The 72,089-nt window shown below is 37.3% G+C and overlaps 1 protein-coding gene and 1 pseudogene across 1 annotated transcript; both read left to right on the top strand.

Moving 5' to 3' along the window:
• Vom2r-ps36 (vomeronasal 2 receptor, pseudogene 36) overlaps nt 1-8,711 on the top strand; it is an 11,796-nt pseudogene extending 3,085 nt beyond the window's left edge.
• Vom2r22 (vomeronasal 2 receptor, 22) lies at nt 21,480-54,693 on the top strand. Its single transcript, XM_087609989.1, is given in 6 exon segments — nt 21,480-21,694; nt 39,032-39,323; nt 39,749-40,549; nt 41,622-41,849; nt 42,883-43,000; nt 53,771-54,693. Coding segments are annotated over 6 exon segments (2,577 nt in total).
• The last annotated feature ends 17,396 nt before the right edge of the window (nt 54,694-72,089 follow it).

The following is a 72,089-nucleotide window of genomic DNA, read 5'->3' on the forward strand; positions in this document are numbered from 1 at the left end:
AGACTATGGGTCACCACCTCACAGTGGGATGTCACTCCTTTTAAGAAAGACTTCACATTTGATAATGGATATGGAACTTTTGGCTTTGGACACCGCCACAGTGAGATTTCTGGTTTTAAATATTTTGTTCAGACCTTGAACCCTTTCAAATACTCAGATGAATATTTGGTAAAGCTGGAATGGATGTATGTTAATTGTAAGATCTTAGAATATAACTGTAAGTCACTGAAGAACTGCTCCTTTAATCACTCACTGGAATGGCTAATGACACATACTTTTGACATGGCCATTATTGAAGGGAGTTATGAAATATACAATGCTGTGTATGCTTTTGCCCATGCACTCCATGAGATGACTTTTCAAAATGTTGATAATCTCCTTGACAATTATAAAGAACAAAATTATTACTGCAAGAAGGTAGTACTTCTTCCATTATATGATGTTTCATGTTATCAATATCTTTAAGACTCTCTTAGATGCCTAAACCAAATGTACTAGAATATATGTTATAAAATAGAATGATTTATGAAAGCTGTTTGTGATCCTTTGCTAAATTGATCTTAGAGAATTGAAATTACAGGAACATTATACTTTTGTTTATCCCTTAGTTTTCACTGAGGTTTTTCACCTGCATACTCTGAATAAAGTTGCCTTTAAGATGAAACAAGAATGCATTTTCTTACATTAAAGAATATAGTATATTTTACAGTATGGTGCCTGTCTTTCAGGTGTATTCCTTTCTGAGCAAGACACAGTTCACAAATCCTGTTGGAGACAGAGTGAATATGAATCAAAGAAACAAACTGAAGGAAGAGTATGACATTTTCTACAATTGGAATTTTCCACAGGGACTTGGATTTAAAGTGAAAATAGGAATATTTAGTCCATACTTTCCAAAAGGTCAACAGCTACACTTATCTGAAAATATGATAGAGTGGTCCACGGGAAGTATACAGGTAGGTTATATCTAACTGTACTGATTTAAATTACACTGTTAAGAATGTGCATCCTACCTTCCTTGAATCTGGTAAAATGTAATGATTGTCATGCAAGAGACCAATTTCTACCCTCCTAAACTATGTTTCTTCATTTTGTTTTTTCAGATGAGTTTTTAATAATTCACTGAGAGTTTCTAACATGCATATCATGTAGTTGCATCATATCAGAACCTGTTTCTTGCCTTTACCATCAACATAAAATAGTTTTACAAAACAATTTGACATTATTTTCAGTAAAATGAGCAATATTCTATTAGTGCTACTTTTACTACCACATAGTGACTTCTAGTCTTATAATGAACCTCTTCAAAATATGCTTAAATCTCTGGCTCATTGTAAATTCGACATAATCAAGTCACCAATTTTTATTATGTAATTTTAAAGTCTGTTTACTAACTAGTCCTAAATTCCCAACACCTCCAGCTATCCATACATAAACATGCTATGACAAATTTATTTTATGAATTGTATCTTATTTTTCCTTGTTTATTTAAAACATGAATGTGGGTGTCATTTTAATGAATGTATATCTGTGCTACACCTTCATGTTTGGTATAGATGGATGACTGAAGAATATTCAAATCGCAGAGCATTTGCAAGAACTAAATACTACTCAGTGGTGGTTAGAAATCAAGTTTGGGTCCTCTACACTGGTAACAATTGTTTTAAAGAGCTAAGACATGTTTATAGCCCTTATTCATACCTTGTGAAAGATAAAGGTGACTAAAGTAAAATTTTCAGCTTCATTAATTCTGGCATAAATCATTCAAACAAACAAGGACATGCATATTTTCCTTCTCAATATGGGGAGGAATTGGTAATAATGAAGTCTGCTTTTGAGGAAATTTTAAACTTAAATATGTCATATACATACTACATATAGTATAGGGATAAATTCTGTTGTGCTTGATTTTAATGTGTAATATTGAAAAAGCCCCAAACAAAGTTGGTTAAAGTCTTCATGATTGAAATGAAGTGATTTTCAGTTTGCTCATACTGTACAAAATTTATTGTTGATGTTTTTCCCAATGCAATTAAGAATATCATTCTTAGGAAAAAGAATATAAAAGGGTAAAGTATAGTTACAGAGCTAGATATACATAAAAAAGAAAGCATTAAAATCTCTTGTGTTTTCCACCAGGACCTACTTGTGTCTTACTAACACATTCAGTGAAAAACTATAGATTTTTTTTTTAAATCCAACCAGTGTTCTATTCATATATATCATAATCCCAGTGTGGAATCTAGTAAATAAAACTGAAAAACATCAGGGAAATATGATTCAAAACTTAGACACACAGACCTAAGTTAGAATATAGTCAAGGTTATACTAAACAAAGAATCAAAAATGATTATAAGAATGTTAAAAAAATCAAGGAATGAAGTAACCACCTCTTAGAGAATACAATGAAAATATCAAAATTTAATTAAACACTGTATGAATGTATGACAAAGAACATCCAGAGAGTTATAAAGTAATGAGCAAATTTCAAACTAAAATATGAAATGGAAAAACAAAATAAAACCAAAAAATTCCTTAGTGAAAAGACACACAAAAAATGAACACTCCATGTTGAAGATAGCACGACAATACATGAGGACAAGGCATAAGAATTAGAAACCTTGGGGCTGGGGATTTAGCTCAGTGGTAGAGCACTTACCTAGGAAGCGCAAGGCCCTGGGTTCGGTCCCCAGCTCCGAAAAAAAAAAGAACCAAAAAAAAAAAAAGAAACCTCAAAAGATAACACAGATAAAACAAGGAAAAACAAAAATCACAGTGACTAAGGGAGCATGATTAAAAGATCAAATGTAAAACCTAAGGGAACAATACAAGGAAGGAAACACTGTAGGTAGCAATAGTAAATTTATTGTATTGTAGCCCTACCTTTTCAAACTAATATGGGGTATGTGGATACCTATCCAGTAGCAGCATTTAAATAGTAAACAATCAAAGTTAAAAATTAAATATTTCATGACATATTTAACTTTTTTTGTAGAACAAAAGGAGGATGTGAAAGCAGCAAGAGAGAACTCCATAGGAATTCCCTCCCTGGATGACAGGACAACAGGTTCAACCAGGAAAACTCATTTTTAAATGAAAGTAGTTAATGAATTCATTCATTTATTATCTTTATATCTGGACACCAATTTACACTGCCTGCTCTACTCCTACTTCTAGTCCTTCTCCTATTCTTCCCTTCTTTTCCATCCAATATTCCTTCCTTCTTCAGAAAAGGGGAGCCCACTGTCATACATCAATTTACTTTGGCATATCATATTGCACAACAACTAGGCAGTTTCATGTTCCCCTAATGGGACCAGGGGAGGTAGCAGAGAAGGTGGTAAGATTCACAAGGGCTCAACCCTTTGTCTTCATATTGTTTCCTCTGGGTATTTTTGTTTCCCCTTCTCAGAAGGTTTGAAGCATCAACACTTTGGTCTTCCTTCTCCTTGAGTTCATTTGGTTTTTAAATTGTATCTTGGGTATTGCTAGCTTGACCTTTTGGGCTTATATTTGCTTATCAATGAGTGCATACCAAAGGACATCCAGAAACTGCCCCACCTGGGGGAATCCATCACATATACACACCAAACACAGACATTATTGCGGATGACAAGAAGTGCATGCTGACAGGAGTCTGATACAACTGTCTCCTGAGAGGCTGTACCACAGCCTGAAATATAAGGTGAATATAAGGTGGAAGCTCACAGGCAACCATTGAATTGAGAATGGGGTCCCCAGTGAACTAGTCAAAGAAAGGAATGAAGTAGCTGAAAGGGTTTGCAACCCCATAAGAAGAACAATAATAACAACCAAACATCCCAGAGCTTCCAGGGACTAAGCTACCATCCCAAGAATACACACCAACAGACCTATGGCTCCATCTGCATGCATAGCAGAGGATGACCTTGTTGGGCTTTGGTGGGAGAAGAGACCCTTGGTCCAGTCAAGGCTCAAGGCACCAGTGTAGGGTAATGTCATGGCTAGCAGGTGGGAGTGGGTGGTGTCAGTAAAGGAGCACTCCCACAGAAGGAGGAAAAGAATGGATGGAATAGCAGGTTTCTGGAGGGGAAATTGGGAAAGGGGATAATATTTAAAATGTAAATTAACAATCCTATAAAAGACAAAATGTAAAAGAAAAAAATCACAAGGGCAGACAACAAAATCAGACAGAGGACCTGCTACTGCTTTTAGGTGCCCCCATGTAATGACCAAGCTTCACAAGTTTACACATGTTTAGAGGATGTAGTTTAGTCCTGTGAATTTTTGTGGTATGTGGTTCAGACTCTTGTGACTTTGAGTTCCAGGTCATTTGATATGTAGGATTTCTTGTATCCTTGATCCCTCTTGCTCTTACAGTTCTTTGTCCTCTTATCCAAGATGCCCCAAACTTTGCCTATTTTGGGGGCGTTGATTTCTGAATTGGTTTCATCAATGGATGATTGAATTCTCTCATATGATTATTATGCTAGATTCTTGCCGGCAAATATTTCAGAAATTTTTTTTCCCCAGCATCAGGCGTGAGCTTTCTCTCTTGGCAACATTTTCAAGCTATGCCAGTCATTGGTTAGTTATCTCCTCATCCTCTGCGGTCTTTATTCCTGCACATCTTTAGGCAGGGTAAATGTAGGTTAATGAAATTTTGGTTACGATGTTGTCTCAATCCCAACATTGAAAACCTTCTTGGTTTTTGGAGATGGCCATCACAGACTCCATATCCCATTTTTCTAGGAGGGTTAGCCATGGTTATCCTCATAAATTTCTGGGAGTTTCTATTGCTCTAATATTCTAGCTTGACTCAGAGTTGTCACCCCCATTTTTGTGCTCTCTCCAAACAACCTGTTTATTAGTCCTCCCCTTTTCTCATCCCATCACACTCCCATTCAGTCACCAAACCAAGTCAGGCACAATGTCTACTCTATTTCCCCTTCTCAGGGAGATATATGTGTCCCACCTTGTGCCATCCTTGTTACTTAGCTGCTTAAGTTTTGTACAATGTAGCATACCATGGATATTTTTAAAGGAGGAGAATTTTAAAATATATATTTAAGACATTTAGAGACATAGCTGCCAACTCAGTTACTATATCCAGTGAATTTATTCCTTATAATAAAAGGAGATAAAATAATTTTCAGGATGAACACAATTACAAAAATCATAACTAAACAATGAGCACTATGAAAGTCATTAGAAGAACTCTATCATATTTAAAACTAAGATGAACACAAGAGAACAAAGTAATGTATAAACACCACTCAAGTGACAGAAAAAACACTTTCAAAATATTCAATATTGAAATAACAACTAAAATATAATATACAGAATATTTTTAGTGATATTTGAATGTTTGTAGTCACCTGTAATCAAAAATCATAAAAAATGAGTAGTTTATTTTTAAAATTAATTTTTATTGATTCATTCAAAATTTCAAATCAAGCACTGTGATCATATTAAATTTCCAGGTGTCTCATTTTGCTTCTCCATGATAGGACCGCACAAATTTTTTTTAAAAAAATTATGGTTAAAAGTCCAATTTTCTGTTATTTACCCACTCACAGAATGCGAAGGTTTGTATATTCTTCACCCATGGATTGGCACTATTTGGAATAGTGGCCTTGTTGGAGTAGCTGTGTCACGTTGGGTATGGGTTTTAAGAACTTCATCTTCCTGCCTTTATCTTTTGTGGACATTCCTGAATCTTGATTAAGATCTTCCAACATCTGCTAGCAGGATATATCTCTTTTTCCTTTAGATGCCAACCTCTGTGTGCAGTGCCGATTGTGGTCCTGGATTTAGAAAAGCCTGGAAGAATGGAATGCCAGCCTGTTGTTTTGACTGCAGTCCCTGCCCAGAAAATGAAATTTCTAATGAGACAAGTGAGTATTTCCTGCAGGGATAAGATCTTCAAATGGATTATTAACTTGCACCCATATAGGAAATGCTGAAGTGTTCTAAAATAGAATGGTAAAAATATGTATCACTTTCCCAAGTTAGTCATTATATGAATACAATAACTGAAACTATCTTTACTAGGACCAAAGTAAAACTTGTCATATGTCTTTGAAACATCAAAAATTTGTAGTAGATGACATATTCTCAAATAAACAGTTTTAATAAGAAAACTTAATATTAGTGTGTTCTTGATAAGATCTTTTCTTGTGATTAATTTTCTCTAAAAATATATGTATTTCAAGAATCTTTAAAACATTTACATTATATTGTCTTGATGTATGTACACTTACATAAGTTTATGAACAACTATCAACTACAGAAGGACATGGAATACAGAATAAGGCATGTGGGTAGTGGGAATTAAATCAAAGTCCTTTGTAAGACTAATGAACATGTATATCATAATTTGTAAATTTTTTGTAAACTGTTAAGAATAAGATAGGAGATTTGTATAATAATGACACAATTTGATGAAACAAATCCATTTATTTTAAAAAAAATTTTGACAGAAACTTATGTCTTTATTATAGTAGAAACTTTTTTTTTTTTTGGAGCTGGGGACCAAATCCAGGCCCTTGCATTTGCTAGGCAAGCACTCTACAACTGAGCTAAATCCCCAACCCCATAGTAGAAACTTTTAAAAAAATGTTTAATGTTATTTGAATGTAGAAAAGTGAGAATCACTGTTTACACATATGTGTAAATATTAGGAGTTCTCTATTCCTTATTAGTATACACAGCACCTAGGTAATATTTTCCACAGTAGAATGCATTAAAATGGTTTTGTCCTGAAAGGAATTAGCCACAATTTTTCACATAGTATTGGAACATGCATAGCCCATATTAGCCAAATAACTATTTATTCAGAATTTACTAAATTTAATTGACAGCCATGCATTTATCCCCTTTTTCAGTGTGTCAACTTATATAATTGAATAGAAATCCTTAAAGTATTTTATGGACACTAAGATGGCTTAGCAATTAAATCCTTTCCCACTAATTATCATGATGTCAGTTTATTCCCCAATAGGAGGTAACCAACCATTTCTTTTCTGATATTCATGCAGTTCTGCACATAACATACGCATAAGTAATTCAACAAGGATATTTGAATACTCCTGACATTGGTGCTGGGAACAAACCAAAAATACTCTCTAAGATTAACACATTCTCTTCACAGCCAAGCTAAATTCCTATACCCTGAAACAAATTAAATACTGGCAGACAACTAAAGCATTATTCCATATAAAGGACTTCAAATCTTGAAAAAAATATTATCCCTTATTGCAATGATATAATCATTCAGTCAAATTGCAATCAGATTTTGTAAACATAGCAAGGTGGGATTTTGTAAACATAGAGTACATCTTACCTTCAGTGATAGGGTTACAACATTTTATGATAAAGTCTCATAAATATTGTATTACTACAGTCAAAATGAGACAAAAGTAGATATGATTTATTTATTTTTGTTGGTACAAAAATTGATATCATGTAAACGTCAGTTCTTATTCTCAATCTAATAGTTGACCTTCAAAATCCCAATTACTCTCAGGTTCATGAGAACATTTCTTATTTTTACATATGAACACACTTAAAAATATACACACCCATGATAAATGATCACAACAATATAGCAAAGTAGACAAAAACGTTTGTAGCTTTTGTTCTCCATAATAATAATAAACATTTAGTACTGAAATCAATTATGTTATTGCCCTTAACTGATCTTCAATGTATTCTCAGCTACCAAATTCACATATTGAAACACTTCTATGTACTTAAATGAAATATCCTGACAGTAAAATTGTTGAAGTTGCACTAATAGCTTCATTTCTCCATCAGATGTGGAATTGTGTGTCCAGTGTCCAGAGGACCAATATGCTAACCAAGAGCAGAATCACTGCATTCACAAAGCTCGTATCTTTCTCTCTTATGATGAACCCTTGGGGATGGCTCTTTCCTTAATGGCCTTATGCCTCGCTGCACTCACAGTTGTGGTTCTTGGAGTCTTTGTGAAACATCACAGAACTCCCATAGTTAAGGCCAATAACTGTACTCTCACCTACATCTTGCTCATCGCACTCATCTTTTGTTTCCTCTGCCCCTTGTTCTTCATTGGCCAACCAAACTCAGCTACCTGCATCCTTCAGCAAATCACATTTGGAGTTGTGTTCACTGTGGCTATTTCTACTGTGCTGGCCAAAACAACCACTGTCATTCTGGCTTTCAGAGTCACAGCCCCTCATAGAATGATGAAGTACTTTCTTGTTTCAAGGGCATCTAACTACATCATTCCCATTTGTACTCTCATTCAAATTATTGTATGTGCCATCTGGCTAGGAGCTTCTCCTCCTTCTGTTGATATTGATGCACAGTCTGAGCATGGTCACATCATCATTGTTTGCAACAAGGGTTCAGTCACTGCTTTTTACTGTGTCCTGGGATACCTGGCCTGCCTGGCCTTTGTGAGCTTCACCCTGGCTTTCCTTTCCAGAAACCTGCTTGTCACCTTCAATGAAGCCAAGTCCATGACATTCAGCATGCTGGTGTTCTGCAGTGTCTGGGTCACTTTCCTACCTGTTTACCATAGCACCAAAGGCAAGGTCATGGTGGCTGTGGAGATCTTTTCCACCTTGGCTTCTAGTGCAGGAGTGTTGGGATGCATTTTTGCTCCAAAATGCTACACAATACTGTTTAGACCAGACAGAAATTCTCTTCAAATGATCAGGGAGAAGTCATCTTCTCATACTCATATTTTATAAAGTCTGACTGACACAGGCATTGTTGGCTCATAATCACCAAATATTCGATTCCATTGCCATATCTGTTTTTAGAATGACTGTCACTGTTCACTTTGATGATATTGTGTAGCAAGATCATGTCTACTGAGGACTACCTTATCTCCTATAATCTTCCACCATTTTCTACATCAATCCTACTCTTTTAGAGAAAGAGATAATAGAATTTTGAAACATTCTCAGAATTAGAGTTCTTCTAGGAACAGAGAAGAGAGAGAATTATTTTTTCAACAGGTTGATAGAATATATCAGGAGAGGGGTTGAAGTCACAACAATATAAATAAAGCCCTGATCTTGTATAGGAACTGATGAATACTCAATCCCACCAACTAACATTAACAACCACCTGTAACAAATGTTACAAAGTATCAGATGGTTTCTTCTTGTCTCCAAATTTGCCTGAACTTACTTATGCACATAATGAGACAGACACACACACACACACACACACACACACACACACACACTCACACACGTACACTCACATGCACAAGCAAGTGCATGCATGCAAACACACACAGAATACTTGAAGCAAAGGCAAGGTCCAGCCACTTGAAACATACAAATGTGTACATATAGACGGACACAGACAAACACACACATATCCACATGTTAAATGGCTGGAGCAATGCTTCAGCCAGCAGGCTCCAAGTTTTTCACATATGTGCAAATATGCATGTAAATAAATATTCACATATACACATATTCACATGTACTGGTGGGTGGGTGGAATAAAGTTCCAAAAAGCAGGCCCCAGGAATTTTACACATAATGTACAGACATATATAAACAAAATTGGTGGAAGAAGCAAGCTCCAACATACTCAGGGAAGCGTTGCATATAGATTTGATGGATGGAACAAAGTTCCAACAAATTCTCACATGAACTTTATATATGTATATACATGAAAGACAGCCTGGTTCCCAGTTGATCAGAGGTTTGAAAGCCCAGTGACCCTAAAGAAGATGGTAGCCATTTTGCCTGATTCCCAGTAAACCAGGTCAGTCACTAGCCACAGCCCTCCATAGAATTTTGTCCATCAGTCACTTAAGCCCAACACCCTCCACAGATTAAAGGAAGTGACTACAGGTCACAGAGACTCAGAACACATTTCCATTATGTGACATAGTCAAAGACTTGGAAATTTAGCCAATAAACTTTCCTTCCCAGAAACTCCTCCCTGCAGGCCAACCTTGAAAAGAGGGGTATGGTTTTACTCATCTGCTTTCAGCCATGACAATAAATGCCTTAAAACAATGGACTCTTTCTTTTCATTGGGATCCACCCTGGGGAGGCACAGAGAAGGCCTTGGTCTACAAAGCCACTGGCTTATCTCGCTTAGAAGTCCTTCCTGCACTGCCAGTCTTCCCTACCACCCAGCCTACAGCCCTCCACAGTGCTGCCTTGAAGCCAACACCTCTCCCCCATAGGACCAACCAGAGTGCTATCCCTCTTTTACCCCTTGGCCCTGGGCTAGATCCAGTTTGTGGACTTCCACTCTGTTCTCAGTAATTCTAAGGCATTCAGTATGAGAACCTGAGGGTCCCAACCTCCTTGTAGGCCCAGGGACTCTGAGCCAGCTGCACCTGTGTCCTCTGCCACAGACCATGCTTCCCCACCTCAGGAGCTGTGTCCCGGGGCTGCCCTACGTCCCTCATGAAAAAACACTATGTACCCAATACCTTGACAGTAAGTAATATTACATAATACAGGTAAGGTAAAGAAAGAACTTGTTATTGATTAACAAGATACAAACAAGAGAAACAAGAAAAGTATTTCAGCAAGTTTCTCTTTCTTGCAAACAGCAATCTGAGGTTTAAAAAAGGAAGAAATCTGTGCTCGCTTCGGCAGCACATATACTAAAAAAAGGAAGAAATCTTTATTTTTCTGATATTATTTTTATTGGAAATATTTTATTTATGTTTCAAAAATTATCCTCTTTGCCAGTTTCCCATCTATAAACTCCCGATCCCAACCCTTTTCCTGAATCTTCTATGAGGGTGTTCCCCTACTCACCTACACATTCCTGCCTGCCTGCACTGACATTCCCCTACACTGGAGTATCCAGTCTTGGTAGGACCAGGGGCTTCTCCTGCCATTGGTGTCCATCAAGGCCATCCTTGACTCCATATGCAGCTGGATCCATGGGTCTGTCCATGTGTACTCTTTGGATAGTGTGTTTAGTCTCTGGGAGTTCTGGTTGGCTGATATTGTTCTTCTTATGGGGTTGAAAACCCCTTCAGCTCCTTCAATCATTTCTGTAATTCTTCCACTGAGGACCTGTGGGGCTCTGGTGCTGGAACGGTTCAGCTAGGTGCATGAGTTCCAGCAAGAGGGAGAGAACTCAGGCAGGTAGAGGGACCAGCTTTTGCTTCCTCCACTGCTGGTTCTGTTTCTGCCATTGAAGCTTCATTTTGGTTGCTCACAATGGGCAGAGCTGGGGAGGGGTGGAGGGGAGCTTCTGGCAGTGATGATTTCAGGAGAGCAGATCTCTTCCCCAGGCAGGGATATTACAGCTCTTATGAAAGAATGTCTCAGAAGGTGGAATAATCCTTGTACCCTTTTAATTTTGAACAGGATTCCTAAATGCTTTTTTTTTGTTTGTTTTGATTTTTGTTTTTGTTTTTTTTTCTGTTTTTTTTTGTTTGTTTGTTTGTTTTCTTGGATGGGTCAGTATCTGATAGCAGGTACTACCTATTGGTTTGGCCTGAGAGCTTAGGAAGACCTCATCTACATATTCAGGGCTGTGGTCCTCTTTCTTTGACTGAACTGTCTTGAGCCGACTTGACCAATGGTCATGTCTTCACCTGTGGAGGAGGGGTTTAGGGTGTTGTCCTCTATGACTGATCTGTCTTGAGCCTAGGTAACCTGTCATCACCTTTGGAAGAGAGGCTTGGGGCATTGCTCTATGTGACTGGTGTCTCTCAAACCTCTCTACAGGGGTTTGTGGAGAGCTGTAGCTAGTGATGTCTTGAATAGAGGCTAGGAATGTGCCTGCCATCCCTATTAGGGTTTCCCGGGATTCAAAATCTCTCAACCAAGAATAAGGGTACTTTTCACAGGGACCCTATTTTTAGTTCAGTGGTTGACTGAGAGCAACTGCCTCTGTATTTGTCATGCTCTGGCAGAGCCTCTCAGGAAACAACTATGTCAGATTCTTGTCAGCATGCACTTCTTGATATAAGCAATAATATTTGGGTTTGGTGGCTGTATGTGCATGGGCTCGATCCCCAAATGGGGAAGTCTCTGGATGGCTATCCTTCAGTCTCTGTTCCAAACTTTGTCTTCGTTTTTCCTTCTATCCTCCTATGAACATTGTTGTTCCCCCTTCTAAGAAGGATTGAAGCATCTGCATTTTGTTCATTCTTTTTGAGCTTCATGTGGTCTGTGGATTGTACTTTGGGTTTTTTGAGCTTTTGGGCTCATATCCACTTATCAGTGAGTCCATCTAATGTGTGTTTTTCTGGTGATAGGGTTACCTCACTCACACTGATATTTTCTAATTCCATCCATTTGCCTGTGAATTTCATGAAACCGTTGTTTGGAATAGTTGAGTGGAATTCCATTGTTGAAATGTGCCACATTTTCTGTATCCATCTGCTGTTGAAGTACATCTAGGCTCTGTTCAGCTTTGGGCTATTATATATATAAGGCTGCTATGAACATAGTGGAATATGTATGCTTGTTATATGTTGGGGCATCTTTGGGTATACGTCCAGGAGTGGAATAGGTGGGTCCTCATGTAGTACTATGTCTATTTTCTGAGGAACCTCCAGACTGGTTTTCAGATTTGTTGTACCAGCTTTTAATCCCACAAACAATGGAAGAGTGTTCCTCTTTTTCCACATCTTCACCAGGATCTATTGTCACCTGAGTTTTTGGTCTTAGCCATTGTGACTGTTGTGAGGTGGAATCTCAGTGTTGTTTTGATTTGCATTTTCCTGATGACTAAGGATGTTGAACATTTGTTAGGTACTTCTCTGCCATTATATATTCCTCAGGTGAGAATTTTTTCTTTAGCTCTGTACCGCAGTTTTAATAGGGTTGTTTGATACTCGGGAGTGTAATATCTTGAGTATTTTGTATATATCGGATATTAGTCCTCTATGGAATGTACGTTTGGTAAAGATCTTTTCTCAATCCATAGAAATTATTATAATACTTATCTATAAATAACCTTTTTCCCTGTGGTCAGAAATTATAGTCTTTATGTGTTATAGAGTATTTTTCATATAGGTTTTAAAACTATTAGTTCCATTTAAATGTATTCTTATAATTTTAAGCTTTTTAAATCTTTTGTTTATTTATTTTTACACTTCTGATTTTATTCCCCTCCCAGTCCACCTCCCCTGGCTGTTCTACATCCCATACCTCCTCCCTGAACTCCCCAGTCTCCAAAAGGATGTCTGTACCACACTGACACCACCAGACCTCTAAACTTCCTGGGGCCTCCAGTCTCTTGAGGGTTAGGTGTATCTTCTCTAACTAAACCCATAAATGGAGTGCTCTGCTGTATAAGTGTTAACGGCCTGATCTCTGCTAGTGTAATCTGCCTTGTTGGTGATCCAGTGTCTGAGAGGTCTCTGGAGTCCAGTTTAATTGAGACTGCTCACTGAGACAGGGTTGACGAACTTCTCAGCTTCTACCAGCTTTTCCCTAAGTCAACAACAGGGGTTGGTAGCTTATGTGCACCCAAACAGTGAACCTTATAGGAATCTTAAAAGAATCACAGATCTATACTTCTCTATAAAGTTCAATCACATTCACTTTCAGTTTACTAAATACATATATACTAATCAGAAATTCTTCTGAAATTATATTAGGAAGCTGTGGGAAATAATGAGTATAAGAAATCAATCATCACCAGTCTGCCTCAGTTAGAGTCACCTCAGGCAGTGCTGTCAATTTTTTTGTTCCCTGACCTTAAAGAGTCACTAGCTAAAGTAATCAAAGTATTTCTTATTTCTCCAAATGCGTTCTGAGGTTGATGGTCAGTACTGAAATTCTACATCTCTAAGTTCTTTCCTGGAATTGTGATTGAATCATTAATCTGCTCTAGCTGCAATAACTGGAAAAGATCATGTATTATTACTGTGAGTGCTAGAGATACAGCCTACTGAGGGGCTGAAAGATATACCCATTCAGTATTTAATCTTCTGTCTTAACGCCTATAATAAACCATTTGTTCCCTTTTAATGACTTTGGTTAACAATTTTCCCACGTCTTGGAATGTGCTCTGAGCTGTAGAATGTCTGGTTACTGTAGACAAGCAGTTAAACGGTGACTCATGGGAAACTAGCAGGGTTCTCATTGCAGTTTTGACTATCACATCAGACCTAATAGCAATCCCACTATAAAAGAGCTTAAATTGAAATAACTGTTATATTTTTAGGAATTTTTCGGATCATCATTATGTAAGAAGAAGTCATCTACAAGTCTATATAGCATCACTACAAAACAGTTTACCTTGAGAGATCTGCAGGTATCTGCTCAAAAGGGGTGGGCTAATATCTAGTGAGAACTCTATTAATAATAAATGGAAAAGCACACTAATAACAGGAAAATTTTCTAAAATGATTTACTCCTGGGCTCTGGCTATCAGAGCTTCTTTGTAATATTATCTAAATTGAAGTTACTTCAGTAAGATCAAGGGTTAATTATTACTTTGTCCTGTGATGGCTAATGACATAGAGACATAACCACAATGGTTTTCCTAATTGGTGGGCCATACTCCATGAGTTCAAAAGCTGTTCGTTGTTTCTCCTGCACTGGTTTGTGCATTTCTGGCCATCCAAACTCTCTGCATTTATCACATTACTGTTGAAATAAAACATTGGTCTTGATACTGCTGAATTAGACTCTTGATCTTAGAGCATAAGTCATTGGCTTTCTGTTCAGGAAATTTTCCTCAGTGCCCATGTGTTCGAGAATGTTCCCCACATTTTCTTCTATTAGTTTGAGCATATTTGGTTTGTTGTGGACATCCTTGACCACGTGGAGTTGAGCTTTGTACAGCATGATAATAATTTGCATTACTCTATATGCTGACCTCCAGTTCAACCAGGACACTTTGTTGCAAATGCTATCTTTTTCCCATTGGATGGTTTTAGCTTCTTTGTCAAAGATCAAGTGACCAGAGTTGTCTGGGATCATTGCTGGGTCTTCAATTCTATTCCACTAATCTATCTCCCAGTTTCTGCACCAATACCATACAGTTTTTATAACTATTGCTCTGTAATCCTGGTTGAGGTCAGGGATGGTGATTCTCCCAGGAGTTCTTCTATTGTTGAGGATAGTTTTAAATATACTGTGTTTTTTGTTATTCCAAATGAATTTGCAAATTGGTCGTTCTAACTCTATGAAGGATTGAGTAGGAATTTTGATAGGGATTGCACTAAATCTGTAGATTGCTTTTTTCAAAATGGCCATTTTAACTATAATAATCCTGCCAATCCATGAGAATGGGCATTCTTTCCATAGTCTGACATATTCTTCAATTTCTTTCTTCAAAGAGTTGAAGTTCTTGTCATACAGATCTTTCACTTGCTTGATTAAAGTCACACCAAGGTATTGTATATCATTTGAGATTATTTTGAGAGGTGTCATTTCCCTAATATCTTTCTCAGCCTGTTTATCCATTGAGTAGAGGAAGGCTAATGATCTGTTTGAGTTAATATTATACCCAGCCACTTTGCCTAAGTTGTTTATCAGACTTAAGTAGTTTTCCAGTGGATCTTTGGGGTCACTTAAGTATGCTTTCATATCATATGCAAATAGTGATATTTTGATTTCTTCCTTTCCAATATGTATCTTTTTGACCACCTTGGTTGTCTCATTGCTTTTTCTATGTCTTCAAGAACTATATTGAATAATTAGAGAGTGATTGGGCAGCCTGGTTTATTCCCTGATTTTAGTGTGATTGCTTCAAATTTCTCTCTGTTTAGTTTGATGATAGCTACTGAATTGCTGTATATAGCTGCTTTTACTATGTTCAGGTATGTGCTTTGAATTCCTCTTCTTTCCAGGACTTTTATCATGAAGGGGTGTTGGATTTTGTCAAATACTTTCTCTGAATCTAATGAAATGATCATGTGGTTTTTATCTTTGAGTTTGTTCATATAGTGCATTAGGTTGATGGATTTCCATATATTGAACCATCCCTGCATACCTGGGATGAAGCCTACTTGATCATGATGGATTATTATTTTGATGTGTTTTTTGATTCCTTTTGCAAAAATTTTATTGAGTATGTATGCATCAATATTCATAAGGCAATAGGTCTGCGGTTCTCTTTCTTTGTTGGGCCCTTGTGTGCCTTAGTTATAAGAGTACTTGGGGCTTCATAGAAGGAATTTTCTGGTTCTCCAGCTGTTTCTATTTTTTGGAATTATTGGACAGTATTGGCATGAGGTCATCTATGAAGGTCTGATAGAATTCTGCACTAAACCCCTCTGGTTCTTGGCTCTTTTTGGTGGTGAGACTTTTAAAAACTGCTTGTATTTCTTTAAGAGTTATGGGGTTGCTTAGATGACTTTACTGTTCCCGAACTAACTTTGGTACATTGTATTTGTCTACAAGATACTTCATTTTCTCCAGTTTTTCAAGCTTTTCTAGTAGGATTTTATGATTTTTTGAATTTCCTCAGATTCTGTTGATATGTATCTGCTTTCATTTCTGATGTTGTTAATTTGGAGAATACATATTTAGGGCTGAGAGTTCATTGTGCTGGATTTTCTTTTGATGAATATGAAGTGTTCTTCCTTCACTTTTTTGATGACTTTTGGTTGAAAGTTGATTTTATTCCATATTAGAATGGACACTCCAGCTTGGTTCTTTGGACCATTTGCTTGGAAAGTTGATTTCCAGCCTGGGTCCTCTTTCTGTATCCAGTTTGTTACTCTGTGTCTTTTTATTGGGGGAATGGAGTCTATTCGTGTTGAGAGATATTAAGGAATAGTGATTGTTGCTTCCTGGTATTTTTTTATTTAGAGAAAAATTATGTTTGTGTGCCCTCTTCTTTTGGTTTTGTTGCAAGAAGATTACTAGACTAGACTAGATTACAGGACTAGAGACCTAGCTGTATTTTATTCTGAAAATTTTAATTTTTTATGATACATGTGTTTTCATAATATATGTCATCAAAAATTAGCAACAGTTAACTAATCATGAATTAGAAAGAGAGAGTCAGAGAGCAAGTGACTGAGATAGAGAGAAAGACAAAGAGACAGAAGGAGACAGAGAAAGAATGTGGAGTGCATTTGGGAGCTACTCAAGAAACTAAAAGGAAGTAGGAAAATTATGTAGTCTTATCTAACTAATAAAGCAAAAATATAAAAGATATAAGGAAGGAAACTTCATGTATAACAAGGGAAAAAACCCACCAAGTTCACCTCACAATTCTGAACATCTATTCCCCAAATTCAAGAGTACCCATGTTTGTAAAAGAAACATTGCTAATATTCAAAACACACATTGGACCTCAAACAATAATAGTGTGAGACTTTAACATGCCATTCTCATCAATGCACAGATCATGGAAACAGAAACTGAACAGAGACACAGTGAACCTAAGAGAAGTTATGAACCAAATAGTCTTAACAGATATTCACAGAACAAGTCATCTTAAAACAAAAGAATATACCTACTTCTCTGCACCTCATGGTACCTTCTCCAAAATTGATCATATGATCAGCCACAAAACAAACTCAACATATATAAGAAGTATGAAATAATTGCACGTATCGTATGAAATCAACAAGAATTAAGACTCATCTTCAATAGAAAGAGACACAACAGAAAACTCACATATTCATGGAAAATGAACAACACTCTCCTCAACGATATCTTGGACAGGAAAGATATAAAGAAAGAAATTAAAGACTTCTAGGAATTTAATGGAAATGGTGACACAGCATACCCAAACTTATGGGATACGACGAAAGCAGTGCTAAGAAAAAATTGCACAACACTAAGTGCCTTCGTAAAGATTTGGAGAGATCCTACAGTAGCAACTTAACAGCACACATAAGAGCTCTAAAACAAAACAGAAGCAAACACATCTTTTCAGCCTTGACCACCCTCTTATTCCCTGCATCAGGTTCTCCTTTAGCTCTGTAGGCAGCAATATCCTTCTCGTACTTCTCCTTCAGCTTGGCGGCCTTCTTCTCACAGGGCTGCTTGTCATCCGCAGCAGTGTTGTTCCACATCTCCGCTAGTTTCATTATAACATCACCACTGGATAAGCCAGGATGCTAGCCTTTGATTTTTGGTGAGTACTCAGAAGAGAACAAGAGGAATGCTGAAGGAGGCCTCTTGGGTGCTTTGGGGTCCTTGAACTTCTTTTTGGTTTCCCCTTTGAGGGGGATGTCGGTTTTCAATTCTCTTTCATAACGAGCTTTGTCATATCTTCAATTTTCCCCCTTTCTTTAGCAGTCATGGTCTTCCACCTCTCTGTGCACTTCTTGAAGAATTCTGAGAAGTTGATAGAAGCATTTGGGTCCTTCTTTTTGTACTCCTCCCAGCAGGTTTGCACAAAGAATGCATATGAGGACATTTTGCCTGTCTGCTTCTTAGGATCTCCTTTGCCCATGTTTAGTTGATTTTGGTCCTCAAGGCAGAGAGCTAGTGCCTGTCTGTCTCTCACTTGCCCCAGTGCTGTCGCTATGGAGCTCAATGTACTGCAATGGCTGTCATGGATGATTTTACAGACAGATACAGGTACCAAAGCTAAATCACGACCAGTTAAAATATTTAAAGAATTTAAAGAGCCCCATAATCCCTAAGAAAATAGAAGCTGTCATTAAAATTCTCCCAACCCCTCTGGAAGTCAGTCTGGAGGTTCCTCAGAAAATTGGAGATAGTATTACTTGAGGACCCAGATATACTACTCCTGGGCATGTACCCAAATGCTGCTACAACATATAACAAGGGCAAATGTTCCAATGTTTTCATAGCAGCCTTATTTGTATTAGCCAGAAGCTGGAAAGAACCCAAATGTCCTTCAACAGAAGAATGGATACAGAAAATGTAATCTACAAAACGGAGTACTACTCAGCTATCAAAAATAATGACTTTGTGAAATTCATAGGCAAATGGAATGAACTAGAAAATATCCTGAGTAAGGTAACCCAATCACATAGAAAAAAAAAAAACAAATACATGATATACACTCCCTGGTAAGTGGATAATAGCCTAAAAGCTCAAATTACCCAAGATACAATCCACAAACCACAGGAAGCTCTAGAAGAATGACAACTAAAGTGTGGATGATTCAGTCCTTCTTAGAAAGGGGAACAAAAATATTCATAGGAGGACATATGGAGCCAAAGTTTAGAGCAGAGACTGAAAGAATGACCATTCAGACCCCATCCCACCTGAGGATCCAGCCCATATACATATAGCCACCAAACCCAGAGAGTATTGCTGATTCCAAGAAGTGCATTCTGGCATGAGACTGATAGCTGTCTCCTGGAGGCTCTGCCAAAGCATGACAAATACAGAGGCAAACACTTGCAGTCAACCATTAAACTGAGAATGGGGCCCCAATTGGAGGAGTTAGAGAAAGAATTGAAGGAGCTGAAGGGGTTTACAATCCCATAAGAACAACAATACCAACCCACTAGAGATCCCAGGGACTAAACCACCATCTAAAGAGTACAAATGGCCAGACCCGTGACTCCAACTGCATATGTCGCAGAGAAAGGTCTTGTTGGGCAACAGAGAGACGAGAAGCCCTTGCTCCTGCCATGTCTGGACCCGACAACCCCTGTGTTGGGGAATATCAGGGCAGGGAGGCAGGAATGGGTGGGAGGTAGGGTGGGGAAAGGGGGATAATATCTGAAACATAAATAAGAAATGTCCAATAAGTAAAAGTTTATAATAAAAACAAAGCATATGTTGGAGAAGAGAAAAAACACTCTCAGCTAATGATGCTGAGAGAACTGGGTATCCAAATACATAAGAAAGAAATTAGACCAGTATCTATCACCCTACACTAAAATAAACTCCAAGTTAATTAGAAATATATACCTAAAATACTGAAACTGCCAAAAGAAATATGGACAGAATCCCACATGGTATCATTATAGGACATTCTGAATGGGTCCTAGAATTATACCAAACAATTGATTAGGGGGATTTTAGAAATTAAAGTTCCTGTCCAGCTAAAAAAGCAGTCACACGGGTAAAAATGGATCCCACAGAATGATCAAGAATCTTTGCTAGCATTATGTATGATAGAGCATTATATACAGGACATTCAAAGAATTCAAGAAATAATGAATCAAAATAACAAATGACCAGCTTTAAGAAGTTGGCAGGGACCTGTACAGAGAGTTATAAAAAGAAGAAAAATGGCTAAGAAATCCTCCTCAAAAGATCATCCTTAGCTACCAGGGAAATTCTAATCCAAAGAATTTTGATAACTGATTTTTCCTCAATCAGAATGGCAAAGGATAACCAAAAATTGAATGACAAATGTAGAAGTAAAGTCTTACTCTACCCATGGAGTCACCAGGAATGGAGGTATAGTGGGAGGAAGGGCTTCTTCATCTAGACAGTTAAAGTAGAGTAGAGCAGGAAGGATAATGGAACTCATCTTTGTTCTAGCCAAGTAATATTGATTCATCCCAATTAAATAGAAGCCATTATTACACAATGATCCACACTCTATGCTTTGCATAGTTTTCATTATGGTCATTTGCACTAACATGCACCATGGCTGTAGTGCCCCTAGAAAATAGAGTCCCTGACTTAACTCATCTCTGTGGTTTTAGAAACAGAGCCCTTCTCTCCTGACAGCCTAATTCAATATTTGTGGGGAAGAAATACTTAGATGCCTTTCTAAGGTATTATATTTCTTAATAATACTGCATTCTCAGATATGAATATTCAGTGGGTGGATTCAATGCTCTACTATTAGGGCGAATCATGGCCATAGGTATGATTCTGATTAATAGTTAATTAATTAAGTAAGTAAGTAATTACTACTGTGGTTTATGGAGGATAAGGGACAGAAATTCAGATTCAGACAGAAAACTTGATTTCTGTATTGGCATGAAGTTGATCCTTTAAAAATCAGTGCAACAGAACCTTTAGTTTCATCTGAAAGGATAAACTTTGAAGAATGGGGTATGTACATAAAATTGGTGGCAGACATGCTACTGCTAAAAAAATATTATGTGACTCAAGAAGACCCAGAATGCAAAACTAGGATTGATAGTCTCCACTTCTACGGAACACAATGTCTGCTATTGGTCACCATGAGTTGATCAGGCCTGACCTGGCTTGCTTTTGCCATTTACCATTTTATTTACTATGGCATCATACGGTGTAACTTGCAACATGTTTGTATCATCATCAGTAGCTTTCCCATGAGTAGTTTGTTGGTTCATATTTGTGATGAATTCACTAAGGCTTTTGGGTCTTGGGATTGAATGTCTGTAGCCTTGTGTGAAATCATAATTGCCTGTGGCTGGAGAAAATCCTTAAAAATATTTTTTAACCATAATGAATGCAGGAACTCAGATTCAAAGCCTGTGGGAACAAAATATTGGGCATTTTGAGAGTTGAGTGAAGAGTCATTTTAGAAAGAACTTGGGACTATTCAAGTGATAACTTCAGTCACCAATAAAATCGTAAACAAACATGCAGCCATAACATGCATATTTGCTGGACCCTACAGGGTCTACCTTACCATCCTCACAAAGAGGTGGATATTTTGCTAATATGCAGTTCTCATGGATTTCTATATCTTGGTTTCTGCAGATTCCAATTCTTGCAGGCTCCTACAGAAGCAGTGAGTGCCTAGTCAGGATGAATTACCACTTAAATGGTAAAGGAAACGTGGTGATTGTTGGATTTTTCCCTGCTTTTGCTGCCTACCCTCTCAACAAAACAACTGATTGGAGGATGACTAAATTTACTAAAGAGTTTATGATCGAGTGAGTCCTTTATACATTTATTTATTCTGTTTCAATATTTGACATTCTTATGCCTGGAAAAGGACAGATTCAAACATCATTATTCCAACATTTTACCACTTTAAGACATTTTCTCTCTTCCATTTCTACATCCCTTTGCAATGCTTCTTTTTGGTGATTCACCTGGTACTTTCAAAGGCAAAGAAGGAGTTTAAGCTTTTTACCCCATATCCCCTCATATTATCTGCCCTGCCTACAACTCCTCAAAATTGGAATGTTTTCAATGTTAGCTCTACAGGAAAATAAATACATACTAAAAGTTTAATAGACTATTTGAGGGGGTTCTGCAAATATAGCTGTACTCCTATGAGAACAGATAATGCGACTGAGGTTATTTTCAAGCAATTTCCTTGTGTACACTGGAGTGACAAATGTCTCTGTGTGCTGATAATGACTTGGAAGCAGGAATGTCAAACTTAGGAATTGAGACTTACTCTCTGCTTTAGAAATAACTTTATCGCAGCTCTCTGCTCCCAGACCCGGTGAGAGAGAGACCCAACCGCCTGGTCAGGTGGGCACTCCTGAGGCTGCAGAGCGGAAGAGACCACCAACACTGCTCACCCCTGCCCACATCCCTGGCCCAAGAGGAAACTGTATAAGGCCTCTGGGCTCCCGTGGGGGAGGGCCCAGGAGCAGCAGGACCCCTGCCGAAGACACCGCCGGACCCTGAAGGAAACAGAACGGATAAACAGTTCTCTGCACCCAAATCCCGTGGGAGGGAGAGCTAAACCTTCAGAGAGGCAGACAAGCCTGGGAAACCAGAAGAGACTGCTCCCTGCACACACATCTCAGACGCCAGAGGAAAAAGCCAAAGACCATCTGGAACCCTGGTGCACTGAAGCTCCCGGAAGGGGCGGCACAGGTCTTCCTGGTTGCTGCCGCTGCAGAGAGCCCCTGGGCAGCACCCCACGAGCGAACTTGAGCCTCGGGACCACAGGTAAGACCAAATTTTCTGCTGCAAGAAAGCTGCCTGGTGAACTCAAGACACAGGCCCACAGGAACAGCTGAAGACCTGTAGAGAGGAAAAACTACACGCCCGAAAGCAGAACACTCTGTCCCCATAACTGACTGAAAGAGAGGAAAACAGGTCTACAGCACTCCTGACACACAGGCTTATAGGACAGTCTAGCCACTGTCAGAAATAGCAGAACAAAGTAACACTAGAGATAATCTGATGGCGAGAGGCAAGCGCAGGAACCCAAGCAACAGAAACCAAGACTACATGCCATCATCGGAGCCCAATTCTCCCACCAAAACAAACATGGAATATCCAAACACACCAGAAAAGCAAGATCTAGTTTCAAAATCATATTTGATCATGATGCTGGAGGACTTCAGGAAAGACCTGAACACACTTAGGGAAGCACAGGAAAACATTAATAAACAAGTAAAAGCCTACAGAGAGGAATCGCAAAAATCCCTGAAAGAATTCCAGGAAAACACAATCAAACAGTTGAAGGAATTAAAAATGGAAATAGAAGCAATCAAGAAAGAACACATGGAAACAACCCTGGATATAGAAAACCAAAATAAGAGACAAGGAGCTGTAGATACAAGCTTCACCAACAGAATACAAGAGATGGAAGAGAGAATCTCAGGAGCAGAAGATTCCATAGAAATCATTGACTCAACTGTCAAAGATAATGTAAAGCGGAAAAAGCTACTGGTCCAAAACATACAGGAAATCCAGGACTCAATGAGAAGATCAAACCTAAGGATAATAGGTATAGAAGAGAGTGAAGACTCCCAGCTCAAAGGACCAGTAAATATCTTCAACAAAATCATAGAAGAAAACTTCCCTAACCTAAAAAAAGAGATACCCATAGACATACAGGAAGCCTACAGAACTCCAAATAGATTGGACCAGAAAAGAAACACCTCCCGTCACATAATTGTCAAAACACCAAACGCACAAAATAAAGAAAGAATATTAAAAGCAGTAAGGGAAAAAGGTCAAGTAACATATAAAGGGAGACCTATCAGAATCACACCAGACTTCTCGCCAGAAACTATGAAGGCCAGAAGATCCTGGACTGATGTTATACAGACCCTAAGAGAACACAAATGCCAGCCCAGATTACTGTATCCAGCAAAACTCTCAATTAACATTGATGGAGAAACCAAGATATTCCATGACAAAACCAAATTTACACAATATCTTTCTACAAATCCAGCACTACAAAGGATAATAAATGGTAAAGCCCAACATAAGGAGGCAAGCTATACCCTAGAAGAAGCAAGAAACTAATCGTCTTGGCAACAAAACAAAGAGAATGAAAGCACACAAACATAACCTCACATCAAATATGAATATAACGGGAAGCAATAATCACTATTCCTTAATATCTCTCAATATCAATGGCCTCAACTCCCCAATAAAAAGACATAGATTAACAAACTGGATACGCAACGAGGACGCTGCATTCTGCTGCCTACAGGAAACACACCTCAGAGACAAAGACAGACACTACCTCAGAGTGAAAGGCTGGAAAACAACTTTCCAAGCAAATGGTCAGAAGAAGCAAGCTGGAGTAGCCATTCTAATATCAAATAAAATCAATTTCCAACTAAAAGTCATCAAAAAAGATAAGGAAGGACACTTCATATTCATCAAAGGAAAAATCAACCAAGATGAACTCTCAATCCTAAATATCTATGCCCCAAATACAAGGGCACCTACATATGTAAAAGAAACCTTACTAAAGCTCAAAACACACATTGCACCTCACACAATAATAGTGGGAGATTTCAACACCCCACTCTCATCAATGGACAGATCATGGAAACAGAAATTAAACAGTGATGTAGACAGACTAAGAGAAGTCATGAGCCAAATGGACTTAACGGATATTTATAGAACATTCTATCCTAAAGCAAAAGGATATACCTTCTTCTCAGCTCCTCATGGTACTTTCTCCAAAATTGACCATATAATTGGTCAAAAAACGGGCCTCAACAGGTACAGAAAGATAGAAATAATCCCATGCGTGCTATCGGACCACCACGGCCTAAAACTGGTCTTCAATAACAATAAGGGAAGAATGCCCACATATACGTGGAAATTGAACAATGCTCTACTCAATGATAACCTGGTCAAGGAAGAAATAAAGAAAGAAATTAAAAACTTTTTAGAATTTAATGAAAATGAAGATACAACATACTCAAACTTATGGGACACAATGAAAGCTGTGCTAAGAGGAAAACTCATAGCGCTGAGTGCCTGCAGAAAGAAACAGGAAAGAGCATATGTCAGCAGCTTGACAGCACACCTAAAAGCTCTAGAACAAAAAGAAGCAAATACACCCAGGAGGAGTAGAAGGCAGGAAATAATCAAACTCAGAGCTGAAATCAACCAAGTAGAAACAAAAAGGACCATAGAAAGAATCAACAGAACCAAAAGTTGGTTCTTTGAGAAAATCAACAAGATAGATAAACCCTTAGCCAGACTAACGAGAGGACACAGAGAGTGTGTCCAAATTAACAAAATCAGAAATGAAAAGGGAGACATAACTACAGATTCGGAGGAAATTCAAAAAATCATCAGATCTTACTATAAAAACCTATATTCAACAAAATTTGAAAATCTTCAGGAAATGGACAATTTCCTAGACAGATACCAGGTATCGAAGTTAAATCAGGAACAGATAAACCAGTTAAACAACCCCATAACTCCTAAGGAAATAGAAGCAGTCATTAAAGGTCTCCCAACCAAAAAGAGCCCAGGTCCAGACGGGTTTAGTGCAGAATTCTATCAAACCTTCATAGAAGACCTCATACCAATATTATCCAAATTATTCCACAAAATTGAAACAGATGGAGCCCTACCGAATTCCTTCTATGAAGCCACAATTACTCTTATACCTAAACCACACAAAGACACAACAAAGAAAGAGAACTTCAGACCAATTTCCCTTATGAATATCGACGCAAAAATACTCAATAAAATTCTGGCAAACCGAATTCAAGAGCACATCAAAACAATCATCCACCATGATCAAGTAGGCTTCATCCCAGGCATGCAGGGATGGTTTAATATACGGAAAACCATCAACGTGATCCATTATATAAACAAACTGAAAGAACAGAACCACATGATCATTTCATTAGATGCTGAGAAAGCATTTGACAAAATTCAACACCCCTTCATGATAAAAGTCCTGGAAAGAATAGGAATTCAAGGCCCATACCTAAACATAGTAAAAGCCATATACAGCAAACCAGTTGCTAACATTAAACTAAATGGAGAGAAACTTGAAGCAATCCCACTAAAATCAGGGACTAGACAAGGCTGCCCACTCTCTCCCTACTTATTCAATATAGTTCTTGAAGTTCTAGCCAGAGCAATCAGACAACAAAAGGAGATCAAAGGGATACAGATCGGAAAAGAAGAGGTCAAAATATCACTATTTGCAGATGACATGATAGTATATTTAAGTGATCCCAAAAGTTCCACCAGAGAACTACTAAAGCTGATAAACAACTTCAGCAAAGTGGCTGGGTATAAAATTAACTCAAATAAATCAGTTGCCTTCCTCTATACAAAAGAGAAACAAGCCGAGAAAGAAATTAGGGAAACGACACCCTTCATAATAGACCCAAATAATATAAAGTACCTCGGTGTGACTTTAACCAAGCAAGTAAAAGATCTGTACAATAAGAACTTCAAGACACTGAGGAAAGAAATTGAAGAAGACCTCAGAAGATGGAAAGATCTCCCATGCTCATGGATTGGCAGGATTAATATGGTAAAAATGGCCATCTTACCAAAAGCAATCTACAGATTCAATGCAATCCCCATCAAAATACCAATCCAATTCTTCAAAGAGTTAGACAGAACAATTTGCAAATTCATCTGGAATAACAAAAAACCCAGGATAGCTAAAGCTATCCTCAACAATAAAAGGACTTCAGGGGGAATCACTATCCCTGAACTCAAGCAGTATTACAGAGCAATAGTGATAAAAACTGCATGGTATTGGTACAGAGACAGACAGATAGACCAATGGAATAGAATTGAAGACCCAGAAATGAACCCACATACCTATGGTCACTTGATTTTTGACAAAGGAGCCAAAACCATCCAATGGAAAAAAGATAGTATTTTCAGCAAATGGTGCTGGTTCAACTGGAGGGCAACATGTAGAAGAATGCAGATCGATCCATCCTTATCACCCTGTACAAAGCTTAAGTCCAAGTGGATCAAGGACCTCCACATCAAACCAGACACACTCAAACTAATAGAAGAAAAACTAGGGAAGCATCTGGAACACATGGGCACTGGAAAAAATTTCCTGAACAAAACACCAATGGCTTATGCTCTAAGATCAAGAATCGACAAATGGGATCTCATAAAACTGCAAAGCTTCTGTAAGGCAAAGGACACTGTGGTTAGGACAAAACAGCAACCAACAGATTGGGAAAAGATCTTTACCAATCCTACAACAGATAGAGGCCTTATTTCCAAAATATACAAAGAACTCAAGAAGTTAGACCGCAGGGAAACAAATAACCCTATTAAAAAATGGGGTTCAGAGCTAAACAAAGAATTCACAGCTGAGGAATGCCGAATGGCTGAGAAACACCTAAAGAAATGTTCAACATCTTTAGTCATAAGGGAAATGCAAATCAAAACAACCCTGAGATTTCACCTCACACCAGTGCGATTGGCTAAGATCAAAAACTCAGGTGACAGCAGATGCTGGCGAGGATGTGGAGAAAGAGGAACACTCCTCCATTGTTGGTGGGATTGCAGACTGGTAAAACCATTCTGGAAATCAGTCTGGAGGTTCCTCAGAAAATTGGACATTGAACTGCCTGATGATCCAGCTATACCTCTCTTGGGCATATACCCAAAAGATGCCTCAACATATAAAAGAGACACGTGCTCCACTATGTTCATCGCAGCCTTATTTATAATAGCCAGAAGCTGGAAAGAACCCAGATGCCCTTCAACAGAGGAATGGATACAGAAAATGTGGTACATCTACACAATGGAATATTACTCAGCTATCAAAAACAATGACTTTATGAAATTCGTGGGCAAATGGTTGGAACTGGAAAATATCATCCTGAGTGAGCTAACCCAATCACAGAAAGACATACATGGTATGCACTCATTGATAAGTGGCTATTAGCCCAAATGCTTGAATTACCCTAGATCCCTAGAACAAACGAAACTCAAGACGGATGATCAAAATGTGAATGCTTCACTCCTTCTTTAAATGAGGAAAAAGAATACCCTTGGCAGGGAAGGGAGAGGCAAAGATTAAAACAGAGACTGAAGGAACACCCATTCAGAGCCTGCCCCACATGTGGCCCATACATATACAGCCACCCAATTAGACAAGATGGATGAAGCAAAGAAGTGCAGACCGACAGGAGCCGGATGTAGATCGCTCCTGAGAGACACAGCCAGAATACAGCAAATATAGAGGCGAATGCCAGCAGCAAACCACTGAACTGAGAATAGGTCCCCTATTGAAGGAATCAGAGAAAGAACTGGAAGAGCTTGAAGGGGCTCGAGACCCCAAAAGTACAACAATGCCAAGCAACCAGAGCTTCCAGGGACTAAGCCACTACCTAAAGACTATACATGGACTGACCCTGGACTCTGACCCCATAGGTAGCAATGAATATCCTAGTAAGAGCACCAGTGGAAGGGGAAGCCCTGGGTCCTGCTAAGACTGAACCCACAGTGAATTAGTCAATGGGGGGAGGGCGGCAATGGGGGGAGGGTTGGGAGGGGAACACCCATAAGGAAGGGGAGGGGGGAGGGGGATGTTTGCCCGGAAACCGGGAAAGGGAATAACACTCGAAATGTATATAAGAAATACTCAAGTTAATAAAAAAAAAAAAAGAAATAACTTTATCTAACTTCTAATATTTGTAGTCTCTGATAACATTGACTTATTTGCTCCATATATAGACAATGTGTATTTGTCCACTGCCAAGAATGAACTTTTATGCATATACTGATTTTCCTTGGGTCTCTGAAAAAATGTTTCTAGACATTCTCAAAGATATAAGATATAAGACAAAAGTCAGACAAAAATGCTTGATTTTCTTAAATCCTGATAATGAGAAACAATCATGCCTTTCAGTGTTTAAAGGAAGACAGGTGTATTTTATCCCAGGCAGAATGTCAGTTGCTGTAGGTAACCAAACAATAAGTATCTGAAAACAAGAATTTCAGCTTGCTCTCAAGTCTCCATTCAACAATAGAATATGGAAATACATTCAGGAATTATGTTGGAGAGAATAGATGAAAATTCACTTAAAATAAGCACAGAACTGAGGACAGACTATTATCACTGTGGGATTACTCTGTTTGCTAAAATGTGCATGAGAAGTTAAACCATTAGTTCATCAGTGAATCATACAAATGTTCATGTGGGGAATGTCTTTTGGAAATTAAGGGTATTGCAATTGTTTAGTCAGAAATGAACACAAGAAACTCAGTGCAGTGAATTTACATATAATAATATAATAATCTGTGGTAGAGTCTACTAGCTCCAGGGTTCATTGATTAATTCAAATAAGATTACAAAGTGGTATGATCTACCAGACATTTGCACCATGCATACTAAGATGGAGACTATTCTGCTTTAGAGCTGATGGTATCCATGTTCTTCCTCTTCTCCTTTGCTTTCCAGTCTGGACAGCTCAGGCACCACTGTCTATCACCCCGAGTCCTTCAGGTTGTACTTCAGCATCCCCATGCTTGCAAAAACCACACTTTTATTTACATATAGATCCATGAATTAATCTGCTCTACTCAGGTGGTAGACATGTTTTGTATATTTTGAACCTATAAAAATTCATTCCTGTCTTCTTAATTTTGACAGCAAAAAAGTTAAATTCAATTAGAAAATTGATCTCTGTGGCTTGTTTAATACACCTAAGGAGAGAGTGCAGTAAAAGTGCAATTTATTACCTTATGATGCTAGAAATAAAACCAAAATGAATTTATGATTATGAAAGCTATAAAATAACATGTCTGATTTAGGCAACATTTTTTAAATATACTTTTAATAGAGGGTGGGGCACATGCAGGCATATAAACTTCAAGGGTCACAATTGCGTTCATACATTTAATAAAATGTTTTAAATAGGTGTAAGAGACTTTATATGTCATTTCCAAGAGAAATTGTTTTCTCTTTATTCATTTAAATTTCTTCATGTTCTAATTTTACCTGCAAAATTATACTGAATCATAATAACTACAGAAGATCAAAAGTAGTGCAACTAGATTATTTTTGATGATGTATTTTGGTGTGGTCTAATTTTATAAATGAATTTAACTTTCTTGGTGTCAAAATTAAGATGACAATAAATGAATATTTCATAGGTTCAAAATACATGTAATACGCCTACCATCTGATTAAAGCAGATTAATTCATGAGACTACACATACACACTACAGGAACTTTCATGCATGGTAGCTAATTTCCTTACAAAGCAATAATAAAAGACATTTTCTTTTTCTTTTTCTTTTTTTTTTTTTTTTGGTTCTTTTTTTCGGAGCTGGGGACCAAACCCAGGGCCCTGCGCTTCCTAGGCAAGCGCTCTACCACTGAGCTAAATCCCCAACCCCAATAAAAGACATTTTCATTGTGTGTTAGAATGCTTTTCCCTCACACTAACTTAAAAAATAGTTGATTAAGCATGTACTTAGTATGTCCAAGTTTCATTATAGCAGTTATATATTCATTTGTATATTAATAATTAGAAAAGTTTTCTGTATTAGAAGAAAAAAGTGAAACTTTAAGTTATTTTCTACTTTTCTGTGGATAATTTTCAGTTTTCAGTAGTTTTCTAATTAAAGGACATAAATATCTATTTCTTGATTGCTTGAAACCCTTTTACAACTTGTTTACGTTAAATGGGTCTGATATTTCATACTGAAGGTACAAAATTACACAAACATTTAGTTGTAAAAGACATGTTTATTAGTTCTCAAACTCTAATGTTCAGATATGGCACATCTTTCCTGTTTTGTTCTAAAATCATTTCCAGCAGTTTCTTTAAGTTTTGCATTGATTGAGCTATACTTCATATTTATACACATTCATTTACCATCATGAACTCAGTAACTATTTTTGGGTAGAAGATGACAATTCATCCTATGTGAAACGAACAATGATTTTATAAACCATTGGTTGATAGAGGACAAAATGGTTCTGGTACAGAATGTTCACATGTTGAATATATTTTGAGAACAATATTTTATGTGGGTGGTTCACTAAATGCTGCCAGGTGCATAATGGACAAACAACATGAGACACTGAAACTTTATCTGGACGTTTATAAGGCAGGAAGTATATTACATATAGTGTTAGAATTGTCTGGCAATGTAACATAACTGCAGAATTTCTCTATTTAGCTTCTTCAGTCCTTTCTCTAACTACTCCATTTTTGTCCCTCTGTTCAGTCCAATGGTTAGCTGCAGGCATCCTCATCTATATTAGTAAGGCACTGGCCGAGCCTCTCAGGAGATATCCATGTCTGGCTCCTATCAGCAAGCACCTCTTGGCATCAGTCTGCCCCACTCTTTGTCCCTCCCATGAGTATTTTGTTCTCCCTTCAAAAAAACTGAACCATCCACATTTTGGTCTTCCTTCTTTTTGAGCTTCATACAATCCGTGAATTTTTCTTAGGTATTCCAAAATTTAGGCTAATTTCCACTTACCAGCAAGTGCATACCATACCATGAATGTTCTTTTGTAACTGGGTTACCTCACTCAAGATGATATTTTCCACTTCCATCCATTTGCCTAAGAATTTCATGCAACCATTGTTTTTAATAACTGAGTAGTACTCACTTTGACTGCATTATCCTGATGGCTAAGGATGTGAAACATTTCTTTAAGTGTTTTATAATCATTTGAGTTCACTCTGATGAGAATTCTCTGTCTAGTTCTGTACCATGCCTTTATTTGAATTATTTGTCTTGTTGATATTTAGTTTTTTCTGTGTTATTATATATTTTGGATTTTAGAACTCTATCATATGAGGAGTTCAGTGTATCAAGAACCTCAACGTAAGACCAAACTAGTACAGATTATTACTGTTGCTCTTGTCTGCTCTATAGAACATAATGGTAAGACCCTATTGAAGAAGAAAATCCATACTTGAGTTGATGCATACAGAAAATTCAAACAGAACTAGATCCTAGAGCTTCATCCTTGATGGCTAGCTTTTTCAATGTGAGAAGATGCTCTGAACACTGTCAGAGGAAAAAAGTAAGCACCAACCCCATATAACTATCAGCCTTTTGAACTACAACAGTAAATATGGTAAGATTTGCCCCCTAGTACAAGAGTAAAAAGAACACTGTGCTGATTGGGCATAAATCTAGACAAATATGAAAAGATTGATTCTTCATTGAAGGTTTTACTCTGTAAGGTGGGCCTGTAGGCAAGACTCCACAGCATTTTCTCAATCACTGATTGATGTGTAAGGTCTTAGACTACTGTGTGTGGTGCCATCCTTGCACAAGTAGTTCTGTGCTATATTTGAAATCAGGTTAAGAAATTCACAAGCAGCGAGCTAGAAAATTTGCTTTATTGTTGTCTCTGTAAGGTAGATTCCTATTTCTAGGCTGCTACTTTGATTCCTGCTATGGTTTCCCATGTTTATGGACATGTAGGCAAAATAATTCTTTTCTTCCCCAAGTTTCACTTGGTCACTGTTTTACCAAAAAAAAAAAAAGAAAGAAAGAAAGAAAGAAAAGAAAAAAAACAGGAAGCAAACTAAGACAGTTTTCATGAGATTAATAGCTCATACTATAATTGGAGTAAATTCTGCTTGACATGACAAAACCCACCTCTTGCACCAGTGTTGTGTCAAGAATTGACAATTACTCAAAATACAGGCCTTAGTACAGAAACAATTACTATTATCCTTCTACATTGATACAATGTAAAACTGAATCCCAACAATATATCATTATACATATTGATTCCCCCAACACCTGTCATAGAAGCTCCTACTGCTGCTGCTACTACTACTACTACTACTACTACTACTACTACTACTACTACTACTACTACTACTATTAGCAACACAGTATTAAGAAAATGGTCCCAAAAGCTATCAAAAGAACCACAGACATATCCTGATCCTTCTGTTAGGAGTACCTTAAGAAGATCAAACTATATACACAACTGAAACATATATGCAAGGGGACTAGTCTATCCTATGAAGGCTTCTTGGTCATGAGTGCAGGTTTTCTGAGTCCCTATGAGCTCAGCTTAGTTGATTCTATGGATTTTCTTGTGGTATCCTTCACCTCTCTGGTTTCTACAATCGTGCCACCCCCTCTTTTACAGGATTCTCAAGCTCCACCTAATGTTTGGTTTTAGATCTCAGCATCCGTTTCTATAAGTTGCTAAATGAATCTTTTCTGATACCAGAAAAGATTGGGATGTCACAGGAGGGCTCAGGTCAGTGGAAGATGGAAAGAGAATGTATGGAAAGAGACAACTGGAATGGAGGGGGGCATCTTGGGGACAAACTAGAAACTTAGTGCACTGAAAACTTCCAGGAATCTATAAGCATGACCCTTGCTAAGACTGTTATAATGAAAGCTATGGAGCCTAAACTGGGTATCTCCTGTAACCCGGCAAGACTTCCAGTGGAAGGACTGGGACACCAGCCCAGAACAACAACAACAACAACAACAACAACAACAACAACAACAACACTCAAAAAACAAAACAAACAAACAAACAAAAACAACAACACCAAAAAACCTTAGACAATTTTCGTACATTTAAGATGTGTTGCGGGAAAAGTGGAACAGAAACTGTGGAAGTGGCCAAGCAGTAATTGGTCGACCATGAGATCCATGTTATGAGAAGTAGTAAACCCATGACACTGCCTAAAGTTTCAGGACCAATAAGCTGGATATCCAGAGACCTAAGATGAAATATGGGTAAATATTGCTATACTCATAGAAGCTACTATTTTAGAATAGGCAGTGATAGACACAATGATGCACAACAAATGCAAGTTCATAGAGTAAGAGGCAAGAGAATGTTCATCAAAGAAAGGAGCATATCTCATTATTATACTCACAAAATTCCAAAAGACCGTAAAACATGTAAGAGCTAGAGGTGATGGGTGAATATCTGGAAACATCTAGACATAATAAAGCAGTAGCACTTAGGTATTTACCACAATTTTGAAAGCATGGGCTACACCTGTTTCAGCCCAGACCAGACTGAATCTCAGTATGCAGAAGGGAGTTGAGCAATCTCACACAAAGCTGCAGAGTGAAGGACAAATTTTAGTTACTGGGAGTGGATAAGACAATTTTCTGTAAGAATGCATAATTTCATAATTTGACATTTCAATGAGAGAACATGTGTTCAAGAATACTTGATTCACACAGATTTGTCTGAAAGAGTTTGTATACAAGGACAAAACGTTGGATGGGCAGACAGCGGGATTTGTCTTGAAAGAGTTAATGAAGGTTCGTGTCAGAACAAGAGAGTTTGTCAAAATCCAAAGTATCAGAAAACAGGTAAAAACTCTCGTACTGTGATTCTGATAGACAATAAAGTATAGGATATGCTGTCTCTTGGTTAATATGTCTAAGGTTTTGCCTATCATGTTCATTTTCTAAAGGAACTCACTCTTTGTTCTATTGACACTTTGTATGTTTTTTTTTTAGTTTGTTTGCTTATTTGTTTGTTTTCAACTGATTTTTTTCCAGTCCTGAATTTGAGTATTTTCTGTCTTCTATTCTTCTTTGGTGTTCTTTCTTCTTCTTCTTCTTCTTCTTCTTCTTCTTCTTCTTCTTCTTCTTCTTCTTCTTCTTCTTCTTCTTCTTCTTCTTCTTCTTGCTAGAACTCTCAGGTGTACTTTTAAATTGCTTATATATGAATTTTCTATTTTATGTAGGCACTTTGTGCTATGAACTTTACTCTTAGTACTGCTTTCATTGTGTCCCATAAATTTTGGTATGTTGTACCTTGAATTCCTTTAATTCTAGAAATTCCATAATCTCTTTCTTTATTTCTTTTATGACCAGCAATCATGGAGTAGAAAGTTGTTCAATTTCATGAGTATGTAGGCTTTATGATGTTTCTGTTGTTGTTGAAGCCCAGCTTTAATCCATGGTTATCTGATAAGATATGAGTCATTATTTCAATTTTTTTTGTATGTTGATGCATGCTTTGCGACTGACTATGTGGTCAATTTTTGAGAAGGATCCATTAGTTGCTGAGAAGAAGGTATATTTTTTGTTGATTTGGTGAAATATTATATATATATTTATATATATATATATCTTTTAGGTTCATTTCATTCATAATATATGTTAATTTTGTATTTTAATATTTAGTTTTTGTATGAATGTCCTGACAATTGATGAGATTGAAGTCTTCCACTACTAAAGTTTGTGATTCCATGTGCAATTTTTCTACAGCATTTTTTTTTCTACAAATGTGTGTGCCCTGTGTTTGGGGCATAAAAGTTCAGAATTTAGGTATCATCTTGGTAGAAGTTTCCTTTGATGCATGTGAAATGGCCTTCCTTACTTCTTTGGTTAATTTTGGTTTCAAGCATATTTTATTAGATATTAGATTGTCTACTCCAGCTGTCTTCTTGGGTTTATTGGCTTAGACATTTTGGCCCTATATTCTGAGGTAATATCTATCTGTATTGTTGAAGTATGTTTCTTTTATACAGCAGGATGATGGATCCTATTTTGGCAAACATTCTGTTAACATGTGTCTTTTTACCTGAATATTGAGGCCAATGGTGTTGAGAGATATTATTGATCAATGACCTGAGTGGACTCAGCCATATTTCCAAGGATGGTCTCTCGTTGTTTGGGAGTAGACTATAATGGCTAAATAAGAGAAGAATAAGATGTAGGGATCCACTTTTCTCCTGAACTCCTAAACTGGAACTAAAAGTGTTCACCAGTGTTCACTGTGAGATAAATGAGTACTGGGGTTCAAGATCAATTTCTCATGTTGAAATGGCAAGCACTTTCCTTAGTGAGCACCTTCTCGTTCCTAGTGTTCATATGTTTAGATGAAAATCATGATAAATATTTAATATTTTATAATCTTAATTGTCTCATAGTAAGGAATTAATCTAATATCTAAAAATAGATACTATCTACGCGATACAATCTACTATCTTAAAAAAAGTTCTTCCAAATAAATATACACAAAAGATGCAAATGATGTTACTCATAGTTTAATAGGTCAAATTAACATATGAAGAAAATTAGAATCTTCTGATTCATCATGGAAGTGAAAAGAAAATGCAAAATGAGCAAAAAAAATCACTGTCTTGAATATGATTTTGGTGTAATTAGAAAGTGACAGGCAGAAAATTGAGGTTCATCCCTAGTTTCTCATCCTATGGTAAATTCAACTCAAAGCATCAAATACATGGATATAAAATGGGAAACATGTCCACACACCTATGTTTTAAGGTGCCCTGTTTTGTTTCTTCCAAATATCTCCACTTTCCCATAACTCTACTTCTCTTATATCAGAAAAATCATAATATTTGGGTTTTTTTTTTTTTTTGGTTTTAGATTGTCACTGTTCATTGAGAAAAAGCATAGATTACTAAATACACAGGGTTCCTCTGGATCATCCAAGATTGTTTTGTTTTCTTATGGACTTAAGATGTTATTTATCTCCCTTTCCAATGTTCTTTCCAAAAATGAAGAAAATAATATTGCATTTTTATGAGTTACTAAAAATATGTCACACAAGAATGAACTTTGATACACAATTCAAGCTAACTTTTTACAAAGTACTACCCTAATGAAACTAACATGTATGGATATTGTATTATTTGCGTGAACTATAATGATAGTTCCCCATGTGTATAAATTTTGTTGTTAAAGCGTATATTACTTTTTCCCTATTGACTAGTATTTAATGAATGAGTAAATAGATAAAAAGGTTACATGTTTACAGTGAAAATGTGAAACCTGAATGTACATCTACAGATTGTTTGTTAAAAAGGAAAAAAAAAGCAGGGGCATTGCACTGCACATGTGTAAACCTATTGCTCTTTATAAAATGAGGGACAGAGGCAGGAGAATCCCAACTGTCCTGTGAGTTATAAAATGACATGGTATTAAACAAGGATGATGATGATTCTTTCTGTAAATGTTTTAAGCCTAGCATCCTTTTGCATAGATACACACACACACACACACACACACACACACACAGAGAGAGAGAGAGAGAGAGAGACAGAGACAGAGAAGAGAGAAGAGAGAGAATTATGTACATATATCCCACAAACACTCACATAAAATTAATCATAGAAATGGCATCTGATGTCCAGTTGAATGACCTGGGTATTCATGAATTAACAATGTCTTAGTAGCTGGTGGCTTGATCAAGAAACATTTGTGGGTTTTTTTTTTGTTCTTTTTGTTTGTGTGTGTGTGTGTGTGTGTGTGTGTGTGTGTGTGTCTGTGTGTGTGTGTGTGTGTCTGTGTGTGTGTGTGTGTGTGACTTGCAGATGAAGTTGAATTCCAGAAAATGAAAGACCTGTTTCTAATTGATGGACAGAATTAATCATGGGTACATAGAAAATGAATTGATCCATTTTGGAGATCAAGGTCTTGAGAGGTCCACATTCAGGGTTCTGCAACATCCTAAAGAATCAAAACTGTGTGCCATATTCGTCATATGAAAACTTAATATAGTAGAAGCTTCTCAAAAACATATACATACTTTGAAAGAAATCTCAATGGATTCATCAAATAACACGTGAGACCAAGCCACAACTATTATTCTCACCAAGAAATGAAACTTACAGTTCTGGGAATGGGTTAGGTGAGTTGTTGGCCAGATGAGCCTCATGGAAATATACAAACAACTCAGACTACAGCCAAGGCTATTGGTTGTTCAATATAAAATTAAGGAAAGCACTACTGCTGAAAACGATAGCAATACAATGTAGTGGACACCAAGAATTAGAGCTAGTGCCTTCCCAGAGCCTTTATTTCTATGGAGTAGCATTCTAGGTACTGGAAAGTACTTTGCACTCTATCAAAGGAGAAATGTACAATTCACCCCAGCTACAGACCCTTTGATCATTAACAGTTTCCTGGCTGCAACATACAAGTATGCAATAGTGCAATATTGGCACAAAGCTTATGGGACTAACCAAGAAATTTCTGACTAGATTTAAGGTTCACTCCTCCCTGAGATGGAATTCAACACGGCTCAGGTTTCTAACAACCTAAAACTAAACAGTCCATGGACCTTGGGGAGAACAAAACAGTATTGTTTTGCTAAAGTATGTAGCAATAAAATGACTCCTTAGAACATTCTTTTAGGTAGATCAATGTCTCATTCAACTATCGTCATAACACTTTCAAGAAGCAGGATGAATTCATAAAACTTACTCAGGGCTCATGTAATGATGCAAAAGATGAGGTAAAAATTCTACTAGACAGAGAAGATGGAGAACACTCTGGAAAGAAGGGCTTCTAAATAACAAGACATATGAACTCACAGGGACTATGAAAGGATGCACAAGACCTGTATCATTTTAGGTCAGATGAGGTACCAGTGCTGAGAAGGGAAGTGGAGACAAGCCCCCTTCTTTAATTCAGAAGCTGTCTCCAAAATATGACTAGTTCCTTTCCAAACCCAGTGGGAAATACAAAAATTAGTTTCCACCAAAGAATTCTCATTGGGTATACAAACTATTATTAAGACCAGGGCCCATGTTCAGGAGTAAGTAGAAAACAAAATTAATCAACAATAGAATTTTGAAGGGTAATTTTTTATTACAAGTTTTTTGCATATGTGTTATGTTTTTGTTGTTTTTAATGGTTTTTTGTATATGAAAAGAAGTATTTCTTTACATCTCTATGTATTTTTCATCCTTGTCCTTTTCTTTGATTATTTTTAATTTATTTATTTGCATATTTATTTTGTACTATTCTGGCTATTTGCTTGTAGTTTACTTTATTATAATTTTAGATGCATTTTGTTTTCTCTCAACAGAAAGAAAGAATGTGTGTAGATTTTGGTGGAACGAGATGATAGGAGGACCTGGGAAATGTTGGTGGAGGCAAACAGTAATTAGAATATATTGTATGAAAATAAACTATTTCTGAGTAAAAGAAGAAAGAATACTACTGTTTTAATACCACCAAATATTGGTAAAATATTTAAACATGGAGTTTAGGAAACAGATGCATTCAAAATGAAATAGCAATTACATTAAAATTGCACCTAAATTATGTGGTATGTGGTATGTGGTATGATGCTTAATATTCTTCTACTTTCTATCCAGGTTTAAGTTGAGGAACTACCAATGTATTTTGGCCATGAAGTTTGCCATTGAGGAGATCAACAGCAACCCCTTTCTTTTACCCAACATATCCCTGGGATTTGAGGTCCACAATATCCCACATGGTCAAAGGAATATTCTAGCCAATCTCTTTGGCTCACTGTCAGGGTCTGATCATGTCATTCCTAACTACAGAAATCCAAGAGAGAGCAATTCAGCTGCTGTACTTACAGGACCATCATGGGCAATATCTGAAAACATAGGGACACTGCTGGATCTTTACAAATTTCCACAGGTGAGAGGGTGATGAGATAGGACATTGAGTCAACTCTACTTGATGACATGCTAGGATGCTGTGAGGGAAATGAGGGAAAATTAATTATGTTCATGGATAGGGAAATGGTGTATATAGTTGATGGTACATCTATACTTTTATAGCTTATAATATGAATGGTAGTGTCAGCACAGCATACTATTGAACCAAGGAATATTTTCTGTACTTTTTTGGACAACTAATAGGAAGTCAAGTTTGATCTTCAAATATGGATTTTCATACAGTGTTCAAACTTTAATTGTAGAATTGAAATAAGCTGTGTGACAATTTTCTTTCTTCCTCTCTTCCTCTCTTCCTTCCTTCCTTCCTTCCTTTCTCTCTTTCTTTCTTCCTTTCTTTCTTTCTTTCTTCCTTTCTTTCTTTCTTTATTATTTTTTTTCCTACAGCTTACTTTTGGGCCTTTTGACAGTCTCTTGAGTGAACAAAGACAGTTTTCTTCTCTGTACCAGGTGGCCCCCAAGGATACATCTCTGACACATGGCATTGTATCTTTGATCCTTCATTTCAAGTGGATCTGGGTGGGGCTATTAATCATAGATGATGACAAAGGTGCCCAGACACTGTCAGATTTGAGAAGTGAGATGGATAAAAATGGAGTCTGCATAGCATTTGTGGAAATGATCCTTGTCAGCAGGGGTTCATTTTTGACCAAATCCTGGAAAAATCAGGTGCAGATCCTGGAATCATCATCAAATGTGATTATCATTTATGGGGACTCTGATTCTCTATTAAGCTTGATAGTGAATATAAAACAGAAGTTACCTATGGGGAAAGTCTGGGTTCTGAACTCACACTGGGATAATTCCAGATTTGATGATTATTTCATGATAGATTCATTGCATGGGGCTCTTATTTTTTCACACCACAATGAAGAAATTGTTAATTTTACAGATTTTATCCAGGCAGCCAATCCTTCCAAATACCCAGAAGACATTTATCTTCATGTATTGTGGCACTCATTCTTCAATTGCTCATTTTTTAGGAAAGATTGTAAAATTTCACAAAACTGTTTGCCTAATGCCTCCTTGGGATTCTTGCCTGGGAACATATTTGAAATGGCCATGACTGAAGAGAGTCACAATGTATACAATGCTGTGTATGTTGTAGCCCACAGCCTTCATGAGATGATTATCAATCAATTTCAAACGCATGGAAAAGGAAAAGAAATGACATTCTTCCCCTGGTAGGTGATGACACTTCAGTTGTATTGTGACATAAGCAACATTGCACTCTAAGGTTTTATAAATGCACTCTAAATTGGCAATATATACTTTAGACTATTTTGGAGAAAACCTGAAAGAGAGACTGTACAAAGAAAAATCCCTTTTAAGTCAATATATAGTTGCATTTCAAAGGGCCATGCAATATTTTCTTGGTAAAAATTTCAATATGAAAATTCCATTTACTCCAGAGATTTCAAATAACAGACAAGACAGAGGCTTGAGACCCCATATGTACAACAATGCCAAGCAACCAGAGCTTCCAGGGACTAAGCCACTACCCAAAGACTATACATGGACTACCCATAGGTAGCAATGAATATCCTAGTAAGAGCACCAGTGGAAGGGGAAGCCCTGGGTCCTGCTAAGACTGAACCCCCAGTGAACTAGACTGGTGGGGGGAGGGCGGCAATGGGGGGAGGGTTGGGAGGGGGGAGGGGGGAGGGGGATGTTTGCCCGGATACCGGGAAAGGGAATAACACTCGAAATGTATATAAGAAATACTCAAGTTAATAAAAAAAAATTATCACAATGTACCTGAACACTTCTAAAATGCTTATGTTTTTTAAATGATCACTTATAAGATCATTCATTTTATAGTATGAAACTCTAAGTGTTTGCAAAATTTAGTTGGGTATGATTATATTTTCAAAGAAGCTGAGAATTTTCTGCATGCACAGTCATGATTTAGAGGTACTTGGTTGTAAAGTTTTTAATGAAACTGACTGTAACCTTTAGAAGTCTAATGATGTTTTCATTATCCTTGGATATCATATCTTAGATGATATTGATCTTATATTAAAGGTGCTTTTCATATCAGATATTAAGAATCAAAAGGAGGTGTTTCAGGGGTTGGGGATTTAGCTCAGTGGTAGAGCACTTGCCTAGCGAGTGCAAGGCCCTGGGTTCAGTCCCCGGCTCCCCCCCCCCCAAAAAAAAAGAAAAGAAAAAAAAAGAAAAAAAAGGAGGTGTTTCCTATTTCTGCTTCTGGTTAAATTCTCAGTAAGTTATGTAACATAAGCATATGCATCTCTTTTAGCTTCACCCTTTTCTAAAGAACAAACAATTTATCAATCCTGCTGGAGACAATGTGGTTCTGGATGAGAAAAGGAAATCACATGTACAGTATGACATTTTCAACTTCTGGAATTTTCCAAAAGGTCTTGGGCTAACTGTGAATGTAGGAACATTTTCTGCAAGTGTTCTAGAGGGCCAGACTTTGTTTGTAACTCAAAACATGATACAATGGGCCACAGGATTGACAGAGGTGGGTTGCAAGCTACTTCAGTATGTTGGCTCGTATGTAAAAATCAAAAATATATCTCTGAGTGTCAAGACTTCATTGCTCAAACAGGACCCATTCATAGAAAGATAATATAGACACTAAAAAGAGAGTTATCTTAACACCTAATTTGGACTAATGAACTACTTAATGGCACCAGCTCCTTTACTTAATTCTATAAATACGGAATCTTTTCAGCATGATTTTCATCATCATCAGAGACCATCTGACAGAATATTTATTTGATTCCAGCTTGGAAATTTTCAGTTCATGGTCAGTTGGGCTTTTGCTTCTAGGCTCCTTTCAAGACAGAAAAGCAAGATTAGAATGTGTAGCTGTGTTAGTGGTTTGTTCTGCTGTTTCAAAAATGCTACCTAATGAAACAATATCGGAGGTTTTCTCTTGGTTCACATTTTGAGAGTATATTCTATCAATGGAGGAAGCTATATTCTTAGGGGTGGAGGCAATGACTCACATTACATCAACAATCAGGGTGCACAGACTGTTCAGTGCTGCTGCTACCATCCTTTTGGCCTTTCATTTACTCAGGAACCATGAACATTAAATCAGGGTCACCCACTACTAGAGATGATCTTTTGAACTCCAGTAATCTAATCTAAAATCAACTTTTCCCATAATTCTCTTAGATTGCTTTCTATAATGTTTCTAAAACCTATGAATTGATAAGAATAACTTTTTACCATAGGAAAAATGATTTGTGTTTGTATTAAAGAATAAAGAGGCAGTAGGCTTGTGATCATACCAAGATATGATGCCAATAACCTAAAATTTTACTTTCATGACTCAACTCAAGAGCTTTCAACAATTTACTAACAAATTCATGTTATTAGAGTCAAGCATTTTCCATATGAGCTTGTGAATGATTCATTAATATTAACTACAATTCAACTATCTGCATTTAGAGAAATTGACATAAACAAGTTAATGGTTTCAAAACCACTCTATTGGAGATTCCATTAAAAACCTGACAATTTGCTATTACACATTGTATTCCCAGATTCCACAGTCTGTATGCAGTGAGAGCTGTCATCCTGGATTCAGGAAAACCCACCACAAGGCTGCCTGTTGCTTTGACTGCATTCCTTGTTCAGAGAATGAGGTTTCCAATGAGACAGGTAAGTCTCAGTCATGAAGAAGACATTCAAACCTGTCGACATCTGCAATATCTAAGCAAAAGGAAAACATCTGTAAGTGAGCTGCAATCAGTTCAGTTAAAAATGAATTTTATTAAAAATGTCACCCTTCCAAATGTCACAGGTTACAGTACATTTTCTAACATAAATAATTCACGCTTGACATTGAAATTCATACCTGCTTTGTGTTCTTCAAACATTGTAGTTATGACTGACTTCAGAAAACCACTCTATCTACAACAAAGTAATATGCTACATTTCACCATGCATTTTGACTTAGCTTTTTTTCTATTGATATGACAAAGCAACATGAGTTTATAGGACTTAAACTATTTCTGTTGTTGTTGAAGTCTAACTCTAATCATGGTGGTCTGATTGGATACAGGAGTGTATTTCAGTTTTCTTCAATCTGTTGAGACTTACATTGAGATCAAGTATGTGGTCAATTTTTGAGAATGTTCTATGAGGTGCTGAGAAAAGGTGTGGTTTTTTTTTTTGAGTAAAATGTTCTGTAGATATCCATCTGGTCATTTGGATCCATAATGTCTTTTAATTTATTATTTCTCTGTTAATTTTTATTAATTGGTGAAGTAGGATATTTAATTCTCTCACTATTAATGTGTGTGTGAGGTTCAATATGTGATTTAGGTTTCAATAATGTTTATTTTACAGATGTGGGCGCTCATCACAAATATCATCTTGGTATAATTTTTTCTCTGATGAACATAAAATGTCTTTCTCCATCTCTTTGATTAAATTTAGTTTTAAGTCTATTTTGTTAGATGTTTGAATAGCTATACCTGCTTGCTTCTTGGGTCCATTTGCTTATAAAAACTTTTGCAAACATTTACTCTGAGGTAAAGCCTATATTTGATGTTCAGATGTATTTCTTGTGAACAATAGAAGGATGGATATTGTTTTAATATTCATTCTATTAACCTGTGCCATTTTATTAGGAAATTGAGTCATAAATCTTAATACATGTTGATGATTAATGATTGTTAATGCCTAATATTTTAGAGGTGGTAATAGTGGTGTGTGTGTGTGTGTGTGTGTGTGTGTGTGTGTGTGTGTGTTTTCCCTTCCTTCAGTTTTGCTGATGTGAAATTATTTATTGCTTGTGTTTTCACAAGTTAATCTTCTTGTATTGAAGTTTTTTTCTAGAACTTTCTATGGGGATGTATTAATAGATAGATATAGTTTAAATATGACTTTTCATGAAATACCTTGTTTCTCCATCTATGGGGAATAAAAATTTTGCTGACTAGCATCTGTCATCTCCAAGAATCAGCAGAACATTTCTGTAGCCCCTTCTGGCTTTTAGAGTATTATTGAAATTATTTATTTCTTTTGTATTCTTGAGTAGAGTTACCTCATTAGGTTGGAGTTTTAATTCTACTACTTTTGTGTATGGCTTGGATGGTGAAATGATATTGTTGAAATTTGATTTTGACATGGAATATCTTGGTCTCTTCATATATAGTGATTGAAAGAGTTGTTAGCTGTGGTAGTATGGGCTAGCGTCTGTGGTATCTTATGGTCTGCAAGACATCTTTACAAGCTCTTCTAGCTTTTAGGATTTCCTTTGGGAAGTCAGGGGTAATGTTAATAGATTTGCCATTATACATTATTGAGTCTTTTTCTCTTGAAGCTTTTAATAATCTTTCTTCTGTACATTTAGTGTTTTGATGATTATGTGGCTTGGGAACTTCCTTTTCTCATCAAATCACTGGATGTTCTGCAAACTTCTTTTATATTTATAACCTTCTTAAGGTTAGAAAGTCATTCCTCTACAATATATTTTCTTTATTTTTATTGGATATTTTTATTTAAATTTCAAATGGTATCCTTTTCCCAGTCTCCCCTCCATAAACCCCTATCCAATCCCCAACCCCCTTCTTCTAAGAGGTTGTTTCCTCCATCTGCCCACCATTTCCCATCCCCCAACCACTTCCCTGCCCCCTCCCCCGCACTGACATTCCCTTACTCTGGGGAGTCCAGCATTGGCAGGATCAAAGGCTTCTCCTCCCTCTGGTGCCTAACCAGGTCATCCTCTGCTACATATGCAGGTAGAGCCTAGGGTCTATGTGTACTCTTTGGGTGGTGGTTTAGTCCCTGGGAGCTCTGGTTGGTTGGTATTTTTGTTTTCATGAGATTGCAAACATCTGCAGCTTCTTCAATCCTTTCTCTAACTCATCCAATCGGGAACCCTTTTCTTGGTTCAATGGTTGGCTGTGAGTATCTGCCTCTGTATTTGTCATGCTCTGGCAAAGCCTCTCAGGAGACAGCTATTTCAGGCTCCTCTCAGCATGCACTTCTTGGCATCAGTTATATTGTCTGTGTTTGGTGGCTATATGTATATGGGCTGGATCCCCAGTTAGGACAGTGTCTGGATGACCTTAGTACTTAAAGAAATGTTTAACAACCTTAGTCATCAGCGAAATGCAAATAAAAATAACACTGAGATTCCACCTCACACCAGTCAGAATGACTAAGATTAAAAAAAAAGTCAGGTGAGAACAGATGTTGATTAGGATGTGGATAAAGAGAAATACTCCTCCATTGTTGGTGGGATAATAAGCAGGTACAACCACTCTGGAAATCAGTCTGGAGTTTCCTCAGAAAATCAGATATAGTACTACCCAAGGACCCAGCTATACTACTCCTATGCATATACCCAAAAGATGATGCAAAATAAAACAAGCTATTTCAAAGCACTATGTTCAAAACACCTTTATTTATAATAGCCCGAAGCTGGCAAGAACCCAGGTGTCCCTCAAGAGAGAAAAGGATACATAAAATGTAGTACATTTACAGAACGGAATACTACTCAGGTATGAAAAACAGTGACTTCATGAAATTCATAGGCAAATGGATGGAAGTAGAAAATATCATCCCAAGTGAGGTAACCCAATCATAAGAAAAACACACATGGTTTGCACTCACTGATAAGTGGATATTAGCCCCAAATCTCAGGTTATGCAATGATACAATCCTCTGTAGTTTTGTTAAATGTGTTTGCTGGGTTTTTCAGCTGGAAATCTTTTTTTTGTATATCTATTACTTTTAGGTTTGGTCTTTTGCAATGTCCCAGATTTACTAGATGTTTTGTGTTAGGAGTTTTTAGATGAATATCCTTTTTGAGCAATACATTTATTTTTTTCTATCAAATCTTCAACCCATGAGATTCTTTTATACCATCTTGTGCATTCTGTTGGTGATATTTGCACCTGTAACTCCTGTTCACTTACCTAATTTTCATTTCCAGAAATCCCTCTTTGTGGTTTCTCTATTGCTTTATTTCCACTTTCTGTCCTTGAACAATTTCCTTTGCCAATTTGTACGTATATGTGTTTGTTTTCTTCTTGGCATTCTTTCTTTTTTACCTTTAATCTTTTTTTTTCAGTCTACTCCTTATACCACTTACCATTCTGTTCTCCTACAGATCTTTATCCCATTCCTCCTCCCCTGTCTTCAACAAGATATACCAACACACACGAACACACACACACACACACACACACACACACACACAAACACACACACACACACATTGGGGTCTCAGGTATCTCAAGGGTTAGATGCTTCTTCTCTCACTGAGACCAGAGCCAGAAATCCTCTGTTCTATAGGGGTCTGGCATTTCAGACCAGTTGGTGTAGGCTTCCTGGTTGGTTGCTTAGTATCTAAGCAATCTTGGGGGTCCAGGTTAATTGAGACTGCTGGTCTTCAAGTAGGGTCACCCTCCTCTTCAACTTCTTCCAGTCTTTCCCTCATTCAAACACAAGGGTTGTTGACTTCAGATATTGGGTGGATATAAGTATCTGCATCTGTCTCAGTACACTACTTGTTTGACCTCTCATAAGGCAGGCCTTCTAGGCTCCTGTTTGTCAGTATACCATAATATCTATAATAGTGTCAGGCCTTGGAGCATCATCTTAAGATGAGTCCCACTATGTGCTGGACCTCCTCTCCCTCAGTCTCTTCTTAATTTTTGTCCCTGAAGTTCTATTAGACAGGAACATTTCTGTGTATGTGACTGCGGGATGGAAATCCAATTGCTCTGGTTGATGCCCTGTCTTTCTACTGGAGGTGAAGTCTACAAATTCCCTCTACCCACTATTGAATATTTCATCTAAGGTCACTCCCTTTGAGTCCTGAGAGTCTCTCACCTCCTAGGTCTCTGGTACATTCTAGAGGGTCTCACCACCTCCTATCTCCCACCTCCCAAGATTGAATATTTTCATTCATGCTGCTGACCTTCAGAATTTCAATCTTATGCCCATAGTAACTGATTACATTCGCCAATTTCCTGTCCATTCTGATCTCCAACCTTGTTATGCCCTCCTTTTACTCTCTACTTTTCTGTTCCTCCAAAGTCGAATTGAAGCAGCTTCACTTGGGCCCTTCAGCCTGTTAACCTTCTTCTTCTTCTTTTTTTTTCTTTTCTTTTCTTTTTTTTTTTTTCCGGAGCTGGGGACTGAACCCAGGGCCTTGTGCTTCCTAGGCAAGCGCTCTACCACTGAGCTAAATCCCCAACCTCTAGCTTGTTAACTTTCTTGAGTTCTTTGGATTGTATTATTCTGTACTTTTTTGGGATAATATCCACTTATCAGTGAGTACATATGATACTTGTCCTTTGTGCTTGAGTTACCTCACTCAGGATGATATTTTCTAGTTCCATCTATTTGCCAGAAAAACTCATGATATTCTCATTCTTAATAGCTGAATCGTATTGCATGTGTAAATGAACCCCATTTTCTGTAGACATTCCTCCTTTGTGGGACATCTGGGTTGTTTCAGCTTCTGGCTATGATAAATAAGGCTTCTGTAAATATAGTGGAGCATGTGCATTTGTGAGATGGTGGAACATCATTTGGGCATATGCCCAAAAGTTGTACATCTGGGACTTCAGGTAAATAAATTTCCTATTTTCTAAGGAATCTCCAGATTGATCTCCAGGTTGTACTAGTTTGCAGTCAAACCAACAAAGGAGGACTGTTGCTCTTTCTACATATTCTCTCCAACATGTCACCTGAATTTTTTCTCTTAGCCATTCTGATTAGTGTTAAGTACAATCACAGGGTCATTTTGATTTGCATTTTCCTGATTACTAAAGATTTTCCTCATTTCTTCAAGTCAGCCTTTTGAGATTTCTCTTTTGTGGATTCTCTGTTTAATTCAATAACCCTTTTTTGATTGAGTTTTTGGTTTTTAGGAGGGCAGCTACTTGTTCTTTCTGTGTTTTAAATATTAGCATGGCATTGGATGTGGAGTTAGTATAAAAATTTTCCCAATTTGTAGCTTGATTTATTCTATTGACTATATCCTTTGCCTTACAGAAGCCTTTCAGTTTCTTGAGGTCTCACTTATAAATTCTTGACTTTAGAGCCTGAGCCATCTGAGTTCTCCGTAAGAAACACCTCCTGCCCCTGTCGGTAAATTGAAGACTTGCTCTTTCCCAATTTCTCTTCCACTAGATTCTGTATATCTGATTTTATGTTGAGGTCCTTGATTCACATAGACATGAGTTGTGTGCAAGGTGACAAACATGAATGTATTTTCATTTTTCTGCACACTAACTGCCAGTAAGTTCAGCATCATTTATTAAAGATGCTTTCTTTTCCCATTGTATATTTTTTGGTATCTTTGTCAAAGATCAAGTGTCCATAAGTGTGTGGTTTTAAATCTGGGTCATCAATTCCATTCCATTGATCAATGTGTCTGTTGCTGTACCAATACCATTCAGTATTTTTTTTTAGATCACCATTTCTCTGTATATAGCTTGAATTCAGGGATGGTGATTCCCTCAGAAATTGTTTTATTGTAAAGAATTGTTTCTTCTATCCGGGGTCTTTGGTTTTCCATATGAAATTGAGAATTTGTCTTTCAATGTCAGTGAAGAATTGTGTTGTAATTTTGATGGGTATTTCACCATGGAATTTGTAGATTGCTTATTTGTAGGAGGGTCATTTTTATTATGTTAATCCTACTAATCCATGAACATGAAAGATCTCTCCAATTTCTGAGGTCCTCTGCAATTAATTTCTTGAGAGACTAGAAGTAAATGTCATATATACTTTTCACCTGTTTTGTTAGAATTACCCCGCGATATTTTATACTATTTGTGACTATTCTGAAGGATATGTTTTTCCTATTTTCCTTCTCAGCCAGTTTATTATATATAAAGGAAGGCTACTAATTTGTTTGAGGTAATTTTATATCTAGCCGCTTTGCTGAAGTTGTTTTTCAGCTGTAGAAGTACCCAGGTAAAATTTCTGGAGTTGCTTATGTATGTGATCATTTCATCTGCAAATACCTTGACTTCATGGCAAATTTGTATCCCCTTGATCTCTTTTGGTTGTTTTAATTGCTCTAGCTATTACTATATTGAATAGATACGGGGAGAGTGGGCATCCTTGTCTTATTCCTCGTTTTAATATGATTAATTCAAGTATCTCTCTATTTAACTTAATATTGGCTGTTGGTTTGCTGTCTCTCTGCCCTCTGGTTAGTTTGGCTAAGAATTTATCTATATTGTTGATTTCTCAAAGAATCAGCTCCTACTTTTGTTGATTCATTGCAAGGTTCTTTTTGGTTTCTACTTGGTTGCTTTCAGCTCTGAGTTTGAGTATTTCCTGCTGTCTACTCCTCTTGGGTGAATTTGCTTCTTTGTGTTCTAGAGTTTTTAGCTGTGCTGTCAAACTGCTAATATATGCTCTTTACAGTTTCTTTTTGGAGGCACTCAGAGCTATGAGCTTTCCTCTTAGCACTGCTTTCATTATATCCCATAAGTTTGGGTATGTTGTGCCTTCATTTTCTTTGAATTCTATAACTGTTTTATTTCTTTCTTTATTTCTTCCTTGACCAAGTTGTCCTTGAGTAGAACATTGTTCAGCTTCCATGTGTATGTGGGCTTTCTGTTGTTTTTGTTGTTATTGAAGACCAGCCTTACTTCATGGTGATCTGATAGAATGCATGGGACTATTGCAGTATCCTTGTATCTATTAAGGACTATTTTGTGACTAATTATATGGTCAATTTTTGTGAAGTTACCATGAGGTGCTGAGAAGAAGGTATATTCTTTTGTTTTAGGATGAAATGTTATACAGATGTCTGTTAAATCCATTTGGTTCATATCTTCTGTTAGTTTCACTGTGTCTCTGTTTAGTTCCTGTTTCAATGACCTGTCCATTCGTGAGAGTGTGGTGTTGAAGTCTCCTGTATTATTGTGCAGTTCAATGTGTGTTTTGATCTTTAGTAAAGTTCCTTTTATAAATGTATGTATCCTTTAAGGTTGATTTTTGCTTTGATAAATATGAAGTGTCCTTCCCCATCTTAGTTGTTAACTTTTGGTTGAAAGTCTATTTTACTGGATATTAGGAAGATACCCACTTATTTTTTGTTTTTGTTTTTGGTTTGTGTGTGCTTGTTTGTGTGTGTGTGTGTGTGTGTGTGTGTGTGTGTTTCTGTGTGTGTGTGTTTCTGTGTGTGTGTGTTTCTGTGTGTGTGTGTGTGTGTGTGTGTGAATTATTTGCTTTGGTGACTTTTTTCCAGCCTTTGTCTCTGAGGTAATGACTATCTTTGTCATTGGAATGTGTTTCTTGTTTGCAGCGAAATGATGGACCCTGCTTGCAACTCCAGTCTCACCTTATGTATCTTTACTGGGGAAATTGAGTATGTTAACATTGAGAGATATTAAAGACAGATGATTGCTAGTTCCTGTTATGCTTGTTGTTGCAGATAGCATTGTGTGTGTGATTCTATCCTTTAGGTTCTGTTGTGAGATGATCAATATCTTGTTTTTTCTTTTGTATAGATAACTTCCTTGTGTTGGAATTTTCTCTCTAGAACCCTCTGTAGGGCTGAAGTGATAGATAGATATGTTTAAACATTTTGTCCTAGAATATTTTGGTGTCTCAACCTATGATGATTGAGAATTTTGCCAGGTATAGTATCTTGGGCTGGCATTTGTTTTCTTTTAGGGTCTGTATGGCCTCTGTCCAGGCTCTTCTGGATTTTAGGGTGTCTGTTGAGATGTCCTGTGTAATTCTGGTGTGCCTTTCATTATATGTTGCTTGGCTTTTCTCCCTCACAGCATCTAATATTCTTTTGCTGTTCTGTGCATTCAGTGTTTTGATTATTGTGTGACTAGAGGATTTTCTTATCTAGTCCAATCTACTTGTTTTTCTGTAGGCTTCTTGTACATTTATGGCCATCTCTTTCTTTCAGTTGGGGAAGCTTTCCTCTATGATTTTGGTGAAGATGTTTTCAGGTCCTTTGAGCTGGAAATCTTTACTCTCTTCCTGTTATTCCTAGATATTTTTCCCATTTTGTCCTGGATTTACTGGATATTTTAGGTTAAGAGCTTTTTATGTTTTTAATTTTCCTTGACTGCTGGGTCAATATCTTCTAAGGTATCTCATATGCCTGAGATAATCTTTTTGTATCTCTTATATTCTGTCATTAATGCTTGCATCTGTAGATCTTAACATCTTTCCTTGGTTTTCCATTTCCAGGGCTGCTTCCATTTCTGCCTTCTTTATTGTTTCCACTTATATCTTTAGGCCTTGGGCTGCTTTGTTCAATGTTTTAAGCCAATCGATTGTGTTTTCCTGTATTTTTTAAGAGGTTTATTTGTTTCCTCTTTAAGAACTTCTTCTAGTTTACTGTGTTTTCCTGTTTTTCTTTTAGTGTAAATTATTTATATCCTCCTTAAAGGACTCTATCATCCTCAGGAGATAGGATTTTAAGGTACCATTATTGTTTTCAGGTGTGTTGTGTTATCCAGGGCTTGCTGTCATGATTGAAGAGGGTTCCGATGGTGGCAAAGTATATTGTCTTCTGTTGCTTATGATCTTGTGCTTGCCTCTTGCCATCTGATTATTTCTGGTGTTAAGTGGCCTGGGTGTTACTGTCTGAAGACTGCCTTCTGTGTCCCTGGGTTACTGCAGGTATCCTCTGAAGTCTTCAGACTGTGGGTTCTATAGACAGGCATGTACTCAGGTTATCTCTTGCCTTGGCTGCAGCAGACCTTCAGACTATGCTGTCTTCTGAGGAGTAAACGAGCTGATCATCTGCCTGGCAGAGGTTGCAGGCTGGAATGGGAGTGTATTTCTCAGTTTTCGTTTCAGGATTTTTTTTTTATTTCCTCCATATATATCTGTCTTTACTCTATTTCTTTTGGGGATTTTTTTTATCTCATTTCTGCTTTAAGGACAGAATCATCTTCATAAACTTTTTTCTTGTGCTTCAGCTGTGTTGAAATATTCCAGTATTACTGTCTTGGAGTAGATGGACTCTGGTAGTGGCATGTTGCCCAAACTATTGTTGATTGTTTTTAAGTGTCTGTGTTTGGGACCATTATAAGTCTCAATGCTCTTTTCTGCACTTGATTTTTGCTCCTTGGTTTCTGTTTCTTCTTTGGTCTGCTGGTCTTCATGGCCTGAATATTTTTGGGACCTGCCTGACCTCTGATTCAGAAGGAATTCTCTGAACGGTTTAAGAGCAGCACTTCTCATAGCCAGCTTGGTGCAGCAAGCTCTGTTTTTCTGAGTAGTGTAGCCTACACCTGTTCTCCTGACTTCTTTTGGAGGTATTGGACTTTTTCCTTATACTTTGGTTTACAACTTTATATTTTTTCTAGTGTGTTTGTACATGAGCATAAGAGTGAGGTTTTTAACCTAGTGAACATGATTGTTGGGGGGAGAGTGGTAATGGGGGGAGGATGGGAGGGGTACACCCATATAGAAGGGAAGGGGAGGGGTTGGGGGGATGTTGGCCTGGAAACGGGGTAGGGAAATAACAATCAAAATGTAAATAAGAAATACTCAAGCTAATAAAGATAAAAAAAATTAAAAAAAAAAGAGTGAGGTTTTTCATTGTTGCTTTGTTTAGTTTGATGGGCCTTTCTTTATTTCTCTGTTAAAGAAAATCAAGATCATAATGTTCTATATATGGAATATAACTGGTAATGTGATGATGTATAAAGAATCAGATATATTCAAATTAATGGGTTTATAGAATTGCAGATATATTAACATAATGAATATAAGGCAAAAATCTATAAGTGAGCATTACAATCTAAGATAAATTGACAATCTATCAGGGACACAGTGTTCCAACATTGTTCAATAAGCGTAGGAATATATGAGAAGTTCTGTATCTAGTGTTACATACCTAGTATTGTACAGAGTTATGAGAACTGTGTCACAGGTGAAACCTTTTAAGGCTCCAAGAATTTCAGACTACTAATTCACTAAAATTCTTTCAGAGAATGGGGAAACTTAGGGAACAGTATGGATTTGATTTGATTTGTTTGACTTGATTTTTATGAATGTAGGTACATTTGGGACATGTATAGGAGAACTTCATTATAAGATTTAGATTCCAAATGATGCACTCTTACTGGATTCAAGTCCAATATCCTCTTATGAATGTAGCTGTAGTAATAAAGAGGCATGTCAGAGCAAAGTTAGGTAGTGTTCTGATTTTTTTGAAAACAGATAGAACTGTGTCACTAAATGCAAGAGGACCATGTGTGTAAAGGCAAAGGAAGAAGCATTTGGGCTGTTTGATTCATGTCAGAATGAAGTAAAAGAAAATTGAGTTGAGACATATTATCTGGAAAGTGTTTTTATATTTGCATCATAAACAAAGCAAAATTGTTATGATTGCAGTGCAGTGTGCTGGAAATGCTTTAGAATAAAAGGGAAAACCAGAGTAGGCACTCACTATAACCTCCATTTCTATAGATATGGATCAGTGTGTGAAGTGTCCAGAAACTCACTATGCAAACACAGAGAAGATCCACTGCCTAGAGAAGTCTGTTACATTTTTGGCATATGATGAACCCTTGGGGAAGGCATTCAGCTTCATGTCCCTGAGCTTTTCCTCCTTCACAGCTGTTGTTCTTGTGGTGTTTCTGAAGAACAGAGACACCCCAATTGTCAAGGCCAATAACCTAGCTCTCAGTTACACCCTGCTGATCATTCTGTTCCTCTGTTTTCTCTGTCCCTTGCTCTTCATTGGCCGTCCTAGCACAGCATCCTTTATCCTGCAGCAAAACATTTTTGGACTTCTCTTCACTGGGGTTCTTTCTACTGTGTTGGCCAAAACTATCACTGTAGTGATAGCCTTCAAGATCACTGCTTCAGGAAAAATGAGGAGATGGCTACTGATATCAAGAGCCCCTAATTACATTATTCCCATCTGCACCCTGATCCAAGTTGCTCTTTCTGGAATTTGGCTGACAACCTCTCCTCCATTTCTTGATAAAGATGCTCACTCAGAGCATGGACACATCATCCTCATTTGCAACAAAGGCTCATCTATTGCATTCCACTGCATCCTGGGATACCTGGGAACACTAGCGCTAGGGAGCTACTTTATGGCTTTTTTGTCTAGAAATCTGCCTGATACGTTCAATGAAGCCAAGTTTCTGGCTTTCAGCATGCTGGTGTTTTGCAGTGTCTGGGTCACATTTCTCCCTGTCTACCACAGCACAAAAGGAAAGATCATGGTGGCTATGGAAGTTTTCTCTATATTGGCTTCCAGTATATCACTCTTAGGTATCATCTTTGCTCCCAAGTGCTACATCATATTATTAAGGCCAGAAAAGAACTCACTTCATTATGTAAGGGACAAAACCTATAGTAGGAGACAAAAACCTTCGTAAAAACTAGCTTCTTTGTTTATTAAATTAAACAACATATTTAAAGGTGTTTTATTCTTCAGCATCTGAAAACTCACATATACAGCTCTTATGTGGTAGTTAATGCAATGATCTCTTATTTCGTTAGTGAATCATATTAGACTAAACTCTTTTTTTATGTTGAAATGTATGCTGTGTTTATAGTCTTCCTCCTGTATTCACTATTATTTTTATTTAGTTTTCTTTTGAAATCCTTATTTATGAGTTATTTCCCTTACAGAATTCACATGTTTTATTTATTTGACAACTTTATTCCTGAACAATTATTTTCTCTATCAATCATGTTTTGGTGAACAGTTTCAAGTTATATATAAACTTTGCCTTTTAGAAATATTTTATAAATTTGATATTCAACAGAGCAAATATGTATCAATACATCATTTTGTTTCTGAAGTCAAGACAGCTCACAATCTTATGCATTTTTATTTTATGTTTTATTCTGAAGAAATTGAATTCATTTGTACTTGATGTAAACTTTCATAAGGTTACTCTATGTCAGATCACTGCATAATTATCCCCATACCAAGTTATTTTGAAAGTAGGACTTTATTTTTTAACCCACTGCAAAATGTTAAACAGAAAAGCCAATTTGTAATCAATATGTGAAACCACCCTTTGAATTAGTGACATCAGATGTGAATATCTCTGACTCAGTTTTCACATCTCTGTTTTAGGCTAAACACCTTAAAAGCCATTGCCCATTTATTTCTTCAAAGTTCCTTGTCTTTTGTTAAATTGGTGACTATTGATGTGTTATTTAAATATGTTTAAAACATGCTTACTATAATTATTTGTCTATGTTCTTTTAAAAACTAAATCTGTACAGTGTGTGTGTGTGTGTGTGTGTGTGTGTGTGTGTGTGTGTGTGTGTGTGTGTGTGATGGAGGATATGTGTGCTTTTTCAATACACAGTTTCTTTGTTTAACAAAGCCTTGGCTTTTCTGGACACACTATATAGACACGACTGGCCTCAAACTCACAAAGGTCCACCCCTACCTGCCTCTGCCTCTCAAATCTTAGAATGATTAAAAACATGTGCTACCACACCAAGCCTATTATTTTCTTCTTTATCATGTATCTTTCTGGCTTTGTTATCAGTGTAATGCTAGCTTTGCAAAAAGGTTTTCTGAATTATAAAATAATTTTTGAATACTTAAGATCTGCTAAGATTTGTGATATGGCTTAGTAGTTCAGAGCACTGACTGCTCTTCGAGGGTCATAGGATTTGATTCCCAACAGACACATGGTGGCTTAGAGATATCTATAACTCCAGTTCTGGAACACACAGTACCCTCTTCTGATATCTACAAGCACCAGGAATGAACATGGTGCAAGGCATAAGTATAAGCCAAATACATGAATGTATACAGTAAAAACATTTTGGGGAAGTTTATCAAGGCAAGGTTTCTTTGTGTAGCTCTAGCTGTACTGGAACTCATTCTATATACCAGCCTGACATCAAACTCAAAGAGATTCATTTTAGTCTGCTTTTCAATATCTGTGATTAAAGGCATGTACTACCACCCCTTGCTAAAACAATTTCCTTTTACTGGCTATTTTTTTTATTTACATTTCAAATGTTATTCACTTTCCCAGTTTCTTAGACATAAGCCCCCCTATATCACCCCCATCCCCTTCTTCTATAAGAGTGTTCCCCTCTCAATCCACCTCCCTTTCCCACCTCCCCCCAAAATTACCCTACATGGGGGTTCAACCTTGACAGGAACAAGGGCTTCTCCTTCCATTGGTGCCCAACAAGGCCGCCATCTGCTGTATATGGAGCTGGAGCCATGGGTCAATCCATGTTTATTCTTTGGATAATGGTTTAGTCCCTGAGAGGTCTGGTCGGTTGGCAATGTTGTTCTTATGGGGTTGGAAGCTCCTTCAGCTCTTGCAATCCTTTCTCTAATTCCTGCAATGGGGGTCCCATTCACAGTTCAATGGTTTGCTACTAGCATTTGCCTCTATATTTTAGATGCTCTAGCAGTGTCTTTCAGGAGACATCTATATCCGGTTCCTTTCAGCATGCACTTCTGAGATTCATCAAACTTATCTAGTTTTGGTGGCTGTATATATATATATGGGCCACATGTGAGGCAGGCTCTGAATGGGCATTCCTTCAGTTTCTGCTCCAAACTTTGCCTCCATATTCCCTCCTAAGAATATTTTTGTTCCCTCTTTTAAGAAGGAGTGAAGCATCCGCACTTGGTAATCTGTCTTCTTGAGCTTCATGTGGTCTGTTGATTGTATCTTAGGTAATTCAAGCTTTTGGGCTAGTATCCACTTATCAGTGAGTGCATATCATGTGTGTTTTACTGTGATTGGGTTATCTTACTAAGGATGATATTTTCTAGTTCAATCCATTTGCCTATGGATTTCATGAAGTCATTGTTTTTGATAGCCAAGTAGTACTTCACTGTGTAGATGTACCATATTTTCTGTATCCATTCCTCTGTTGAAGGGCATCTGGGTTCTTTTCAGCTTCTGGCTATTATAAATAAGGCTGCTATAAACAAGTGGAACATGTGTCTTTGTTGTATGTTGGAGAAACTTTAGGTTATATGCCTAGGAGAGATATAGCTGGGCACTCAGGTAATGCAATGTTGAATTTTCTGTGGAAACTCCACACTGACTTACAGAGTGGTTGTACCAGTTTGCAATCCCAACAACAATGAAGGACTATTCCTCTTTCTCCATATCCTTGCCACCATCTGTTGTTACCTGAGTTTTTGATCTTAGCCATTCTGACTTATATGAGATGGAATCTCAGGGTTGTTTTGATTTGCATTTCCCTAATGAGTAAGGATGTTGAGCACTTCATTAGGTACTTCTCAGCGATTCAATATTCCTCAGATGAGAATTCTTTCTTTAACTCTGTGTACCACTTTTTAGTAGGGTTATTTGGCTCTCTGGGCTCTAACATCTTGAGTTCTTTTTATATTTTAGATATTAGCCCTCTATCAGATGTGGGATTTGTAAACATCTTTTCCCAACCTGTTGGTTGCCGTTTTGCCTATTTACAGTGTCCTTTACCTTAGAGAAGATTTGCAGTTTCATGAGGTCCCATTGGTCGATTCTTGAGCTTAGAGCATAAGTCATTAGTGTTTTGTTCAGGACATTTTCCCCAGTGCCCATGTGTTCGAGAATATTCCCTACTTTTTCCTCTATGACTTTGAGTGTATCTCGTTTGATGTGGAAGGTGCTTGATCCACTTGCACTTAAACTTTTTACAGTGCAGGAAAAATGGGACAATTTGCATTCTTCTACAAGATGACCTCCAGTTGAAAATGCTACCTTTTTTCCATTGGGTGGTTTTAGCTCCTTTGTCAAAGATCAAATGACCATAGGTGTGTGAGTTAATTTCTGGGTCTTCAATACAATTCCATTGATCTATCTGCCTGTCTCTGTTCCAATACCATACAGGGTTTTTTTTTTTTGTTTGTTTTTTGTTTTTTATCACTGTTGCTCTGTAATACTGTTTGAGGTTAAGGATGGTGATTTTCCCAGAAGTTCTTTTAGTGTTGAGTTTTTCGCTATTTTGGGTCTTTTATTATGACAAATGAATTTACAAATTGATCTTTCTAATTCTATGAAGAATTGAGTTAAAATTTTGATGGGGATTGCATTGAATCTTTTCATTGCATTTGGCAAAATTTCTATTTTTGCTATATTAATCCTGCCCATCTATGAGCATGGGAGATCTTTCCATCTTCTGTGAATTTCTTCACTTTCTTTATTCAGAGACTAGAAGTTCTTGGCAGACAGTCTTTCATTTGCTTAGTTAGAGTCACACTGAGGTATTGTATCTTATTTGTGACTATTGTGATGGATGTCATTTCCTTAATTTCTTTCTCAGCCTATTTATCCATTGAGTAGAGGAAGGCTACTATTTTGTTTGACTTAAGTATATGCACAACAACTTTATCTAAGTTGTTTTTTAGGCTTAGTGTTTCTCTGGTTGAACTTTTGGGGTCACTAAAGTATACTATCATATCATCTGCAAATAGTGATGTTTTGACTTCTTCCCTTCCAATTTGAATCCCTTTGACTTCCTTTTGTGTTTGATTGCTTTGGCTAGGATGTCTAGTATTGTATTGAATAAGTAGGGAGAGAGTGAGCAGCCTTGTCTTGTCCATGATTTTAGTGGGACTGCTTCAAATTTCACTCAGTTTAGTTTGATGTTTGCTATTGGTTTTCTGTATATTGCCTTTACTTTGTTTATGTATGGCTCTTGAATTCCTGATGATTCCAAACCTTTTACCATGAAGAGGTGTTGAATTTTGGCAAATGTTTTCTTAGCATCTAATGAAGTGATAATGTGTTTGTTCTTTGAGTTTGTTTGTATAGTAGATTATATTGATGGATTTCCATATATTGGACCATCCCTGCGTCCCTAGGCTGAAGTCTACTTGATCATGATGGATGATCATTTTGGTATGTTCTTGGATTCAGTTTGTGAGAATTTTATTGAGTATTTTTGCATCAGTATTTATAAGAGAAATTGGTCCCAACTTTTCTTACTTTGTTAGGTCTTTGTATTGTTTAGGTATAAGTGTAATTGTGACTTCATTGAAGGAATTGGGTAGTGTTCATTTTGTTTCTATTTTGTGGAGTAGTTTGGACACTATTGATATTAGGAGTTCTAAGAAATTCTCAAAGAATTCTCCACTAAATCCCTTCTGGTCCTGGGCTTTTTCTGGTTGGGAGACTTTTAATAACTACTTTTATTTCTTTAGGAGTTACGGGACTGTTTACATGGTTATAATCCTGATTAAACTTTGGTACCTGGAATCTGTCTAGATAATTGTCCCTTTCACCCCTATTTTCCAATTTGGTTGAATATAGGATTTTGAAGTAGGATCTGATGATTTTTTGAATTTCCTCTGATTCTGTTGTTATGTCTCCCTGTTCATTTCTGATTTTGTTTATTTGGATATACTCCTGGTGCCATCTGGTTAGTCTAGCTAAGGATTTATCTATCTTGTTGAGTTTCTCAAAGAATGAGCTCCTGGTTTTATAGATTTTTCATATAGTTCTTTTTTTTTACTGGTTGATTTCAGTCCTGAATTTGATTATTTCCTCCTGTCCACTCCTCTTCAGTGTATTTGCTTCTTTTTGTGGAGTACGTTTAGGTGTGCTGTCAAGCTGCTAGTGTATGTTCCCTGCAGTTTCTTTGTGGAGTCTCTCAGAGTTGAGTTTTCCTCTTATCCCTGTTTTCTTTGCATGCATCAGTTTGGTTATGTTGTGCCTTCCCTTTCGCTAAATTCTAAAAAGTCTTTTTTTTTTACTTTCTTTATTTTTTCCTTGACTGGGGAAATACTTATCATTGAGTAGATCTTTGTTTAACTTCCATGTGCATGTTGCCCTTTTGTTGTTTTTGTTGTTATTGAAGGTCAACCTTAGTCCATGTGATCTGATAGGAGGTATGGGATTATTTCAATCTTCTTGTATCAGTTGAGGGTTGTTTTGTGACCAATTGTATGGTTACTTTGTGAGAGGATACCATGAGATGCCAAAAAGAAAGTGTATTCTTTTGTTTTGGGGTGAAATGTTCTGCAGATAACTGTTAGATCCATTTGGTTCAAAACCTCTATTAGTTTCACTGTGTCTCTGTTTAGTTTCTGTTTCAATGATCTGTCTATTGTTGAGCATAGGGTATTGAAGTCTCCAACTCTTATTACATGAGTTCAATGTGTGTTTTGAACTTAACTAAAGTTTCTTTTATGAATATGTGTGCTCTTGCATTTTGGGTATAGCTGTTCAGAATTGAGAATTTCTCTTGGTGGATTTTCCTATTGATGAATATGAAGTGTCCTTCTTCATCATCCTTGATAATTTTTGGTTCAAAGTCTATTTTATTGGATATTAGGAATGGCAACTCCAGCTAGTTTCTTGTGATCATTTGATTGGTAGACCTTTGTCCATCATTTTACTCTTAGATAGTATCTACTATTGTCGTTGAAGTGTGTTCATTTTATGCAGGAAAATGCTGATCTTGTTTGTGTATCCAGTCTGTTAGCTTACGTCTTTTTATATGTGGGTTGAGTCCACTAATATTAAGAGATATTAAAGAGAGATGACTGATGGTTCCTGGTATATTTGCTTTTGTAGGTAGCATTACATGCTTGAGGTTTCGCCTTTTGTCTTAGTTGTGAGATGTTTAATATCTTGTCTTTTCATTGGTATACATATCTTTCTTGTAGTGGAGTTTCGTTCTAAGACCCATTGTAGGCCTGAATTGATAGATAGATACTTTTTGAATTTGGTTTTGTTCTAGAATATTTTGGATTTCGAATCTATGTTGAGAGTTTTCCTGTATATAGTAGCCTGGGTCGGCATTTGTGCTCTCTTAGACTCTGCATGAGCTCTGACCAGGCTCTTCTGGCTTTCATAATCTCTCTTTAGAAGTCCAATATAACTCTGATTGGTCTGTCGTTGTGTGCTACTTGGCCCTTTTCCTTTGCAGGTCTTAAAATTCTTTCTTTGTTTTGTGGGTTTAATGTTTTGACTATTATGTGACAAGAGGATTTTTTTCTGATCACATTTATTTAGTGTTCTGTAGGCTTCTAGTACCATCATGGCTATCTCTTTCGTTTGGTTGGGGAAGTATTCTTCTATGATTTTGTTGAAGATATTTTCAGGTCCTTTGGGCTGGGAATCCTCATTCTTTTCTATTCTAGTTATTCTTTGTTTTGGTCTTCTCATTTTGTTCTGAATTTTCTGGATGTTTTGGGTTAGGAGATTTTTATGTTTTGAATTTTCTTTGACTGTTGTGTCAATCTCTTCTACTGTATCTTCTACATCTGAGATTATCTCTTCTATCTCTTGTATTCTGTTCCTGATACTTACATATATATTTTCTGACCTCTTCCTATGTTTTTTATTTGCTGGTTTGCTTCCATTTTTGTTTTCTTTATTGTTTCTTTTTCCACTTTTAGGACTTGGACCACTTTAGCAATTCATACACCTGTTTGTGTTTTGCTGTATTTCTTTAAGGGATTTGTTTCCTCTTTAAAAACTTCTATCTACTTACTGTGTTTTCCTGTATTTCTTTCAGTGAGTTATCTTTATCCTCCTTAAAAGACTCTATTATCTTCATGAGATAGGATTTTAGGTCAGCTTCCTGATTTTCAGGAGTGTTTGTTTACTCAGGGTTTGTTGTGGTAGGAGAACTGGGTCTGATGATGCCCACATATACTGTCTTTTGTTGCTTATGGTTTTGTGCTTGCCTCTTTCCATCTGACTATACTTAGTGTTTGCTGGTCTGGGTGACTCTGTCTGTAGTCTGCCTCTTTTGTCCCTGGGTTGCATCAGGATATGATGCCTCCTGGTAGGCCTGTGGCCATGGCTGTAGCAGACCTTCTGTGGGGTCTTCCAACTGGAGACTATTCAGAGGGTCAAAGAAGCTGTTGATTGTTGATCTGCAGTAGATCTCCTGAGAGGCCTTCAGACTGTTGGATCTTCAGAGGAGCAGTCACATGGTTTTTCTATGAGAAGGTGTTCTCCAGGGATGAGAGGGTATCAATGGACTGTGGTTTCTGTTTCCTTGTGTGCAGCCTTCCAGGGAGGTTTTCAGTCTTTTGGGTCAGTTGCCCTGCATGCCTCAGAGCCCTTGGGAGATCTTCAGAAAATGGTGTCAAATACCCATTTGCCCTGTGTACAGAGGAACTCTTGCAATGCCTTCAATCTGTAGTGTATCGGGTTCAATGGATCTCCTGGGATATCTCCAGTTTTGGTGTCAGATGCTCTGGGTGCAGCACATCTCCCGGGATGACTTCGGGTGGAGTATCAAATATTTTGAGTACAATGGCTCTTCTGGTATGCTTCAGAATATGATGTCAAATGTTCCGAGTGCAGCAGGTCCTCAGTTATGTCTGAGAATATAGTCTCTTCCAGGGAGCAGACTAGCTAGCAGTCTGTTCCAGCAGACCTGACCAGGTGTAAGGGGATTGATATTCAGCAGATGGGGTTTATAGGGGATGGTGTGTCCCTGAGTCCACTCTCCCCCAGCAGCTGCTGTGGGACTTGATGGGGGGATCTTCTTACCAAATGTTGAGTACAGCAGATCCTCTGGTATGTCTGAAGATATAGCCTCTTCTGGGGGAGCAGACTAGCTAGCAGTATGTCCCAGCAGAATGGACTAGGCAAAAGGCAGGCTGTTCTTAAACAAGAACAAAATAGTAGAAATCCCACCTACACATGAAAGCTGAACAACTATCTACTCAATGATAACTTGGTCAGGGAAGAGATAAAAGGAAAGAAATTAAAGACATTTTAGAATTTAATGAAAATGAAGACACAGCATACTCAAACTTATGGGACACAGTGAAAGCAGTGCTAAGAGGAATATTCATAACCATGAGTATCTACATAAAAAATAATAAAGAGTATACATTAGTAGTTTAACAGTACATATGAAAGCTCTGGAATCTAAAGAAGCAAATATACAAAAGAGAAGTAGACAGCAGGAAATAATAAAACTCAGGGCTGAAATCTACCAAGGAGAACCAAAGAGAACTCCACAAAGAATCAATAAAACCAGGAATGGGTCTTTGATAAAATTAATAAGTAGATAAACTCATAGCCAAACCAACCATAGGGAACAGAGATACATCCAAATTAACAAAATCAGAAAAGAAAAGAAAAATGTCACAACAGAAACTGAAGAAACGCAAAAAAAAAAAATCATCAGATCCTATTACAAAACTCTTTACTAAATAATACTGGATAATCTAGATAACATGGATGTTTTTCTAGAAGGTTAACTGATACCAAAGTTAAAAAAGGATCAGATAAACCATATATACAATCCCATGACCCTGAAGAAATAGAAGCTATCATTAGAATTCCCAAACTAAAACTAGCCCTGGGCCATATTGTTTTGTTGTAGAGTTTTATCAGACCATCAAAGAAGACCTAATACCAATACTTTCCAAACAATTCCACAAAATAGAAATTGAAACAATGTTACTCACTACTCTCTAGGAACACTCCTCCATGTCAAATTTCTTGGAAAGATGATGAATTTAAGGCCCATACCTAAACATAGTAAAAGCAATATACAGCAAATCAGTCACCTACATGAGCCTAAATGGAAATAAAAAGCAATCCCATTAAAATCAGGGAAAAGAAAAGGCTGCCCACAATCTCCTTAACTTTTCAACAGAGTACTTGATGATCTATCAAGAGCAATTAGAAAACAAAAGATCAAGGGGACATAAACGAAGAGGAAGTCAAGATATAACTATTTGCCAAGATATCACTATTTGCAGATGATATGCTAATACACACACACACACACACACACACACACACACACACACACACACACGAGTCCAAAGTCTCTACCAAAGAAATGCTATGGCTGATAAACAACTTCAGCAAAGTGGTTGGATATAAAATTTACTCGAAAAAATCAGTAGCCTTCCTCTACTCAAAGGATTAAAGGGCTAAGGAAGATATTAAGGAAATTTTACCAATCAAAATAGTCACAAATAATATAAAATATGTTGGGGTGGTGCTTACCAAGAAATGAAAGATCTCTATGAGAAGAGCTTCAAGTCTCTGAAGAAAGAAATAGAAGACAACCACAATAGATAAAACAACTCCAATGCTTCTGCATAGGTAGGACAAATTTAGTAAAAATGGCCATCTTACCAAAGGCAGTCTGCAGATTTAATACAATCCCCCACAAATTCCAACATAATTCTTCATAGACTTAAAAAGAGGAATTCTCAAATTCATTTGGAATAACAAAAACAAAAAACAACAACAGCAAAAAAAAAAAAACTAACCCGCCCCCCCAAAAAAAACCCCAAGCAAACAAGAAGAAAACCTCAGGATAGTAAAAAGTATTCTCAACAATAAAAGAACTTCTGGGGGATTCACCATCCCTGAACTCAAACTGTACTGTAGAGCAATAGTGATTTAAAAAAAATACATAGAATTACGTACTGGAGTGCAGGGGAGAGAGGTACAGAGAGGGTCAAGAAATGGAATAAAAATATGTAGCAGTAGGGGAAGTAGAAATCGGTATAGGACTGGAGGATGCCAGACGCCAGAGTAACAAGATGCTTCCAGGAACCAACAGAGATTACTTTAGCTGAAATGCACAGTGTTAGTGAGCTAGAACCTATAGAGACCACTTCCACTAGATAGGTACAGCCCCCAGTCGAGGAATGGGGCCACCCACCCATCTCAAAGTTTTTAACACAGAAATAAATGTTTCTGTCTAAAGGAAAGAAAGGGACAAAATATTGAGCAGAGATTGAAGTATCAGCCATCTGGAATAGCCCCACCTAGGGATCCATCCTGTTTGCAAACACCAGACCCCAACACTGTTTCTGTGGCCAAGAGATGCTAACTGACAGGAAACTAGTGTGACTGTTCTCTGAGATGTTCTCCAAGTGTGTGACCAAATTAGATGTGGATGCTCACAGTCAACCATCAGACTGAGCTCAAGGAGCCCAGTAGAGGAGCTGTAGTAAGGACTGGAAGACCTGAGGAGGAGTCCAACCCCATTGGAAGAACAAAGTCAGCTGGCCAGACTATACAGTTCTACCAGGGACTAGACCACTAATCAAGGAATGTACAGGGAGGGATCTATGGATGCAGACATATATGTAGCACAGGATGGCCTTGTCTGATATCAATGGGAAGAGAGGCCCCTGGTCCAGTGGAAGTTTGCTGCCTCACAGTGGAGGAGAGGGGGCTGGAACAGTGGAACAGGAATGGATGAGTTGGTGAAAAACCTCATAGAAGCAAAGTGAAGGGGGTAGAGTGTTGATGGGATGGGTAGGGTTGTGAAGGGTTAACCAAGAAGTGATATATCATTTGAATTGTAAATAAATATAATGATTAATTAAAATAATGAAAAAGAAAAAAGAAACATATTGCCTATTTTGAACACGCACAAAATGTATCACTATTTGAAGCCTATATAATAGTATACATAAGTAATCCCCAAAATTCCACCATAGAACCCCAACAGCTGACAAAAAAGATCAGCAAAGTGACTGGATATAAAATCAACTCAACGAAATCAGTAGCCTTCGTTCATATAAACTATATACAAGCTGAGAACAAAATTTGGGAAACACCCTTCACAATAGCCACAAATAATATAAAATATTTTGTGTAACTCTAATTAAGGAAGTGAAAGATCTCTATGACAAGAACCTCAAATCCCTGAAAACAGAAATCCAAGAAGAATTCAGAAACCTGCACGATTTCTCATGTTCATGGATTGGTAGGATTAACACAGTGATAATGGGCATCTTACCAAGAGAAATCTGTAGACTTAGTGCAATCTCCATCAAAATTTCAACAAAATTCTTCACAGACATGGAAAGAGCAATTGTCACCATCATATAGAAAAAGAAACAAATGAAAAAACAGAATACCCAAAAAATTTTCACCAATAAAAGAACTTCTGGGGAAATTACCATCCCTCCATTTATACTGAACTACAGAGCAATAGTGATAAAAAACCATGTAGTATTAGGATAGAGACAGACAGGTTGACCAATCCAATAGAATAGAAGACTTACAAGTGAACACACACACACACACACACACACACACACACACACACACACACCTAAGGACCCTTGATCTTTACAAAGAAGCTAAAAAAATACAGTGGGATAAAAGAAAATACCTTCAATGAATCATGCCAGTATAACTGGCAGGGTGCATGTAGAAGAATGAAAACAAATCTATATTTATCAACTTGCACAAACGTCAAGTCCAAAGAGATCAAGGACTTCCATATAAAACCAGATACACAGAATCTAATACAAGAGAAAGTGTAAAACTGCGTCAAATGCATTGTCATAGGAGAAATATTCTTGTTCAGAATAATGGCTTAGCCTTTAAGATGAACAATTGAAAACTGGGGCCTCATGAAACTTAAAACCGTCTGTAAGGCAAAAGGAAGTGTCAATAAGACAAAAAGGCAATTTACAGATATGGAAAAGATCTTCACTAACCCTACATCCTATAGAAGGCTAATATCCAAAACATAAAAAGAACTCAAGAAGTTAACCTTCAAAAACTGTAATAACCCAATTTTAAAAAATGGTGTAAAGAGCTACACAGAGAATTATCAACAGACGAATCTGGAATGGCTGAGAAGTACTTAAAGGAATCTTGAACCTCCTCAGTCACCAGGGAAATACAAACCAAAATGATTCGCCCTTTCTACTTTACACCAATCAGGATAGGCAAGGTCAAAAACTCATGTGACAGCATATATTCGCTAGCATGTCGATACAGTGAATATTCCTTTATTGTGGGTAGGATTGTAAGCTTCACAACCACTCTGGAATCCATTCTCACTGTTCCTCAAAAAATTGGAAATAGTTCTATCTGAGGAGCCAGGGATAACATTCTGGTGCATTTACTCAAATGATGCACCAACATACCACAAGGAGACATGCTCTACCATGTCCACAGCAGCCTCATATGTAATAGCCATAAGTTGGAAATAAAGCAATTGTCCCTCAACTGATGAATGAATACAGAAAATGGGCTTCATACTATTCAGTTATTAAAAATGAGGATCTCATGGATTTTGCAAGCAAATGAACAAACTAGAAAATATCATTTTCAGTAAACTAACTCAGACACAAAAGGACATGCATGGTATGTACTCATTGATAAGTGTATAAGTGGAGGTGCTTCAATCCCAATTAGAATGGGGAAGGAAATAATCATGGGAGGCAGAGGGAGAGAGGGACCTGACTGGAAGAAGGGTGGGAGAAGGAAAAAGTGGAAAAGCATCAGATAGGGGTGATAAACATGAGAGAAGCTGTCATGGTTTGAATATTCTTGGTCCAGGGAGTGGCACTATGTGGAGGTGTGACCTTGTGAGCATAAGACACTCACCATAGTTGCCTGGAAGTCAGTCTTCTACTAGTAGCCTTAAGATCAAGTTCTAGAATTCTCAGTTGCTCCTGCAACCTGCCTGACTCGATGCTGCCATGTCCCTGCCTTGACACTGGACTGAACTTCTGAATCTATAAGTCACCCCCAATTAAATGTTCCTTTTTATAAGACTTGCGTTGGTTATGGTGTCTGTTCATAGCAGTAAAACTCTAAGAAAAAAGCCCAGAGGGCCAAGGTAATTAAGGGAAATAAGCAGCCTCAGGGCTTGAGAGGTGGCAGGACTCTCTAGAAAATATGAGAGACATGGGAGATGAGAGACTCTCAGGACTCAACGGGGACGGCCTTAGACAAAGTACCTAACATTAGGTAGAGAGAACTCAAAGAACCCACCTCTTATGGGTAAACAGGGAATCAAAGAAAAAGGATTGTGTTATTAGCTCACAGTCAAAATTTCTGACCCAGAATTGTTCCCATTTAAAAGAACTTCATGAATATCCTAGTAAGAGCACCAGTGGAAGGGGAAGCCCTGGGTCCTGCTAAGACTGAACCCCCAGTGAACTAGACTGTTGGGGGGAGGGCGACAATGGGGGGAGGGTGGGGAGGGGAACACCGATAAGAAAGGGGAGGGGGGAGGGGGATGTTTGCCCGGAAACTGGGAAAGGGAATAACACTCGAAATGTATATAAGAAATACTCAAGTTAATAATAAAAAAAAATATTTAATATATGAAAAAAATAAAAGAACTTCAGGGACAAAAATGGGGAAGAGACTAAAGGAAATGTGGTCCAGTAACTGGCCCAACTTGGGATCCATCTCATAGAGGGAACACCAAGGCCTTACACTATTACTGATATTATGGTGTGCTTTCAGACAGGTGCCTGGCACTGCTGTCCTCTGAGAGGCCCAACAATCAACTGTTTGAGACAGAAGCAGACACTTACACCCAACAATTAGACTGAAGTCTGGACCACTGTGGTTGAATTACTGAAAGACAGGAAGAAGCTTAGGAGGAGGAGGAAGAGGAGGAGGAGGAGGAGGAGGAGGAGGAGGAGGAGGAGGAGGAGGAGGAGGAGGAGGAGGAGGAGGAGGAGGAGGAGGAGGAGGAGGAGGAGGAGGAAAATGGCTACCTCATAGGAAGACCAACTAACCTTGGCCACTGAGATCTCTCTGTCATTAACCATGCAGCATACACCAGCTGATATCAGGTCCCTGACATATATACAGCAGAAGACTGCCTGGTCTGGCCTCAGTGAGAGAAGAATCTCCTAACTCTCCAGAGACTTGACACCCGGGGAGTGGGGAGATTTGGTATAGGGTCTGTGGGTGTCTTGAAAAGAGGGGAAGGAGGAATGGGAAGAACAACTGTGGTACGGTGGACCAGAATTGGGGGGGGTTAATGATTAGACTATAAGAAAATAAAAGTAACTTGTAAAAAAACAGGAACACATATTAAAAGAAACATGTATTTATATATAATAAAAATATATATAATATATATTAAACATATATAATATATATATATTTTAAACATATATACATATGTTTAAAAAATATTTAATTAAGTAAATAAACTCTTAGCTGGCTTTACATTTCTCAGTAGTGAAAGTGAATTCCTGACTCTTGTTCATAAAACTCAGTAAACCTATCAATGAAGGTAGAAACTTCTGTACCTATTTTTCACTGAAAAGTCTTATGTATTGAATCCATCACCTTTGGGAGCAGATAGTGTCTTTCTCATTACTTAATTTCTGTCTCTTAAGACCTTTAAACTTTGAGTATACTCAGGGTGAAGTTGATATTGTAAAAGACCATTTCAAGAAAAAAACAAGTTTAGTTTTTGCTGTATTAATTGTTAACAATGAATTTTATTCTAATTTGCTTTACATTGAAAATATTTCATTACACCTTCTTAGATTACATTGTGGTACCTTGTTAGTGGACATATGTGAAGGAAAGAAGAAAACTTCTAAGAGTTAGGAACATATACTTACTACACATATCCAGGAAATGAACACAGGCCATCATATTTACTGAATAGGGACTTGAGTTTTGATCCATCTCATTGGCTATCCATGCCCATTAAGGATTTTCATTTCATTTAGGCTAAAGAAAACTGCCTGATATTTGTATGTAGCAAAACCTAAAACAATCTTTGGATTAATATGGACTGTGAAGATATGATAATCATATGAATAATTGTGGCTGATTGATTCTAACAAACAACTTTAATCTACTACTATTACACATAACTGGGTGCTACATATAAAATATTGAGTATGAGACTCTTCTTATTTTGTACACCCCATGTCATTCCTTATCCCATCTTTGTAGGTTTGAATTTGATAAGTAGTTGTCTAGATATTGCATTCAATCTTGTATCATCATGAGCAACTTCTGATAACTTTATAAGTAATTATTTTTCCTCTTCTTTAAGCTTACAGAGGATTTGGATTTGGTTACCAACACTCACATGACACATTCTAGTGAATCTCTTTCCCTATTCTGTTCTCCATAGGTGTCATCCATAAGTATAGTGCCCATAAACCTATGTAGGGACATATGAAAGAAAAATAAATTAATATTATTAAATATCAATGTGGGTTAGATAATCTACATGAAGTTTTATAGGGTACTAATCACTAGGAATAATATTAAATAGAATTCTCTCATACTGTACCTTGAAATTCAAAATGGTTTCTTTAAGAAAATGCCATTTATTTTGAGATTACAAAGTGTCTAAGTGTTTTGTCATGGACAGTGTTCTTGGTCATATTCCTGTAATATTGACTTAGGTAAGTGATATATTTTATGTGTACAGTTGTCTTTTAGACTTCTTCAGCATCCCAGTGTGGGAAGTGAGAATGTTGGATATGAAGCCAAGCAGAAAACACATTGTAGGCAGAGCCTACAATCAAAACAGCAGTTGATGAAAAGTTGAATTACGTACAAAATGTTGAAATATAGGATGAACATTTGGTTTACTATGTGCATACACTAATTTTCTTTCAACTTTAAAGTACCTAAATATTTAGGTGGAAACTTAACCAAAAAGGACTTCATCAAATTAGTCTATTGTCATTTGTGACACATTTTATAAACTGGTAATTGATGTAGGAATGCCCAGCCCACTGTGGTAGGCGGTGTCCCTAGGCAAGAATGAAAGAAAAAATCAAATAGTAAATAATGGTCCTTCTTGGCATTGGCAATAATGTCTGAGTTTGATGTCTGTATATGGGATGGATCCCCAGGGGGAAGGCAGTCTCTGTATGGCCGTTCCTTCAGTCTCTACTCCACACTTTATCTCTGTATTTCTTCCCATGAGTATTTTGTACCCCCTTCCAAGTAGGAAGTAGTTGTCTAGATATTGCGTTCAATCTTGTATCATCATGAGCAACTTCTGATAACTTTATAAGTAATTATTTTTCCTCTTCTTTAAGCTTACAGAGGATTTGGATTTGGTTACCAACACCTACATTTCTTATAAGCAAGACAAATAGTAGGTCAAGGGTGTTGAGGATGAATTGGTATCCCAAATACTACATTGGAAATCTTGCCTGATCATAGGAGATGGTTGGTTCAGGGGCCATATTACCTGTTGCTGGGAGTTTAGCTAGGATCACCCTCATAGGTTCCTGGAAATTTCCATTGCCTTAGATTTCTTGCTCAGTCAAGAGATTACCCATCCCAAGATTACAGTTTAGACATAAGAATTCACTGCTGCTCTCTGGATGTGTAGATCAGTAACCACACTTTCAGCTCTTGTGTTATTTTCCCTGAGAGTGAATCTCTTCATCAATCTGAGGAAGAATGTTTATATTATATTATCTGAGTAACCAAAGATATCTCTTTATCTAAAGTTTGAATACTTTCCTGAAGTTACCCCTCTGAAAGTCATACTGCTCTCTTATTTGACAGTTTGCAGTGATTACCTTAAAATCATCCACATCATCACACTAACAATATACCTAGGACCCATAATAAAAAATACTGCTTTCAAATATCCTAAAAGGGAAATTTTTATTACTACCAATACATCACCATAGAGAAAAGCATCATAGACAAGCCTTAGTTTTAATAAGCTATGACATAATTAAGGAAACAAAGCAAAGTTCTTTTAGTGAGCAGTTTCGTTTACAGGGTAAAATTCAATGGTAGAGAGATAGCTCAACTGACTTAAAACAATTTCTGTTCATGAGGAAAATCAAAGTCTGATTTTCAGCATACACTGAGGGGCACTAAGCTGTCTCCAATTACCATAGATCTGAATCATCATTCTGGTATATTTATGCCTCACACATGCAGGAATTGAATGGTCATACATACAGGCAAAAGACACATACCCACAAAAAGATTAAGAAAGACCGAAAAGCCAAATTTATATTTCAAAGAATATGTACCTAGGACTTGAAGTATATATTTAATATTTATGGAAGGAAGGAGAAAAAAGCCTTCTCCCATTCTTGATTTTAGAA

This window comes from Rattus norvegicus, chromosome 1, assembly GCF_021556685.1.
Source record: "Rattus norvegicus strain SHRSP/BbbUtx chromosome 1, alternate assembly SHRSP_T2T, whole genome shotgun sequence".
Classification (NCBI taxonomy): Eukaryota; Metazoa; Chordata; class Mammalia; order Rodentia; family Muridae; genus Rattus; species Rattus norvegicus.